Raw genomic sequence first — 72,089 nt, forward strand, 5'->3', positions numbered from 1 at the left:
ATAGATTAACCCATCACATTTCAAAGTGTCACACATAAGTCCTATTACTAAAATTCACTTTCAATTAACAAAATTCAAACATGAAATTTTCACACATACATATATACATATAATAAGCATCAAGTATGACGGTTAATTATTTTTATGACTCGGTTTTGTGGTCCCGAAACCACTTTCCGACTAGGGTCACATTAGGGGTGTCACAACTCTTCCCCCCTTTAGGGATTTTCGTCCTCGAAAATTTCTACCGATGCATAGTTTAGGATAACGTGCTCTTATTGAATTATATCCATATAAACATTAGCTCATCGATAGCAATTGTAATTCATTACTGATTTCGCATCGATCTATAAAATCATTTTCTTATCTTAAAACAAATACATAAACATTTCTACAAGTATGCACATATATCTCATTTTCTTGATTTCATAAGCAATAATCACTTAATTTAATTCACAATTGCATCTCAAACACATATTAAGCACATATTAATATGTATAATTCACATCATCAACCCACATATTTGTAACCCATGTTTTCATTCATAAATAAGCTATAACCTAACCGAAAGTACACATATACTCAAACATCTCAATAAATATCCTTTATAACTTTATCACATCTCAATATCCAACTTAACTCATTTCCAAAAGAAAAGTCAACTTCCACGTACCTGAACATTTAGTTCATTTAGCACATTCAATCATAGTTAACGTTACCCGTATACAGTCGAATAGGCATAAAGCCTAATATAATACCCTGGCATGAGATTTATTCTAGCACATAACTCGTATATCCAAAATTATCAACATTCATCAAAAATTCTTTCAAACTTTCGAATGTCGAAACTTAATCAAAATAATTTCTTGAACAAGATTAACAAAATAGTGTCCATTCAGCAATAGCACATATAGCTCTTACAATGCCATATCCTAGATATGGTCCTACATATTCTCACATATCGAGCCGATGCCATGTCCCAGACATGGTCTTACACACTATCTCAAATCAATGCCTTCGTCCCAAACGAGGTCTTACATGAATTCCACTTCACACACTTAGTGCCCACTGACCGATCTCGCACTCATAGTGCTCGGTTAAACGAATTCGCACACACACAGTGCCTCTAATTATTCACATACATAGTGCTCTTATTCATTCGTTAATACACATTGATATGACTTAACCAAGTCTATAAACATCATGTATGTACACTTTTAAACATATCATCTCATTTAAATTTGAATTCGTATAGTAATGAATACTTAAACTTTGCTCAAATTATCGACACGAAGCCTACTAGGCATGAAGGCCCGAATACACGTCACCAGCATGATTGCTCTTCGGGATTTAGCACGGATATATCACTAGCACGAATGCTCTTCGGAACTTAGCCCGGATACATCACTAGCATGAATGCTCTTCGGGACTTAGCCCGGATTTAGTAACTCCCACCAATGCCTTCGGATCTTAGTCCGGATATGGTCACTTAGCACAAAGCCTTCGGGACTTAGCCCGGACATCATTCGAATAACCATGCACATTTAACAATAAATCATGACACATTCGTATTTCATTTTCATTCGCAAAACTCAAACACAAGACACTTATCATTCTTGCAATTTCGGCTCAATAGCCACACACAAAGAGCATGATTTTGATTTGCTTAAAACATGATCTAATCAAATCATAATTTAAGCTCTATTACTCAAGAACTTACCCCTTTCCGCTGTCTGAAATCGACTTGGTAAGGTCGCACCCTTAATATAAATAATTGATAGAAAATATATATATAGTGGGTTCGCACACATAGTGCTTAATAATCAACCACGCACACTTAGTGCCATGTACTTTAAACTCGCACACTTAGTGCCATGCATTTCAAGCCCGCACACTTAGTGCCAATCTCACAACTGTGAACACTTATTGCCCGCACAATTAGTGCCAATCTCACAACCGTGAACACTTATTGCCCCCGCACACTTAGTGCCAATCTCACAACCGTGAACACTTATTGCCCGCACACTTAGTGCTGAAAACCAACCACTCTATACGCTTCACTGCCTTTTTACATTCGACAATTTCGTCTCTACATACATATACACATATAGCAATACACATTAGTATATCATTTACATTACTTGAATACAAACACAACATGCTTATCGACCATTCAACTTCCAGTTCCATAGCCACATACAAAAATCACATTTATAGTCATAACACTCCTTCAAAATTGCATCACTTATACCCTTATAATCCAATCCAAATTGAAATTCAAATACGAGTACATGATACGTACCTGATCAACTTAATAATTTAGGCATATCTAAATGAAGTTATATCGCAAATTCTCATAGTCAGAAGCTTGCTACAGCTCGATCGGGATCAAGATTCATTACAATACAACAAACACATTTTAATAGCCAAAATCATCACACTATCATTTTATCACTTTATGGCATGTATAATAGACTCACGCGTGCTACGTTAGTCCTAGAATCGACTAAACCGTAGCTCTGATACCAATCAAATGTAACACTCCGAAGCCGAGGCCGTCGCCGGAGTCGAACACGAGGTGTTAACAGACTTCAAACCACTTAAACAAAATTTCCCAGACAAGCTGCCAATCTGCGTACTAGTCTCTTTAAAATCATATATTGAGTTCTGAAACTCGAAATCCAGTTCCGTAAATTTTCCCTGAAACTAGACTCATATGCCCATCTACATATTTTTTTCTAGAATTTTTGGTCAGGCCAATTAGTACAGTTTATTAGTAAAATTCTCCCATGTTACAGGGATCGACTACACTGACCTTTGCGCATTACAACTTGGATATCTCCCTGCACAGAGCTTCAATACTGATGCCGTTTGTTTCTATAGAAACTAGACTCAGAGAGGAATCTATATATATATGGAATGACTCCTAATTATCTCTGGTTAATTTATAATGAATTTCCAAAGTCGGAACAGGGAATCCAGAAACCGTTCTGGCCCTGTCTCACGAGAACCTGAATATCTCTTAACATACTGTCCATATGATCGTTTCGTTACTTTCCTATGAAAATAGATTCATCAAGGTTCGTTTACATAATTTATTCATTATTTAATTCCAATCCTACTATTTTTAGTGATTTTCCCAAATCTACATCACTGCTGCTGCCAGCATCTGCCTTTAAGGTAGACTTTACCTATTTCATAGTTTCCATGATTCAACTAGCCCTTTTTGCATAAATAGCACAAATTATGATAGTGATTAACCATTCCATACCAAATGATTATAACATTATGCTCAAACATATATAAGCCATTTTCGCATGGCTATATACATTAACCAAAATATTCTTCCGCCACTAGTCTATTTTATACATGCCATAAGATAATCCAAAACATAGCAGTACCAAACAGTGGATAGTGATAGTGTGACTAGTTGCTGACGATCCCCGAGCCTGTAGCTTCGCAATGAGATCTATAAAATAGAGGAAACAGAGTAAACGGAGTAAGCATTACAATGCTTAGTAAGTTTTAAGCAGTGTCAACAGATAACAATCAAATTATAACATAGTTGTTCGTATTTTTATTTCACTCTTCCTTCGGGCATACCATCCATTTACCGAATATGCACATCTCATCATATACAATAGGCAGATAAACTTTCACATAAAAGTGAGCTCATGTGACATAGATATATCGTATGATTTCACATCACCTCTCACACTGATCCGATGTCACATAATCATAGGAATAGTCTCATAGATTGCTCTCGTATGCATCACATAACTACCTTATGATTTAGTGCAAATCAAGCTCACATATAAACTTGGAGTACATACCTGTTTAACCTTTCGCATTGAATATATTTATAAGCAATTCTTATTACGAAGTCTTACCCGGACATAATCTCCACACGAAGTTATCGGGTCTTACCCGGACAAAATTCCCACACGTAGTCATCGGGTCTTTAGAGCTCGGATATAGTACGAGCACGAAGCTTACGAACATTAATCAGTGATAATATTCTCGCATAAAGCCTGCGGGGTTTTAACCCGGATATAGTACTGACACAAATGCCCTTCGGGACTTATCACATTTATGCACTTTCGCATCCATCACGTTGCCCACTCGGCCCTGTCACATATATACACTTTCACATTCACACATCGGCCGTTAGGCCTTATCACATATATACACTTTCACATTCATCACATCGGCCATTAGGCCTTATTACATATATACACTTTCACATTCATCACATCGGCTATTAGGCCTTATTACATATATACACTTTCACATTCATCACATCGGCTATTAGGCCTTATCACACATATACATTTTCACATTCATCACATCGGCTATTAGGCCTTATCACACATATACACTTTCACATTCATCACATCGGCTATTAGGCCTTATCACACATATACACTTTCACATTCATCACATCGGCCATTAGGCCTTATCACATATATACACTTTCACATTCATCACATCGGCCATTAGGCCTTACTATCATTTCATATTCGAATACTCATAAACTTACAATATCACGATTTAGAATTGAAGTATGGGTTTAATCAATAGCTTATGAGCAACTAAAACAAGTTTATCAAGGTTCACAACATAATCTCAAATTCAGCACAAGCTGTTTTTCCTGAGCAATAGTCACTAAATTATTCATAACTGGAGCTACAAAACTCCAAATCACTTTCCGTTAATTTTTCCTGAATATAGACTCATATATCTTCCATCCATAAAATTTCCAGAATTTTAGGTTTGGCCAATCAATACCAGATTTTTCTTAAAATTTCCCCTATTTCACTGTTTGACTAATCTGACCACTCTTCACTACGAATCAAATTTCTCATTTTACTGAATCCAAAATGTGTTGTATTTGATTTCATTTGAAACTAGACTCATTAAGGAGTCTAAGCATATAAATTTTATCTTATAACCATTTTTGTACAATTTATAATGATTTTTTAAATACAGAACAGAGGATTACAGTGTCATTCTGCGCTGTCTCACACAACTTTAAGTATCTCATTATCGGAAATTCCTTTTCTTACACGGTTTCTTTTATAAGAAACTAGACTCATTAAAATTTAATTTCATGTCTCATTCAGCCTCTAATTCAAATCCATAAATTTATGGTGATTTTCTAAAGTCACGTTACTGCTGCTGTCCTAAGCAGACTATTTCAAATTACCCTTAAATTCCCAAGCTCAAACACTTAAGAACTTACCATTTGAACTTAGAACATATCATGGCCACATCATATCTTATTAAATCAACTCATCATGTCCTATTATAATTGAATTTACTCAACGTTTAATCACTTAAAACTTACCTCGGAAGTGGTCGACGACTAGATATCCACGGCTATTCGTTTACTTTCTCTTTTTCCCTATCCGACTTTGATCCTCTTTGCTCTTAAGCTTAAGTAAAACAATAGATTTGCTTAAGTACTTAACTAATATTATTCACTTAACAATCACATTTGGCAATCACATATCATTTAATCTACATCTAAAACAATAGATTTCAATATGTATCATATTTAATAAAACATGCCATGATTCGATTTTATGCTTATTTAATTTATATCTAATTCACATTCTAAATAAAAGTTTATCAAGCTTCCATCTTCATTTAACTATGTACCATTTAGAACTATCAATACTTTACACCCTTTAACAAATTATAATCAATTGCCAAATGCATCTTTGACAATTTAAACCACACAACTCAAATTCTTACAATTTAAGCTTAGAAATTTCTATTCATGTAAATTTTAGCAACATGGAGTCCATTAAACACTCCAAAATTCCATTTGAACAACAATTGTTCAACCTTCTAGCATAATTTCAATCTGGACAGCAAGCATTATTTAACAACCATTGTTTTCTTTTATTTCAAACATGCAGCAGACCAATTCCTCCACATATTACAGCACATTCAAATCAGCATTTACATGCTGGAACAATTTGTTTTCAAGCTGGAGTTTCCAGCAATCATTTATGCATTTAATTGTCACATTGTTACGTCACTACTAACAACTGAAACTTAGTAAGAATAACATAATATTTTAGCTATTAGACTCAATTTATCAACCCCTAATCGGCATGAAAATAGAACCATTAATTTGTTCAAATTTTGGACAGCATAACGAAGGCACAAAATTGGACAGTAGTAATTTTTACAACTAATCAAAGAGCTTTTCTTTTCTACCACCCGCATCCATGCCTTCCAACCACAATCCATCATCATTTTTCTTTACAACAAAGTTAAAGATAGAGGGGAGCTTAGAAAACTTACCAACTTAGGATACAACTCTTAAACAAGCTAAATCCTTAGTTTCCTTCAACATGCAAACTGTCTCCATTTTTCTTTTTGTTGCAGCCCTCTTCCTCTTCTTCGATGGATTACCGAGTTACTTGAAATTTCAGCTACCTAACTAGCTAAAATCATAGTTTTTCCTCCTTCTAGCCATCTTCTAAGCCAAAAATTAAAGCAACCAAACTTTCTTCTTCCTCCCTCAAGTCACGGCAATGGAGGAGCAACCTAGCTAATTTTTTTGTTTCTCCCCTACTAACCACTATTATTTTATTACCCATGTTCTTTATTTTATTATTTCTAACATAAAACACTAACATAAAATGTTTATAATACATTTCATCCCATAGCATGGCCGGCCACTACTTGTCATAGGTGGAAATTTGACATGCAAACCCATTATTTTCATAACATGCACTAATAGATCCTTATAGATTAACCCATCACATTTCAAAGTGTCACACATAAGTCCTATTACTAAAATTCACTTTCAATTAACAAAATTCAAACATGAAATTTTCACACATGCATATATACATATAATAAGCATCAAGTATGACGGTTAATTATTTTTATGACTCGGTTTTGTGGTCCCGAAACCACTTTCCGACTAGGGTCACATTAGGGGTGTCACATAAAAAGTATAGAGGCAAAATGGTAATTTTGCCTAAGATGTGAATTGGATTGAATTGAATATAAATTGATGTTAAATTCATTCGTATAGATGCGGATAGATCAAATACAGATTTAAATCGAGTAAAAGAGAAAGTAGCAGATTAGTAGCTTTTGAGTACACGAACATTGTCGAGGTAAGTTCGTGTAACTAAATTGAGAATTTATGTGTTAATTGAATTGTATGTATATGATTGTATTATTTCCATGTATATGAAATTAGTCACATATCCGACAATGTCCGACAAATATTAAGTCCTTATTGAATAGATGAAATTCGATGGATACAGGGTTCCCGATTTGGTTGTGCTCCTGCATGTGTTGCGGACACACCACAGCTCGAAAGAGCATCTTGTTATTATCTCTCATGAGTGTCCTGATATTTGGTTCTTACGAGCTTCCTGTTATATGGTTTTTCCGAGCTTCTCGTTAATAGCTCTTCGGAGCATCCTAATTGGTTGTGATCTTGCATGTGTTGTGGACACACCACAACTTTTATGAACTTCCCAATTAATTGGCTCTCCGGAGCTTTACGATTGGCTTGCTTGAACTTCCCGTTACATGGCTCACATGAGCTTCTCGTTATATGTGGTGTTATGACATGTATAAATCTAGATTTTGACTTGATTTGAATGCTTTAGTGTGGCTAGATGATATGTTAAATTGTTAATGAAGGTGAAAGACAAATTGGGTGAGAAATGTGACCTAAAAAATAGCCTATTTTCGTCTACACGGGTAGAGACACGGGCATGTGTCTCAGTCATGTGTGACATACGGCCTAGCACATGGACGTATGCTTTGGTCGTGTGTCCCATGCATCTTTAAAATTTCAAAACAGAATGCTCAAGATTGTTCACACGGCCTAGCACACAAGAGTGTGGCTTGGCTGTGTGGCCCCTACACCTAATTAATGCAAGTCAGTATGCTCACAAGGCCTAGCACACGAACGTGTGGCTTGGTCGTGTGACACAACTCAGGAGCACACTAATTTGGACACGAGCTGGCACACGGCCGTGTGTCTCTATTTTGAATGCCCACACAGCCTGAGACACGGACGTGTCTTTTGATCGTGTGAACCACACGGCCTGACAACACAAACGTGTGTCCACTGTACCTAGGAAACATTTTGAAGTTTTGTGAAAAATTCTCTAAGTACCCAGTTTAGTCCCGACTTATTTCTAATGTATATTTTGGGTCTTGAGGGCATATATAAGGGACTTTATGATTGATTTCTGATATGAATGTTAAATAATATGAACTGAAAATGTTTGTATTTGATCTGTAAACTCCAATAATGCTCCGCAATCTTATTCTAGCGACGGATATGGGTTAGGAGTGTTACAAAAACCATAAGAAAAATCAATTCCTTAGAAAACTTGATCTAAAGTGCCTTAAGTCTTGAACCAACATCGAACATCTCCATAAAGTACTCCCTCATGTTTTCTTGACCCTTATACTTCATAGACATCAAAGAAGTAAGAAGTGATGTCATCTCAATCTTATCGTTTTTGGCAAAACGTTTCTCAATTTCGTCAAGGAAAACCTTGGCCTAAGTAATCTCTTCAGATTCTGTGCACTAAAGGCTTCTAGAATGCCTTGCTTTATGATCATTAGACTCATGCAGTTCGAACAATTTCACCTCTCAAAATCCCTTTTAGCATCAGTGGTACTTATCGCAATGAGAGGTGCAAGTTGTTCTTCCCTTAGTGTAAGGTCTATGTCCATACAACCAAGCACTATAACTGTATTTTCCATTCCTTGAAATTAGTCTCATTAAGCATGGGTATAGAATTTATATTAGCAGATATTGTGGCAGAAGAAGATGAACTAGCTGAATATAGAACAAAATAGATATTCATAAGTAAACAATAAATTCTAAATAGTAGCTCTCATCTCAAGATACCAAACACAACATTAATATCAAGTCTTTAGACAGTAATATTAATAGTAAGTGATACTCTTGTTGTAGCAATCAAACATTGACAATAAATTATGTCAAACAATGAATCAATCTTTGGACTGACTTATTGCTCACATAAAGTACCTTATAAGTGCACACAATTATCACCACAAATGTCGTTGAAATTCTATCAAATATTAAATTACCTTTGGGTCAATTAATAAACGCATGAATCAAAAAAGCATATTATCATCTTGATATTTTAAATAAACTAATCTACATAAAAGATGTCACTTTGGTGGCATTTTGTTTCAACTAATCTATTTAGAATATTAGATATTCTTAATTCAATCCCAAAGTCAAAATCTAAATTTATTTGTTCCAAAATGTTTCAAATATAAACCAAAATAATTTGAATAAAGGTAAATCACATCTCAAGATATCGAGCACTCCATTAATATTTCATCTTTGGACAAAAATATCAACTTGTAAGTGATATATTGGTGTAGTAATCAAACAATGACAATAAGAACATGTCGAATTATTCCTTTAGGCTAATTTATTATACACATGCAAAACCAAATAATCGTCACATGTTTATTACCACAGTTGCACATGTGATTTTGTTAAATATTAGCCTTCCTTTGAACCAATCAATATTACCGTAGCTTATGTTACATGCACAAACCTTTTATATTTTAAAACAAAATAATTTCAATAACAGAGGTCACTTTGGAAACTTATTATTTCAATTAAGTTATTTTTAATATATATATAAATATACCAATATTCAAAATTAAAAATTCCATAACAGTTAAAAGTCAAAACTAATTTTTTTTTATTACTTTATAGTTTGTGAAATAACCCAAAATAAGGTTGTCTAAATGACACAATAAAAATTTCAAAAACCTTAATCTTTAACTGATTTTTTAACCATATATGTCAAAAACAAACATAAATAATGCAGTGATTCAATGCCAAATAATTAACAAGCACATGTATTTATAATTTTGGTATAGGCAAAACATCAAAGCAATTCACGCTTATACATGTATTCAAAATCAAATAAAAAAATTCACCTTACATGTATCATGTAAATCCAAAAAAAAAATTTATGATTAAATAAAAATTCACATAAAACCTCCAAAATTAGAAATCACAGAAAAACAATTAGGAGATTTTAATCCCATAAATACATATCAAACTATATAAGTTTGCTCTAAGAGAAAGCAGGGCATATAAGCCGTAAGGAAAAATCATCAATGTCTACAGGTGAGGAAAGATGTCACTGCTTTTTCTTTTATATCATGCAACCGACAAAGTTGTCAAGAAACAACATCGAGAGAGATGTTGGATAATCTTTCAGAGAATATGCAATATGAGGACCCACCATCTATTTATTATGCCAAGCGTAAAGGATTAAAATACACAACCAAAGGCTTGCCTATGATAAAAAAGACTTCAGGAACAAATGAACTCTTGATTGCATTATTTATAACATGTAAACATGCAGAAGGAATCATAGACAATCTTACAACACTAATTTTTAAAAATTTAATTAGATCATTATTTTATCCAGATAAATAAATAAGAATATAGGGTAACGATGATGTTTGTAATCTCAAAAAAAAAAAAAATCATCGCAGATGATCATCTAAATCAACTCCATATGTAGAGCCTCATAGGGCACAACAAAATAAGAAATAACAGGTTCCTTCGACAAGATGGTGGATCCAAAATATCTATATCTTTGAAAAATCGTGACAAAGTTTAATGAAATCGACATTGTTAATTATATCGATTCTATCATACATGTTTCCCTTATTAATCATAAAAAAATTCAACCAAATTGGTATATAAAGACAATATATACGTGATTTCATTAACCTGTTTTCTTTAAAAAAACAATAAGATCCAAAGTCGTATAGTTGATATCAATTCGTAAGTTTCAATTGATATTCATAAAGTCAATTTTAATATAAATAATCAAAACCTAAAAAATTTCAATATGAATCTCAAACATCAATATGTATAATCGAAAATCAAAATATTAAATTCATAAATTTTCAAAAACGAATGAACCCAAAAATAATAGAGAATCAATTTGTTTTCATCGATTCAACATGATGAAACTCTGATACCACTTGTTGAAACTGTAAAACAGGATCTAGTATAAAACTTAACAAACCACAAACTAGGATCTATAATGCCAATCATCAAGAATAAATTAATAACAAAACTAGATGCTGAAGCGTACTTAAATCCATCGAATTCTCCAAATTAGCACACAAGTAATTTAAAGAAAGTGACTCCCTCTTTTCTAAATATGAGATATTAGACCCTAATATATATAACTTTTGCATATTAACCCTAATTTCTAATCAGCCCATCATCAATTAGAAATTAGTTACTAGAGTATCTACACATATTTGTTCCATACTTTATTTAACAACTAAAACCCAATAAACCTTAACTAAATTAGATCATTTTTAATTTAGGCTAACATTTTATGATAGTAAATAATAACATGTAATTGATCTTATTATATATGTGATGTTCATATTTTTAACAAATTATTTATATAATATTATTTTATGTTTATATATTGCATACATGAATAATTATATTTATCCAGCATAAAAATAAATTGATATATTTATTTATTTAAATGTATATGATTGAATCAAAATTAAAGTTTCATGTATACATTTGAACCACATTTAAAATTTCACATATATAATTACACTAAATTAAAGTTCATGTATCAAATAACACATTAAATACTTTATGACATAATTTTAATATTTTCTTAAGTTGTAAAATGTGTCTAATCAGAGTTGGATAAAAAAAATTTAGAAAATAAATGAGATGATGGGCAGGTCGTGGTGGGAACATACATACATGATTATATTGCATCTTTTTATCTTTCATTATAAGTTGGAATCAAATCCAAGAAGGCCCCAATTCATTTCCTTTTTTATCTTCGAAGAAAGTAAAGAAAGCAAATCTTTGAAACCCTAAAGAGATTAAGAGAGGGTTACAATCAAATTGGAAGAGAAAAATAGAAGCAGCACATGGTAAGAGATGAAAGAAAACAAAAAGGCATATTTGTTGTCTTAAAAGAGTGCTTTAGCTAAGTGCCTGTGGAGTACTTGTAAAAGAGTTTGAAAGTAAACCAAAATACATTTTCACTATTTATTTTTCTTTCTATTTTGAGTGCTTAGAGGTGTCCATAAAATAAATAAATCAAAAGGGTCATATGTACTTTTTAAGTTGATTGAGACTATAGATATTATTTCCACCATTAACCCTTTCATCTCATTTTAGTACAAATGAAACTCCTCTTTCTAAAGTATTTATACTTTAATTCTTTTAAAAATGAAATTTATAGCTGAAATCAATATAAAAGGGATTATGGAGTCTTTTAAGGAAGACAATAGCACAAAGAGAAAAGAAAGATGCGATCTAAATAGCAAAACAAAGCCTAAACACATGATCTTAATATCCTAATTCATAATATTGAAGTATTAAAATGAATTCTTGTATATATATAAATTTTTAACATCCTATTACGTAAAATTTATTTAATTCAATACTTATAAATATTGGTTATGATTAATTTAGTCAACTAATCCGTAAATAGTTTTATTTTCTAGATGATTAAGAAAAGAATATTATTCTAGGCATCATGGGGGACTTTATGTTCATTATGGTCATAATCACTAGCACCATAGAAGAAATGCATTTTCTAAACATTTAACCAATCAAGGAACTAATTTAGGGATGCTCACCTTTAAGGAATTTGAGTGGGGAACAATGAAATGCAAATACATTTTGTACAACAAATTATAAGGAAAAAGCCAAAAATCACTAGGGTCCAGGATTTTTTAGAGGAGGCTTTTGTAAAATTTATATTTTGATAAAAAGACATAAATATAGCCACTAAATTTGTCATGCAAATGAAAGAAAGAAATTAAAAACTAAATAAGTTCTTTTTGGTGGGCCTATTTGCACAACTTCAAAAATCTTTGGAATAACAGTAAATATTGGTTTTTTTTTTCAAATTCAGATTTTTTATAATTATTATTCATAATCGATTTTAATAAAAGCATACATATGAATTATCACTTGGATGTCACATTGGTAAAGTTAATAAGCATTAACTTTTTCATCATTTTTTAGAATGATTTGACAAACAACATAAATTTAAAAGCTAAAAACCACGAAAAATTAAATAAAAGACTAAAATAATTATTTTTATAAAATTGAAGAGCTTTTATTAAAGTCATAATTTCAAATATTTCAACCACTTACTTAGGTTTGGAGTTTGGTGTACGAACGTAAAAAATTATTATTGATAAAATGAAATGATTTTAAGTTCATTAACTCCATGATTGAATTGAATTGTGAGGTCATACTCCAAACTTCATTAGCATAATTGCACACTACTACACAGTTTTCAGCACTAAATATTAGAGGAAAAAAAGCTTAAAAGAAAAGGGTGTAAATTGTAAAAGGTCAACCATAGAATGAACCGAAAAAGGGTATCAAATGAGAAGAGATTGAAAGAAGAAATTGGAGAAATATGAAAATTAGATTAACATATATTCATATTATTATGGTCTTTACATTGACCTATTATTTGATGTAATCGTACTCAAAAATAAATGCAGGGCCTACAGCTGGAAAGCAATTACCAATCTCTTTTCTCCTTTCATAAATCATGAATTGATGGAATGGGTTCTTCTTTTTCTATAGTTAGATTGTTTACTATGATGAAAGAATGCATATATAAAAACTAGTGTTTAAACATGTAAGATAGTTCCCAACCTCATTGTTCAACAATTCAATACTGAATACACTTGAAAAAAACTGTAAAGAAGTGATTAGTCTCATATAATAAAGATTTCACATTAAAGATATGCATTAGGAACCGTAAATTTCTTGATAATTTCATCATTGAAGGACAAAATTATGCACATATACTTTTTGAGGTAAGGAAAGTAGTTGATAAATACATCGTCTAAATGATAGGACTTCAAGAAACATTTGAATTAGTGCATTTTGTTAAAATTTTTACTTCTTGTGAGGTTCAATGGTAATCATTAGTAGGAAAGCTTTATGAGCAAGAGTTGCTTGAAAGAGTATACATAGATTGTATGACGCTAAGGTTACAATAATTTTAAAATTGATAATGATATAATTGGTAGTTGTACTGTTAAGTTATTAGTGGATTTTTATCTCCATGTAAGATCTCATAAACGCAAGTGTGTTCATTGAACTACTTAAAACAATTCTTGATGCTTTTTTGTTATTATTCTGACATTGTTCCTAATACACAAAGTGTTCCAACATCCTTAGCAACATCTCTTGTAACATATCACGTAAACCAACCTTCTCAATTAGTGTTAAAGCAAGACATCAAACATATCTAGTGGGATATTGTGTCTGGTTAATAGATATGGAATCCCTAAAGTTTCTCGACCTCTATTACTCAAAGGAACAAATTATGCTTATTGAAAGGCTTGGTTGAGGGCTTGTATAGCACTTACCTCCCACATTTTGGTTGTTGATTGCTTTGACACCCTTTGTTCAGACCCATATCCAATCAGAAGGTATTTCCTGCTTTGACTTAATAAGTTTTACATTTTTATCCTATTTAAGGCATTTCAAAATTATTAGTTTCAAGTTACAAAATAAATCTAGATTTGCAACTTTGCAAGTGGTATTGAGAGGAGAATTAGCCAATGGAATGGAAGCATATTTCTCCCTGAAAAGTAATCAACTTCAATTTTATATCAAATAAAACTACATTTATCCACTTGCACTTTGCAAGTGGCATTCAGAGGAGAACTAGACACTAGAATGGAAGCATTCCTCCCTAAAAAGTAATCAAGTTGCATTTATAGGTCTTCATCTAGGTTAAAACAAAACCACTCATTATCATTTATAATAAAAACAAGGCCTTAAATGTATAAAATTATTGAACTCTGGTTAAGTTACCCTCTCTTTTTTGTTAATGCATAACAGCAACAACTCCAATGCAATCATGCTTTTAGACTTATGTACGAAACATTCAACTCTTAGATGCAATCCATGACAATATTATTCGGATTCATGGTAGGACTTTTTAAAGGTTTTCCATGTATTTGAACATATCACTATATTTATGTGTCGAATACTTTAAAAAAATAATAGTCCAAACAATATAAATGCAGAAATTCAGTCTCGAACAACTGCAGCAACTTGTAAGACCTTGCTTAGTGCCATCTCCCCATTATCAAGGAAAGCTGTTGAACATCAAAGGTGAGTTTGGATGGGCAGTGGGGTATAGTACGGTGCATTTAACTTACTTTTTTTCTATTATAACAGTATCTAATCTTACCATCACCGTTGTTTTTACACTAACCACAGATAAACACACCGTCCATCCAAACCCACCCCAGGCCATTATGAAGATTAAATTAAAGCAAAGATGCAATTCACATATTTAGGGTGGGTTTGGATGGGCGGTGGGGTGCATTTAGCTTATTTTTTTTATCTCACGTTACAATATCGCTACAGTATCTAATCTCACCGTCACCGCTGTTTTTACACTAACTGTAGGTAAATATACCGCCTATCCAAACCTACCCTTAGTAGAGCTTAACAAGATAATGTTGTTGAAAAATTGAGATACTTCAAAAAAACCAAATCTTACATTCTTAAAAAAAAAAAAACTTTAACAATTTTGTTTATAAGTCATTATATTTCAGTGGACTAGTGAGATCTAAGTTGAGAGAGTGGACTCGTACATTGAGCTCAAATGGCTAATGTAATGTACATTTGAAACCTTTTGTTTTTAGAATTATTTTTACTGAAATTTTGAGAGCCCAAAAAAAGTGATTTTCTTAACTTGTAATATTTATATTTAGCTAAGCTAAAAAGAACTTAACTGGTTAAAGTTATTTTTAGTTAAATCCAGATTCATTGAATCATTTTTAAACTATTTTTAGGTAATTCGATTCACTTACCTTTATTATTTTTAGTCAATAAAACTCCTATATATATCCTAACTCATTTTCACTTTTTATACATTTCAAAAATCTATCATTCTCCTCTCGCTTTTTTACTCCTTTTGAGTTTATTGAATATTTTTCTATTACAATTTATTTTTAAATTCTTATTCCTCTTTTATAAAGGAGAGCTTATTGAATTCTGAGAAGACAAAATATCTTTAAAAACAATGTATACCACACCTCAAACTATTCAACCCGTACTTTAGGTTAAATTGATGAATATCTGGCAACAAGTTGCTACTACTTCTTCCAATCCTGACATCACACACTCATCTACCAACCAAATTGAAGCCCAATGGTTGGGAATATTCAACTTGTTGATCGAATAATTCTATATGCCTAAGATCCCATAGCTAAACACTTTAGCACAAGTACCAGAATCTAAATAACACTGTATACAGTCCTTATTTTACACTTTTGACTATCTAGTGGTGACACTGTCGATCATCCATGACCATCTCTCACTGCATATTAGGTTTTAATATAACCTCTCAAAGCTCACCAAGTTATACCAGATAACTAATATATCTTTGAATGCTCTAAAGTCTAAACCATACATTCTGCACACACATATATTATTGGAATGCACCATGATTAAAGCGTGAGACGTTGGCCTAAATCACAGTGTTGAGCACTAGTATATTACAATGAGATCATATTGAAAAATTTTCAAGTGTCCCAATGCAAATACGAAGAGCCAAAGCTAACTTTAATTATATGTGTTTTTTTTTGGTTTCTTATCCTTCACTTTCAGCTTTAATGATAGTGTACTACATCATAAGAAGAAAACAAAGTGATGATCAACTGTGAATTTCAGCAGCCAAATATGACAAACTTTATTTCTGCAAAACAATTGGATTATGCAACTTTGTTACAGAAACTGACCACTCTGATATTCTGAAAATGGTTTGGTTAGCACCCGTTGATATATATAAAGCACACCCACTAAGCTTCCTTTCAAATATCTCAAAGGTAGCTAAGTTTTTTTTTTTTTTTTCAAATTTGTTATTGATAGATTAATTACAGAAGTCATTGGGATTGAAGTGTATAGAAAGAAAAGCTCTTTATAAAGGTAATAATACATAAAATATTAACATTAAATTTTGTTGGAAAGGCTCTTAGAATAATTGAAGAATATACCATTCTTACATTTTAAAATTAATTGGTTTTGATTGACATCAATAGGGTTAAAGCCAAATGTATCACTTTAAGGCTTACTTATCATTCTCAAGTTAAAATTTAGTGTTCAAAACTCAGAATTTCAGCCCAGTTATTAAGCTCTCCAGCCCAATAGTATTTATTTCTTAATACCCTTCAATATTTAGGATAATTGACTAAATCTATTTATAACATATATAAAAAGTAAATACATTGGCTACTGTAGATATTAGACCCTGAAATTGTGACAGCTAGCCTGGGGGTGGTTGGTGGTGGGAGAAAGAAAAGGAGAGAAAAAGGGAATGAAAGAAAAAACAAAAGGAAGGGAGGGGAGGGGGAAATTAAAATAAATAAAATATTGTATTTTTCTATTTTTTTATTTAGAGTATATTATATAATAAACTTTAACAATTTTTTTATGAGTTAATAAATTTTTTTATATAAATTTCTATAGTGTTCAAAATAAATTCATTTAACATTTTTATAATATTTTTTAAGGAATTACAAATACAAATGTAAATATAATTACAAACAATACATCTGATAGTTATATATTGAACTAAATTGATATTACAACTCACAATAGAATAGGATTACATATAATGAGACTTAAATTAAAATAAAATCTAAAAACAACTCAATTTATATAAATTGAGACTTGAACTCATGATTTGAGAACTTTGACAACCTTAATATTCATATTAAATTAATGTTGTGTATCTAAAAAAGTTTTATCCACATTATAAGTGTCAGTCGATTTAAGATCTGTATTCAACTGGCTAGGAGAAAAAGGTTTAGAAAATAAAATTATATAAAATCCACATTTTTAATGATGTATTTAAAAGTTTGTTTGTAAGTCGTTGAGTCAAAATTTACACTCATTTTCTTTAGTTCTTTTTTAATTTTTAAAATGATATTTAAACAAGTTAGTTTATATAAACACTCATAAATTATTATTTAAATTATTTATTATAGATTAATTCACATTATATTTTTAAGAAGAGAACACAAATTTAAACTTCAGAAACAATGTTATTTAAAGGGTTTATAATTATTGCATGTTAATTTATTTGAAATTTTATATAATTTAATAAAATTATTTGAATGTAATTTTAATATTTAAATAAAAATTATTAATATAATTAAAATAAAATTGTTTATAATAATTTTAAAACCCGGGAATAGCGGGTAGAATATTCTAGTATTTCTATTAAATTTAGTACACCAACTTCACTTCAAGTGCTTAAAGGAAAAACTATAAATATGTTATTGGTTGGTAAAAGTACATAGAGCTCCTGTACCCATAAAGAATCCAATTACATTTTATCATTTTTACAAAAACGGATAAATTAATGTATGTTTCTTAAATTAAAGAGTTAACTTATTTTTATATTAAAAATTTTATATATTTTTACTGTTAAGTATTGATAAGGCTAACGGAGTAACTAAATAATAATACGTAATCTGTCATATGTATCTCATGTTATCACGTCAACATTTAAAAATTCCTAAAATTTAAACATTTTTATAATTATTTAAAAAAAAACCCATTAAGGATGAAGCTGGACATGGTTTTCAAATAATTTAAAATTTTTGTTTAAAACTTACTAAGAATTATGAGAAATTATAAAAAAAATATTAATATATATATCACGTTTAAAGAATTCAATTATACATATATATTGACACACATATGTACCTTATTAATCGAGTAGATATTTTTAGCTAATCAAGTTGATGAGTCTTATATTATTAATTTCTTATAATTCTTAGTAATTTTTTATAATTCAAATAAATATACATATATATATACAATAGAAACCTCTCCTAATAATTTTTTTATTATTAATCTTTAAAAATTAATAATTTTTTAATATCTTTGTATAATTCTTAATAATTTTAAATAATTTTGTATTTTTTATAATTATTTAAGAAATTACTTTAGAATGAACTTGAACAAATGGTTATCTAAGCTCATTTGAATTTAGACAACCATTTATCTAATTTCATTCTAGATATTGCTTTTAATAATTTTAGCAATTTTTATAATTTTTATTATTAAAAATCACGATCAATATGAACTTAGACAACCATTTTTCTAGGTTCAATATGAACTTTTTTTTAAAATAATTATAAAAGATTTTATTTATTTTTAGTATTTTTAAACTTTTAAATATTTACTAGTGTCACAAAATACCGCGTCAACATGAGATACATGTAACATAACATGTATCGATGTCTAATTGCTCCATCAGCCACATCATTACTTAACAATATGAATTGATAGAATTTTAAACAGAAGGATCAATTTGTTATTTGAACTAACTTATAGGAATCAATTTACTCTTTTTTAAGTAGAAAAAAACATGATCCGACTTTTAATATATATATATATATATATAATGTGTGTGTCATTTTAATAGAATATTGGCGTGGCGTTAATGTTGTTCCTGATGTTGTCTTTTTGGGCATACTGCTGCTGTCCTGTATTTATAGACACTGCGAAGCCAAGTTCGGTTTGCCAGCTGAGCCTTGCATTGCAACCACTGTTTCGTGCCACTCTCTCTACTCCTAGCATCCGTGATATAGATATTGTTGGAACAATTAACTTCTCCTAGGAACAACCTTTTTCTACATGATTTATTACCGATTAGTGGTTGAAGGTATAAACTATGCTGCCCCCGTTCTTTAATTTGGATGACTTTCAAAAATCAAACATACTGACATATTTTTAACAAGTTTGGTCAAAAAGTAAAGTTAGAAAGGATTACCCTAAATTCAGTCAAACATTTTAATATGTATATTGCACTCTTGAAGACAATATTATTGAAAAAAATAGCAACGAGACATAAACCTTGAACATGGACAATAAAACCAACGTGAAAGGCAATCTAGGCGGCTTGGTAAGTGCCGTACACTCATCTCTTTTAACTGTCAGAAAAACTTGGGAATTTTCCCATTGCTCATGGATTTTGTTTGCAAAATTTGATGTTGATATTCTCTAATATATACTTGGATTCTAAATTACGGTTTGATTATGTGGTTGTTGTAAAGTATTTGATTTAGTAATCAGATGATGCAGTTTTTTCTTATTTCATTCTGAAACAATTAATTCCAGGAAGTTTCCAAGATTGGCCAACTTCCAGACAAAAATACGGTGGTTTTGAGTCATAAGTCTTACTATAATCTTCATTTTAAGTATAAATATAAAATTATTCCATAAACCATATTTTTTCATGAACAAGTCTTTTTTTTCTCTTTTTAACAAGATAAAATATAACAAACGTCCAAAATTCAAATCCCAACATTTACAATCAAATCAATTCTCTTGTTTTCAAGCAACAAGTTTTTGTTTTATTATAAACATATTACATATGCACAATTCAAACAAATCAATTCTCTTTGTCGTTATTTTGTATAAACATGTTCTTAGCTTGTCTATAATGGCGGACAGCATCCATGTTACTATTATTTGATGAAAACAAGTGTAATTCTAGAGAAAAATGAATAAAAAATATCTTTAATCAAATCAAAATAACCTATCCAACAAGCATGTGGGCATCATATTTGATAATAGGAGTTAATCATTTACCTATTAAATGTGTTGATAGTTAATGTGATTGTTAGAAATATGGTGAGTAATATGAAAAACAATGAGGATGACAAGTTCCTAACAACTTCCCTAATTTCTAGTTAGCTTTCACATCTTCCTCAATCATTCTTTTTGGGTTTCTAGAACCCCTACCCGAGATTGTGCGGTTTACAATCTTTTTATCCTGTTTCTTTACGGTCATGCCTCTCTTCTTACTCGGTTTCCTTCCAATCTTATCTAACTTTTCTTCTCCATGCTTTTTTTTTCCAGGTTCACTCACTAGAGGCAAACTCAACTTAGGATCATCGGATTTGTTAAGGAGGTGGTGAGGGTGGTAGAGTTCGGCACCACTAAAAAATTGTTGGTTACATGCAGTTATCTTAAATCTTGATCTTTAACCAAGCAAACCTTCTAATCTTAGGTATGCCTACATCTGTAATTTATGCCTCATCCTCCAACAACTAAAGAGCAATAATCAGAATCATGATATTCTCATTTAAACCAAAAGGAGTTGCATTAAAGAAGAAGAAATCAAAATAAAGGGAAAAAGACTCAGAATTAGCGAAAGGCTTAACGAGGATTTTGTTTTCTTCGAAAATAGTTTTCAAACTACAACCTGAATTTAAAAATTAGGTTACCTTATCATTCCTTGCGAAGATCAATTCCAGCTTTCTTAGCAACAGCATCCAGTCCGTTCTTCTCTATGGTCTTCAACACCTTGGTCGACAAGCGCAGTTTTACATAGCGTTTACCAGCTTCCCACCAAACCTTCTTGTATTGGAGATTGACAAACTGCAATTTCTTTGTCTTGTGGTTCGAGAAGGATACTTTGTTAGCTTTGTTTGCCTTCTTTCCAGTGAAAGGGCATACCCTGCCTGAAAATGATCAATCAACATATGAGTAACTGTTAACTATTCATTGGCTCTAATTTAAATCAACAAATGTTCGTTCCATTATTTCAAAATAGTGACATCCAAATCACTAGTGCTATCTAGGCCTAATGACGATTGCCATATACAAATATATGTTCGAGTATATTCAACTTATGTCCTTTAGTCATGTCCGAATACGCTTCACATACAGGTGTAGGACAGAGGCGCTTTAGAGAAAATGAAGAGTCTGGATAACATAACTCATCACTCATACCAACAGAAATACACATCACTTTTCATTTCACTTTCATAAACTCTAATTTATCTAGTTCAAGCTTAGAATTAGCATGCTATGTAATGAAAGGACGTTGCCAATAAAATGAATATATATATACATGTATTCAAATGCAGACAATTCAAGGATTTTAGCTTGGCATTTATGTCTTCTAAATCTTTTCCAAAATGCAACTTAAACAAAGCAATTTGACATTTTCATTTAAAATTTGCATTCAAGTATACAAGCCCAGATATATTATTTGAATTTTTCACTAAAAGGCTTCTAAAATCACCCACTTGCATTACAACATTGTTTCTTTTCAATACCATAATGAAATTGAAACAGAAACATTTAGAAAGGAGCAAAATTGAAAGCAACCCAGGAACTTAATTGTAAAAACTGAAATGTAAATAAAAATATTAAGAGTAAGATGGAAAAGAGAGGAAGGATTTACGAGCAACAGGCTGGAGAGGAGTGAAAGGTGAGGATATGGGTTTGAGAGGTGCCACGTCAGGGAGGTTGCAGGATAGTTTGATGCCACTGAGTTGAGAAGAGAGAGAACCCAGAAGATGTGGAGATGGGCTTGCCTTTAGGGGGTCTGCTTTCTGAAACCTAAGGAGTGAAGTAGTTCCCAAAGTGGCCAACGTTGCCATTGTTGCTCTCTCTGTCTACCCGTTTCTCTCTTTGTCTGACCGCTTTTTTGTGTGGATACTGGCTAGGATAATGATTTTATTTTTTAAAAGGAATAATGATTTTAATGAGAATTTATTTTTAAAGTTTTAAGAGTTTTCAACCTAGCATTTGGTATATTGGTCAAGGATGATCAGGTTGGGATTTTGAGGGGCGCCCGGATTTTGGGGCGTCGGAGGCAGCCGTCCTTAGAATTTTGAGATTTTTAAATTTTATATATATATATATTATCATATATTTTAAATTTAGTGTCTATATTATATAACAATCGACCCCTTAAGTCATAAGATTATCCTTTATATAAACAAAGCATTTTTCATTTTTTAATTATATAATTTTAATAATAATAATAATAGTCAAATATTAATGTATGATGTAGCTTGAAAAACTAAACTTAGATGTCTAATATGAACTTTAAAGTCAAATTCTAAAATTAATTGATTTGACCAAAAAATCAAGTCGGTACTCTACAACGTCCAGGCAATACCCGATGGGGATCTCATTTAGCTTATCTTAATAGCTTGATGAGGATATTTGATTCTGTATGTGTTGTATTACAAGATATCATCAAATTCGGCAACCTTACTCAAACGAGTGAAGCTGATGGAATATATGATGCAATGACATCCGTTGAATTTTTTTTTATCTTGCATTTCATAATTGAGATGCTTGGAATCATTGATGATTTCTATCAAGCATTACAGTATAAATCGTAGGATATACTAAACGCGGTGCAGTTGATGTCACCAACTAAAACACTTCTCCAAAAATCCAGAGAACATGGGTGAGATCCTTTGTTTGAGAAAGTGAAGTTATTTTGTAAAGATCGTGAGATAGAAGTCCCCAATTTAAGTGCTCCGTATAAAGTTGCTCGAGGTCGGTCTCACATCCAAAGAAATAACTTCACAATTGAGCATCACTATCGATTTGATATATTCATTGTTGGTATTGATTCATTGTTAACAGAAATAAATTCTCGCTGTAATGATGAGGTAGTGGAGTTACTTGTTCTTAGCTCTTCTTTGGATCCACTTGATAATTACAAAACTTTTCGGGTGGAAGATATCTACAAGCTTATGAATGATTTTTATTCGGATGATTTTACGGAGTAGGAAAAGCTACACATGAAGATTCAATTGGAGCATTTTCCATTTGATGCTTATCAAAGTACGAAGTTGTAGGAAGCTTCTACAGTTGTTGAGTTGTGTCAAGTGCTAGCTAAGACAAATAAGTCAAATATGTATCCTATTCTTGATAGAATTATTTGTCTTGTGCTAACTCTTCCCATGTCTACTACAACAACCGAAAGAATGTTTTCAGTCATGAAAATTGTGAAGACAATGCTTCGTAACAGAATGGAGGATGATTTTCTTTCAACTTACTTGGTGGCATAAATCGAAAAAGAGATAACTCAAGAATTTTCAACAGATTCTATCATTAATGAGTTCAATCTTATGAAAAAATGGATGGTGCAATTTAGGATGCCTAGTATTGAGAAATAGGAAAAAAAAGTTTTTTTAATTTGATTATGGAATTATAATGATATTTATGATATTTTTAGCATAGTATTATTCTTTTTTGCATATTGGAAAGAAATATTTAATTTTATATAGTGTGATTTTTTTTCTTTTAATTTTTTTTACAGTTAAATCGTTCATGCTTTTTAAAAATATTAAATCGATTTGTTTGATAAGAAAAAAATATTCGAGAAAAATTGACACTTTTTTGCGTTAAAAAAAAGGTCATTCGGATTTAGAAATTTCACCCCCTTGAAGTAAAACCCTAGATCCGTCCCTGAGGATGTTCACCACATCTTATGGTCATGGGATTGATCTACAGGTCGTACATGTGTGGTAGTTTAAATGAAAGCATATGTGAGTTTGTGAATTTGAGATTCTATTGTATCAATATAGGACTTTAAATTTATCAATTTAAATTATTGGTAATTGTAACCTAAGGTAAGTTTACATTTTGATCACTTAACTTTAAAAAGTTACAAAATGATTATTGAACTATTCAAAAGTTTTCATTTAAGTCATTAAATTATTCGAAATTTTTATTTAAATCATTAGGCTGCTAAGGTTTTTTTTTTAAGTTCAGCTAATGAGCTCCAAGTGACAATTCAATGATTAGTAGACTTGATCAGTACCCATTGACAAGTAGAACATAACTTAGATGCAAGTAAATCTCACTATCAATGTCAGAGATCAGAGAAGAAAACTGTTTAGATTTTAGTTCGCAGATTCTTAATATTCAAAGTTATTTCATGAAAAAAAAACCTAAATTGTAAAACAAAAGGGGAAGAAGAGCTTTTGATTGTTGTAGGCGGTGTGATCAAAGAAGGCTATACATCAATAATTTTAACAATCTAGTGGGTTAAATGAAAGTTTTCAAATAGTTTAGTGATCATTTTGTAACTTTTTGAAGCTGAGTAACCAAAATGTAAGTTTACCATTAGTGTCATTGGGTATAGTTTACCCTTGTTTTATTTGGATAAATATTTTTGAAAAGAAATTTTAGTGATAAAACAATTATCATATTGAAATAATAATATAAAAATTAAAATAAGAATTGAGTTTTATAATTAAAATAACATAAATTTTGAATTGAGTTTTATAATTAAAATAGAAAATAATAATAGTAATTAAAATATAATGAATGTTAATCTCTTAAATTTTATTTGATAAATTAAAAAAATTAAATGTTGATTTTAAATATTAAAATTTTCAGTATTGAATTTGGTAAATGCTAAATTTATATTAGAGATAAATCTCAAAATTATATTGAACTTTTGTTTAATGTACAATTTTATACATGAACTTTGATTTTGTGCAATTTTATACATAAAAATTTGATTTGATCCAATTCTCACAAATTATTAACACAATTATTGATATAATTTTTTATGTTTATATATTGCAGACACATATAATTATATTTATCCAATATTAAAATAAATTAATATATTTATTTCTTTAAATGTGTATGATTGAATAACAATCAAAGTTTCATGTATATATTTGAACCACAATCAAAGTTTTATGTGTATAATTGTACCAAATCAAAGTTTATATATCAATTTGCACATTGAATCAAAGTTCATGTATAATTTTAAAATTTATCCATTTATATTATAAAACCATTTAATATATTAGTAAAAATTGAACATTAAATATAATTATATTATCTGATAATGGTATATATTAAATTTTAAAAATTGTTTAATCTTATTAATATAATATTTAATGTTTGACATGTATTAGAGTAATCAGTAGAGTTAGCAAACTATTGTCTATTAACACTCTTCAATTGTTAGTAGTTGGTTAGTCTGTCAGTTAATCATAGTTAGTTATAGTTTTTTAATATGGTTGTAATTTGTTTCTTTAGTTAGCTAGCTAAGTAAATTAATGTAGGATTGTTTGTTAGCATTGGTTAAGCTCAGTAGTTCTGACCTCTTATATAAATACCTAGATTCGTCTCTATTGTGATGTTAGAGTCTCATTCAATAAAATAAGTAGACCATGTTTTTGTTTCTTGTTTGTTTTCTTCATTTCGTTTGCGATAATCAAAATGGTATTAGAGCTAGTGTTTTTCTTCTTGTTATGATTGTTCGATGTGTAAAGATTGACTTGTTGATTTCATGTTGATGTTTTAATGATGGCTCCAAAAGTCGGAACTACTCCACGGACAGGTCTAGTTCACATCAGTACAAGGATCGATCATCCATCTTAAGTTGGTGTGCAAGTGACTTCTTAGTCTGATAAGGGTTTACCTTCAGTTGCTCCTTCTTCTTGTATTGTTGCATCAAAAATACAATAGTTTCTCAAACATGATACTATTAAACTAAATGAGAACAATTTTCTTCTTTGTAAACACCAAATCAAGTTGTTTTTTGAAGGTTATGGTTTTATTGGGTACACTTAAAGAACTATTACCATTCATTCTCAGTTTGTAGGTAAATATGATATGTTGATTGAAAATCCAGAATTTTTTATATATTGACAACGGGATGATTGTTAACATCATGGTTATCCACTGTTTGTGATGAAGTGTTGCATATTTGACTAATTTTAATACTAGCGTTGAAGTATGACCCACTATTGACAAGAGACTTTCTACTAGATCAAACACAAAGATATCTAGTTTGAGGCATGTTCTACATTCCTAAAAGAATAACCATATGACTATTAAAGAATATTTGTCTAAAATTAAAAATATTTGTGATACTATAGGTAGTTTTGTTTTTAAAAAAGAACATGTGAGTGCAGTTCTTGTTGGACTCTCAGCTAAATATGAATCAGTTCATGCTGTTATATATGCTACTAACATATTTCTTGATCTTCTTGTTGAGATGTTAATTAATTGTAAATCAAGACAGTTAGAATTTGTCTCTATAGTACCTATGCATACCAATGTGGTTCAACAACAACAAAATGATGGTGTATCTTAATCTAAAGATACAGGTTATGGAGGCAATTGCAATAAAGGAGGTTATCAATAGTCTAGAGGTGGTTATCAAGGTAGAGGTGGTTCTTAGCGTGGTCGATTTTCTCATAATCGACCTCAATGTTAGTTGTGTGGCAAATTTGGGCATTTTGATCATACCTTTACAAAATTTTCTAATTATGGTGCTAATAATATGGACCAGGGGAAAATGAGTGTGAATTATCACAATTTAACTGATCAAGTCTCAGTTTGGTGTGAATTCTCAAGGTTACGTGTAATCCTAGTTTGGTATGAGTTTTCAGGGTTTTGTGCAACCTTGTGTGTAATATTTTTTTTTGCTTATTTTAAGTATTCTTCTGTGGCTATTAGTCAGGGAAATTTTGTGAATGCAACTAGTTCTATGGTGTCTAGTATGGAGCCCCAACTAGGAAGTTTTTTTGTTAGTCAGGAAGTAGTGTTTTTGTTGTGGAACATTCTCAATTTCAGTCAAGATACGGATGTTAGATAGTCAAAGGTTCTAATGATAGAGACAAAGCTTGGTATCCTAATTCATGTGCCACACATAATGTGACTAATTATGCTAATAATTTCAGTCATGCTATAGAGTATACAAGTAAGCATAATCTGTTAATGGGTAATAGAGTAGAAGTATCAATGTCTTATATTGGTAAGGGGCATATTGTTAGTGGAAATAAATTGTTGCATCTTAATAATGTTCTTCATATACCTATTATATTCAAGAATTTAATATCAATTTCTCAGTTTGCAAAAGATAACAATGTTCTTTTTTTAATTTCATCCCAATTATTGTTTTGTGCAGGATATCAAGATAAGGAGTATTTTGTTGAAAGGCTACATTCATGATGGATTGTTTCGATTTTCTTCAAGTCAAGCCATCTTAGGGTCAAGTGTTTCTTCAACAAACAGAAATGTGTTGATCAGTAATGTTTGTAATACAGAATTGAGGGCATCTCCTCATAGTACTTCTCATCATTGTACTTCTTTTTCTTCTTTTTGTAATAAACTTGAAGTTTGGAATAGGCACTGAGGACATCCTTCACCTAGAACACTTCAAGAAGCTCTTAAGTCATGTAATATAGTTGTTGATGAGTCTAAAATGAAGACAGTGTGTTGTGCTTGTTAGGAAGGAAAATCACACAAGTTGGTTTTTCATCATTCTACTTGTAACACCCTAAACCCGATTCGATTCACTAAATCTGGATTTAGTTGTTACCACACAGAAAACATAACCAAATTACACTAAACTTCGGCAAACAACCCATGATTTAAAACAATCCCAATTTTAAATGCATTTCAAGACTAAATTTCAATATATCAACAAGGTATTTAAATAAATATAATTAGACAAAATGAGTCATTCTTAACAAAACTAAATGGAGGATACAATTCATAATATTTAACCTACTATGCAATAACTCCACAACAACACTATATGCATAATAAATCTAATATGCCACTTCTTTGGCGTAGTCCTGACATCGTTCCCTCAAGTGCATTCTTACTATAACTTGAAATATAAAACAAAATGAATAAGTTAAAAAGAACTTAGTGAGAGATAAGTCGAAGTACTTTTGGCTAATATTAATATAATGTGAGCTCTATTACTCATTTACTTTACTTGGGCGAATACCATCACAATTCCAAATTTATTCATGTACACCAATTGTTGCATTCTTACTTGAATCAGGTCTTAAATTTATCAAGCTATCTTATAGTCTTAACATACTTTTCTTCTCTCTACCCTTGCTTAGTCATCTATGAACTATCTTTTTTTCCCAAAATCCTTTCATACTGATCATAAATTCTCTCATTCGATTGGCTCAAGATAGCTATCACAAATAAATAATCATGGGTGGTTACTTACGCAATTGACAGATACCTATGCCATTCAATTCTCACTAATTCCTTAAGTCATATTACATCCCTTTTTGACCTAATAATTTCCTTTTCTATCAAATATTATTCTAATTATTATACCAAAACACCATTAGTTCTCAAATAACAATATTATTCAGTTATCATGACCTCAATGTCAAACCCTATAAAGTCAGATTGGGCGGACACTTTTCACCTATACGAGTTTCCATTGTTGTTCACTAACATCTTCCTCTATATTGTAAAGTTATACACATTTTGTTTCTCTCAGTCAACTTCAATTAGCTTATCCTTTCTATCATCTAATCATAATTATGTTGAACTCACCATACAATGATCAATTTCTTTATTTCATACTCATGAACTAAGTACTTCAAAGATCCAAACAAAATACACCATCAGTTAATACCAAAGATATACATCAGAGGCAAGCAAACGATATAACGAATACACCATAAGTCCTTATTATAGAATATGCTCTAAATCAATCTAATCAGATTACGGCATGAAGGCTAACAGGATGCCACCTAAGCACCCCAAGACTACTGTGTTTGAGATATGGATTTGCCTAGACTCACATTGAGTGAGTTTTGCCCATCACCACCTTGGGACAAGCAGAGAACCCCATTAGATAAAATGTTGTTTCTTTTTCATAGTGTGTCATGGCCATGGACTTTTTCCTTCAAAATTTCATATCAGTTTCGTGTTTACTGTCCAGACAGACTTTCTTAGTTACCACCGCAGTGACTTGACTCACTTTATCGACTCTACGAACATAGACACATTTTAGACCCAACATTTCATATCACTATTCATGCATCTAATAGAACTTATTTTCAAGCAGACTAACTTATATCTTAATCTAATCATAAGTTTATTCCTATAGTCATATAAGTATCATATTCATACTATACTATCCATGATTTCTAGTTTCCAATTTGATCACTTTCATGTAGATATATTTCAATATGAACAGAATACATGCAATAGTCAGAGTAGAAACTCACCTAACACACACCGACAAAATCTTGAACTCCAAATCCAACTTTCATGATGAAACAACAACCACCACATTGCTTTCAGAACATAAGAGCACCAACAAAACTTATTCAGATACCTCATATCATTGTTCCAAGCACTGACAATTCTTATACAAAACCTTAAACTTACACCTTATTATTCATGCACCTCTTACAGACTTACTTTCTCGGAATTTAACATGCATAATGGTAATACTTACTCAGGGATGGAATAACCACTAATTAACTGTAGATTTTGAGCTTTTAGTTTACGGAGAAAGAAATATTATTGGGTCACAGTAGAGGAACCAAAGAATAGTATATTCAAGAAGAAAAAAAACTCTCTTAAGGACTTTTCCACAAACATATATAGCCTTAACTCACTTATTGCATTTCGACAAGTGTCACTTGAATTCTGAGTTTTTCCTACTTAATAGTCTACAGCTTCTAAGAGCAACATAAATGAGAATCCAAACTAATAAATATCATATTAGTCTATCAAGTTGATTCATAAACAAAATACTTACAACGCAACTAGCACAGCAACTTAGACAAACATGGCGTTCAAAGCCATTGGTGTTATCTCAAATCATATTTTCCCCTTACGCTAACCAAAATCTTCCTCTTCGCATAACCATACATTCTGATATAAGTCCCTACTTTCACCCTGACCACTACTATATGCCAAATGAGTCAATTGGGCAGATAACACCTCACTAAACAGACTATTTCTTACCTACACTAGCCTTGCCATAATTGGATGTTACACTACTACTGTGTACAATGCTCCATTTGAATTTATCGTTTCTAATTTGTAGGGACCTGCTCATGTTCCTTCAGAAGGTTGTCAATATTATGTTTCTTTTATGGATTTTTTACTCGACATACATTTATCTTATTTATAATAAATTTAAAGTTGTTAATTTTTTTCTAAAGTTTCAGAAGTCCATTGAGTTTCAATTTGATTCTAGGATCAAGACATTTCAAAGTAATTAGGGAGGTGAGTATCGACCTCTCACTATTATTTTGACAAAGTCAAGAATTCAACAGCATGTTACTTATCCACATACTTCTGAGCAAAACAGCTTGGCTGAAAGGTAACACTGGCACATTGTTGAGATTGGTTTGACTCTATAACTCAAGCATGTTTCCCTTTCTCCTTTTAGACTCATGCTTTTACCAGTGCAGTTTGTTTGCTAAACAAGATGCCTACACCTATTCTTCAAGGCAAAACTCCTTATGAAATGTTGCACAAGGTTGTTCCAAAGTACAAGCATCTCAGGGTATTTGGTTATTGTTGTTGTTGTTGTTGGGAAATGTGAACATATTATAATAAACATATAATTATTTTCTAGTTATTTGAACGATAAATAAATAAATAAAGTTAATTTCACATTTCACTATTATGTCTTTTATATTTATGTATTTTATATTTTACATGCATAGTGAAATTGTGACAAGCAAATATTAGCTTATTGATTGTCTAAAGTTCAAACTAAAGATAAGTGGCATTGTAAAGAATGTTTACATGGCAAGGAAGGAAATTTACTTCAGTAGATAATCTAAATGAATCCATAATCCCATAAAAGAAACAAAGTGAGCATTTGATTCAAATACTAAAAATGACTATTATGTCGTCTATAATTCCAATTATGGAGATGGCTAGTCTTGGCTATTGGAGCAATTGACTCCATGAGTAGAGACATAGATGTATTCATTGGTAGAATGATATATTAAACCGGACCCCAGATGAATTAATTCTGAATCTATTTGTGAATTAATTCACTTGTGACGTTCATGGTGTGATTTACCTAAATCCTGAGCTAGTCACTGACCATGCATATGTAACTCATTTGCTTTGATATAAGTGGAAGCTTATACTCTAAAGATGATCGAGCCCATAGTCTGTATGTTGGGTACATGACTTGTGTATGACATGGCTTTACTAGCAACAGTGGAATTCATAGCTCAATTAAAGAGTTAATGATATCCTCTCATTAGCATTATGTGGATTGATAAATATGGAACGTGGCCACAGGTTACTTATTCTCGAACAAGCAATTTATCACAGTCATTTGTTGACAATGATCATATTAATCATTAAGAAGACATAATGGTGACAATGAGATAAAATAAGATTGTATTGAGTGAACGAATTTAACTCAAAGGAATTAAGGATATCATATGAGGGTAACACACACATGACGAGGTCATTGGACAAAGTGGTTGGATGAATTGCTTTCGTAAATAATATACTATAACGAGTTTTCGATCATGGTACTTCTTGTGGACTAAGTCCATGATTAAGTAATTGCAAATTATTGGAACGATACTTCTGGACATAATTGCAATCACTAGAGCCTAATTGTATATGTCCGGTTGGTCCTTCTGCTAGCTCCACAAAAGCTCGATCAGACTACATATGAATCATAAAAAAATTCTACAACTTTGGGAATAATTTAATTGAGTCAATTTATTCAATGTGAAATTATATTAGGTGGCGGTGAGAATTGTTCAACTAGAGAATTTGATTAAAGAATTTTTTTGAAAAATTAATTTGGAAAATCTAAGTAATTTTTGGAAAACTAATTTTGATAAAGTAAAATTAAATTAATCAAATAAATTAAAATTAATATGATATTTTTGGAAGTTAATTTTCAAGTCAGACAATTGTCTCAATGGGTAATTGAACTTGAAAATCGAACCTGATATCGTAAATTGGGCCTGGGAGCCCAAAACTGAGGTCAAGACCCAAAAACTAGTTGAACCGAACCCAATATGTGAAATCGGGTCGACGGTCCAACCGGTGGCTAGATTGGACCGGCTGGGTCGTCACTAACCCAGACCAAACCAAATCGGGCTACCGTAAAGGTATCGCACCTACATCACTGGATACGGCAGTGCCGGTGGTTATGACGGCAACATCCCAGTGGTCGGCGGCGGTTGATTGTTGGTGGTTGGGTAGTGGAAGAGTTACACTCCTACTGGGACTTTACCAAATAATTTGATTTCAGATTAATTATTCCAATAATAATATTATTTTAGTAGTTTAATATTAAATTTAATTTAATACTTATCTTAATAGTAATATTAAAGTGATTATCTTAATATTAAATTTAAAACATTCTATTATTTTAATAAGATTTAATATTAAATTTAATCATAAATATTATATTAATTTAATATTAAAGTAATTAAGTTTAATCATAGTTGAACTCTCTAAACTCTCCCTATATAAAAAGAGCTTTGGGTCATTATTTACAGACACTTAAATTCAAGAGAAAGTTGTAGAGAGAAAATTTTCTAAAAAGAGTATTCCAGAAAATTTCTAAAGATATTTTTCTGATTTAAAACTTGGCCCAAAATTTTAGAGAAATTATAAAATTACCCTACTAGTAATTTTTGTGAAAAATTTTCTAATTTGAAGCGATCCCACACTCTGTAGATGTGAGCTGGAGGATAGCGGAGAAGATTACTCGGTCGAAGCACCCATCCTAGACTAATCGAAAAGTTATAATTTTGATTAAGTGTTTATTACTTTAGATATCACAACCAAGATCTTGTTTTAGAAAAAAAATTTAAAACTCTAGTTTTTCCCTTAATTTATTTTTTGCTACGTTTTTCAAACCCATTTTTCCAATAGTTGTTACCCTTATTTTAGGCCTTATAATAATCATAGATTAGACTATAGGTCAAAACCATGCACCTTTATTGATTATAGTGATGTTCATAAAGGTTACAAGTGTCTCAATAATATAGGCAGAATTTTTATTTCAAGGCATATGGTATTTGATGGGAATCGTTTTCTTTTTGTTGGTTCCAGTTCCTTTCCTTTGGTTCAATCACAACCTGGTGCTCAAGCTGTGACTAGAATAACTATTGTGCCTCTTGTTTCATAGGGGGTGTCAAATGTCACTTCAATATCAGATGAAGATTTAATAACTACTTCTACTCAAAGTATTGTTGAAGGTGTTGTTGAAGTGTCTCTATTGGATTTGGTGCCCTAAGTGTAGTATTTTCATCTAAGTACACTTGTAATTTTTTTTCAACAGATTGATTAATAAAATTATTCATGAATTAAATTAATATACTTTGTGCTATTTCCTCAAATGGTTTTGCATGCAAAGAAAAATAGAAACAAATGTTGCTCATTAGTTGTCTATTGTTTAAACTGATACTAAGCGGTATTACGTGGTCAAATCGTGTTACAAAAAGACATATTGCATTAGTCTATGAACCTAAACATGTCCTTAGTCTAATAAAAAATGAGCAAACCGATTGAAAGACTAATATGTTGTTTGTCAAGTCCAATTGGGAAGATGCCTTATCCTGGGCATTAGAGCGGATGACTCCTAGAAGGTAGAGACATGGATATTACTGACTCAATTGATATTACATCGGAAAGGACCCAAGCATAATAGATCTTGAATATATTTATGAATTTATTCACTTTTGACGTTCATATTGTGACATACCTAAATCTTGAATGGATAGCAGACAATGTTTGTATGACTTGTACACTTTAATGTAAGTAAAAGCCTAAGTTCAAATAGATAAGGAATCAAAAGCTAGTGTGTTAGGTATACGACTTCTGCAGTATATAGCGTCATTCACAACAGTGGAATTCATAGCCCAAAACATAAGTAAATGATATCCTCTCATTGGCATTGCATGATTGATGAAAAGTAAACGTGGCCATGGGTCATCCATCTTTGTGATGGATGGCTTGATCACTACTTTTTCATGAAGAAATATGTAATGGTTACCATGAGATAAAATAAGATCATATTGAGAGAATGAATATTATCCCAAAAAGATTAAGGATATCCTATGAGGGTAACACACTAATGATAAGGTCATCGGACGAGCACTGAGTACTTACTTTTGTAATGGTATGTCATTGGGAAGAGCCCAATCACGATACTATAGTGGAAAGACTTCATGACTAAATGATTTTATAATTAATAGTTGAAAAGTCAGAACTTAATTATAAATCATTTGAGCCTCAAACTACAAATGTCCAATCGGTCCCTCCGCTAGCTCGTTGAAACTGAAAATGAATTGCATGTTTAATTAGAGAAATGAACGAAATGAATAGAAAAATAGAAATGGGAAACATTCAAGAAATGAAATCATTTGAAAATGAATGTAGGTTTCTAAAAATGGAAATGAAAATTTATAATCCTATATGGATTACTTAAAAAATGATTGGAAGAATTAATTTATGTTTTTAGACTGTTTTGAAGCCCGAAAATGAAAATAAACTATTTGATCATTCTAAACATGTTGAGTTGTGAAATATTAAACATATTTTCTTGAAATTTTACCAGGGGTAAAATTGTTAAAATTTTACCAGGGGTAAAATGATCAAAATTTTGTTAGGGGTAAAATAGGGATGAGAAATTTTTTTATATATAAATATTAACGTTTATTTTGGGAAATAGAAAAACTGAATTGGGTTGGATCACATTACAAAGTACTAGGTCAAAAAGGCCCAATAAGTACTCGTAATTGAACCCGATGTGAGAGAGGCCCTAAACCCCTCATGTAACATGAAAGGGGCGATGACCCTAGTAGGAATACTAGGGTGTGTCGTGCACCCTCTCCTAATCTAAGTAGGATGTTGTTTTTCTATTTGAATTAAACCATTACAACTCAACAAGGGTTTTACCTTCTCTTCCTATAAATAAATGGCACTGGTACAGCTATTTACACAACTTTGAGAGATTGTTATTCTCCCAAAAAATATAGAGATTTTATTCTCAAATTTTACATATATATTTTTTCAGAATAACAATTTCACTGGTTTCTATTAAAGAAGAGAGAATTTTTATTTTCACCTCAAAAGAAGAGAAAACTTTTTCTAGTTTTGTACTTCAATTTAATTGGTTCGAGCCCACACTCGAAGCAGTTCATGGTACGAGAATAGCGAAGAAGATCATTTGGTTGGAAACTAGAAAACATCAAAGATTTGTTTATCCTAAAACATAGGTATGAATCCGGTCTAAGGTTTATTTCTATAAATATCACAATCTGAGTTAGTTTTTAAAATTTTAATTTTCCGCTATGCAAGAAAATCATTTCCAAACTGGGATTTTTCCAACAATCTGAACATTTTGAAGGTTTAAAAATTGACTAAAAGCATGTTCTTAGTGTAACTAAAGTGTCTCAGAATGAAGTTTGGCTACTTAAAGTGATCAACAAGATGAAATAGTGTCTTCTACTAAATTTGATAAATGTAAGTTGTGTAATGATGAGGTACAATCAGTTGATAATTTGAGGGTTAATGAAATAGCTTCCACTGCTCAAGCAAGATCTATTGTTCATCCTATGTTAACTAGATCTAAGAATGGTATTTTTAAACCAAAAGTACCCAAGGCTTTAGTCGCAGCTATGGCTGAAGCTAAACCTACTAAAATAGAAGAGGCTTTTCAAAGTATAGAATGGACAAAAGCAACATAACAGGAATATGATGCTTCAATTAAAAACAACACATGGGAGCTTGTACCTTTGCCTACAAACAGGAAGTCTGTTGGATGTAATTGGATATTTAAGGTGAAAAGACATGTTGATGATTCTGTAGAAAGGTATAAGTCCAAATTGGTAGTTCAAAGTTACTTGCAAAATGTTGATTTTAACTATCAAGGATCATTTAGTCCTGTAGTCAAACTAGCTACAATTAGGGTCATTTTGACACTTGCAATAACAAAAAAGTGATCTTTAAGGCAAGTAGATATAAGAATGCTTTTCTTAATGGTGATTTAGTTGAAGACATTTATATGGAACAATCGCCTAGGTTCAAGTGCAGTAATGGGGATCAAAGGTTAGTATGTAAGCTTAAGAAAGCTTTGTATGGACTCAAGCAGGCTCCAAGGGCATGGTTTGACAAGTTGAAAGAGTTTTTTTATTTTACAAGGATTTTTTTTATCAAAGGCTGATGCATCAAGGTTACTTCTGATTTGGCAATTTATGTTTTAGTGTATGTGGATGATATAATCATTACAGGGAGTAGTGATAAGTATATTAACTAGTTTGTTTAGACTTTTAATCAACAGTTCTCTCTTAAGAATTTGAGAAGATTGAGTTATTTTTTTAGCCTCAACGTCACTTACTCATCTATTGGAGGTGTGTTTCTTAGTTGTTGAAATACATGAAGCCCCATATATTTTAGGATATTTTCTAAGTTATTTAGGTAGATAAATATAAGAATAATCAATTGAGATTTTTTAAGAATTTTTTTTATTTTTAGTAGTTTACTAGAATAATAGACTTATTTCTCAGTTAGGTTATGAGTCTTTTTTCTATTTAAATTCAGTTCTTTACTTAATAAAATTAGAAAAATTTTATTGAATAATCTCTTGAAAACTTTCATGGTATCAGAGCTAGGTTAAATATCTAGTAACACCATGGTTAAAATAGCTTTCACTGGAGATAAGAGATTCAGCAAGCAAACGGAGATAGAAAGTTCTACCGTTAGAACAACTACCGAAAGTGAAATGACTCAAGGGATAGAGGCATCTTACCTCTCTTTTTAGCTAAATCTCACAAGCTAAATGGAAAGAATTACTTCGAATGGTCGCAGTCCGTGAAGTTAGCAATTGATGGGCGTGATAAGCTACGTCATTAAACTATAGAAGTCAAGCAACCATAGGTGGGCGATCCAAGGATGAGCATGTAGAGTTTAGAAAACTCTATGATAATTGTGTGGCTTATTAATTCCATGGAAGCATCCATAGGTAAACCATTTCTTTTTCTCTCGACTGTTAAATATGTTTGGGACATTGTGAACGACACCTATTCAAATTTAAAAAATGCTTCACGGATCTTTGAGTTAAAAATAGAACTTTGGAAATATCTCTTTGGAAAGAACTAGACTAATGTTATAATGATGAATGGGGGTGTCCTTGAGATAATGTAAAAGTTATGAAAAAAGAAGAGAATGAGCGAGCTTATTTATTTTTGGTTGGTTTAAATAAAGAATTAGATAAAGTGAGATCTCGGATTCTAGGGAAAAATCTCTTCCAACACTCCGTGAGATTTTTTTTTTTGAGGTTAGAAGAGAGGATATTAGGAGAGAAGTAATGTTAAGGCTTGGATTTGAAGCTAACGATGATAATTTTGCTCTTTTGACTATTAAAAATGATGATGTCAATGAAAAAAAGAAGAAATTTTGGTGCGACCACTACAAAAAAAATTGGCACACTTAAGAAACGTGTTGGAAGCTTTATGAAAAACCGACGAATGGGAGAAAGAAGAGTGGCAATGGTTGTGGTTCACAAAATGTGGATAGCAGAGCTTTCCAAATGACTAATGAAAATCGTGAGCAGCAAAGTTCTTTGAAAGGGTCTCTATTCACTATGAAACAATTAGAGCATCTACACAAAACTTTTTCAATCACCACAGTTTTGGATGAATTCATCTATTCCTAACTCATCCAATATTCTTTCTTTCTCCTTTGCTCAATCAGGTATTGATTCTTCTGGTTTTTTAGTGCCAAGCCTTGTAAAACAAAAACGTGGATTATTGATTCTAGCGCTAGTGATCACATAACTAACAGCCATTTCCTTTTCTCAACTTACAGACCTTGTGTAGGAAACAAAAAGATCAAAGTAGAAGATGGGTCGTTCTTGACAATAACTAGGAAAGGAACTATTAAAATTTCACCTTTCTTGGTTTTACATGTTTCAAATCTAGTTTGTAATCTCATCTCTATTAGTAAATTATTCAAGTCTTCGAATTGTCGTGTTATATTTGACTCCTCTATGTGTAAATTTCAAGACATGGTCTTGCAGAGGATGATTGGTCGTGCTAAAGAATATGGTGGAATTTACTTTATTGATGACGGCCATCTAAGTCAACCAAAAACTACTCTATGTTTAAACTGTGTTTCTAGTTTTGATAAGGTTATGATTTGGCATTATAGGCCCGAAAACCCTAATTTTTACTATTTAAAAAATTTGTTACCTAATCTATTTAAGAATAAAAACCCTTATTCATATCACTGTGAATTTTGTGAATAGGCTAAACATAATCGGTCATTCTTTCCACCTTAAAAATATAAAGCTTTCAAACCTTTTTTGTTAATTCATAATGATGTTTGGGGACCTTTAAGAGTCTCAACTTTTTCAAGAAAACATTAGTTTGTCAAATTTATTAATGATCATACTCGCATTTGTTGGTGTTTTTATTAAAAGATAAGTCTAGAGTTAAAAATATGTTTCATTCTTTTTATGCTATGTTGAAAACACAATTTGGTGTGAAAATAAAAAATATTTTAGAGTGACAATGGTAAGGAATATTTTAGTGACCAATTAAGCGGTTTGTTAACCAAACATGGAATAGTCTACCAAAGCTCTTGTAGAAATACTCCACAACAGAATGAGATTACATAAAAGAAAAATCACCATCTTTTGGATGTAACTAGAGCCTTCATGTTCACTAGTCAAACACCACGTTATCTTTGGGGAGAGGCCTTGTTAATGGCTACATATCTTATTAATAGAATGCTCAGTAAAACTTTAAACTATAGAGCTTCTTTCAATCTTTTTAAAGATAGCTTTCCTAACTCTAAATTGATCATAAATTACCTCTTCGAGTTTTTGTATATAGTGTTTTTGTTCATCTTTACAACTAAGGTAAACTAGATCCTGGTGTCACAGGGCTAGATCTTTTGTCTCACAATCCGTGCAGCCTTAGGCGATCCATTCATCCAAACTCGCCTAAGTTAGCCTTTACTCAAGTAAGGATTCCTTAAGAACTCCTCCAAGGCACCAATTTGAATAGTGGAAGCAAACTTATGCCAAAAGAAGCCACAAAGAACAACAGAAAGCCATAGAAAAGAACATACACAAGGTGTTTGAGTAAATGCTCTTAGAATTCTATTACTTTTAAGAATTTAGTTTAAAATGGATGGAGTGAGTACAAATGAGGGGGAGGCTCTCTATTTATAGTTGAGCTCCCCCAAAACCGACGGTTAAGATACATTTATATCGACGGACGAGATTAACCATATCCCTTGATTTTAGGAATTTATAAAATATGTCATATCAAATCTAATCTAATCTTTACAAGATATGATTCCCTCAATCTTCTAAGATTAGTTACCAAATTAGCCTAAGTTGCTATATCTTCATTATTGGGCCAATCAAGCTTCAATCTGAAAGGCTTTTCCAACAGCTTCCTGAATTGGGTCAGTTCTTGAGGGCCAAATGATCACCATCTAAACAATAAACCTCCATTGGATGCATTTGGTGAGATAGTCACGGGCTTTGAACTGTGGCCCGTGCTAGAGGAAAAAAATATCTTTGTTGGGTATGCTTCTAATAAAAAGGGTTAAAAATGTTATAATCCAATTGATAGCAAGATTATTGTTACCATGGATGTCACATTTGTTGAAACACAATCCTACTTTGATTCTAATATTCAAGGACAAAATTATAGCAAGGAAGATTCAATAATTGATCAAGAAAAGACTAGGAATATACAACATAGGGATTCAAGTAATGGGAAAGGCGAATTTATGATCACCACGGAAATTAATGATGTTAATGTTGTTAAAAAAAGGACTTGAGTGATGTTAATGTTGTTAATAAAAAGAGTATGAATGTGTAGATTCTAATCATAATAATAGAGAACAAACAAATAAGTTGTTAGTTTACTCAAGAAGAAACCAAAATCAAGAAAGTAGAATCCACCAAATTCAACACCAAGAATCTGACCAACAAGAACTTGTCAAAAGTCCAGGTAAAACTCGTAATCTGACCAGTGAATTTTCTTATCTAGATATTCCAATTGCTAAAAGAAAAGGTGTTAGAAATGTTGTCAAATATATCATGTCTAAATTTGTGTCCTATAAAGTTTTGTCTTCAACATTCTTAGCCTTTGTTTCATGTCTTGATACTGTGGAAATACCCAAAAAGGTGAAAGATGTTTTATGGGTTCCTGACTGGAATGGGGCTATTCTAAAGGAGATGCGTGCTCTTGTAAAAATAGTTGCATGGGAAACAGTGGAATTACCTGTACGCTCAGGAAATCTTTGTATGGTCTAAAACGTTCTCCTCAAGCTTAGTTTGAACGGTTCACTCAGGTTGTTAAAAAAATAAGGTTACTCACAAGGGCAAGTTGATCACACAATGTTCTACTGACACTCACAAAGAGGTAAAATAACAATTATTATAGTTTATGTCGATGATATCATTCTTACAGGAGATGATGTGGATGAAATAAGGCATTTCAATGAGCATCTAGCATTGGAGTTTGAGATCAAAGAATTGGGTCCTTTAAAATACTTCCTTGGAATGGAAGTTGCTCAATCAAAGAAGGGTCTTGTGGTCTCTCAAAAAAATATGTGATTGATTTTTTAAAAGAGAATGGGATGAGTGGTTGCCGCCCAGCTGACACACCATTTGGTCCAAATGTAAAATTCAGAAATAAAGAAGGAAGATTAGTTGATAAAGGGCAGTACCAAAAATTAGTTGGTAAGTTAATCTACTTATCACATACAATGTTAGACATGGCTTTTGTAGTAAGCTTAGTAAGTTAATTTATGCACTCCCCAATGGAGGAACATGAAGAAGCAGTGTTTCAAATTTTAAGATACTTGAAGAGTTCACCCAGCAAGGGCTTATTCTTAAAGAAATCCGGGCAAAGAGGAATTGAAGCTTATACAAATGTAGACTAGATAGGTGTCGTGTGTGAATATGATATGCGAATTGTGTAAGTATACATATTGGATCAAGTAATAAAGTGATAAGTAAGATCGTCTTCATAAGGATCGGATTAGGTATAAAAGTGATTTATTATAACGAATTATGATTACTGCTATGGCAAACAAAGATAAGTATGTAGTGGTAATTTAGAGGGATAATAATGCGTGCTAAATGTGTACTGGCTAATATTAGAAAATGCTCAAGAAAAGTAAGAGTAAATATGCAATGGCAATTAGGAGAATAATTATGTGAATAATATGCGAATGAATAATGCCTCGACAAAATCATACTCAATCTACTACTCAGAAAAATTCTAAAGTGATCTGCTTCTTTCAAGAGCAAAACCTCAAGTTACCTTGCCTCAAGCGATATATGTCTATAATCCTTTAGCGTGGTATCGTGCACTGTTTTGTTTTCTTTCCATATGAACGCTGCTCTATGTCTAAAGTCTACTACAAGTATCGGTCGAGTACTTGTTCATATCATTCAATTTTGGCCCAACTAATCCAACCTTTTCAAAATTAGATTAGTTTATGGGCATGTTGAATAGTCGTCTATGTCTAGGGATTGCACGCATACAATTTAGAAATAAAAACAATTGAATGAAACAGTAAATTAATTCAAATCTATACTTCAACCATTAAAAAGACATAAAGGTTTCATCATGTAATCCCAACCCTATGAGATTTAGTTCATGGGTTGGCAAGTAAAATTCAAAACCACAATATCATCCAACATCATTTCAATCAAATCAATTCACGGGAGAACATATTAAGAAATAATAGAAAAACTTTGGGAAAATGGCTTTCGCCAAACTAATCCAAAATCCAGCAGCAAAGTGTTCTGTAGTGGCTGAGAGAGACGTCCTTCAGTTTCCTCTTTACGTCTCTACTCAACTGCTACCCTCTATTTTTGCCTACAGATCTCCCCCTCCTTAAGGTTTCCTCCTTTGGCTTTTTGTAAGTTTTTCTTCCTAGGGTAAATCCAACAGCCCATGTTATCTTCTCCTCTTTTTTAGGCAGATTTTTTTGGTACAAGTAGAGTTGGGCTGAGACTGGTATGCGTTGAATGCTGACTCGGTCATCTTCCTGGAATTGCCACAACATACAAGGTGGCAAACTATCCAACCTTTTACCCCGGTAAACCTTCATTCCTTTACTTCTTTCTCCACATCCTACACTTGCCAAACCACCAAACACAACCCTTCCAAATGCAATTAAAAATACCTAGCATTTAAACACAATCCAAGCACTTAATGCAATGATAAAAATACTAATTAAATGTCCTAAAATGCAACTAAATGTACCTAAGTGCAAGCAATTAACTAGGTCTAAATGCATGAAATATAAATCTTTTCAAGAGTTATTGGTAGGCTCAGTAACAGATAGAAGATCTACATCAGGGTACTATACATTTGTTTAGGGAAACCTTGTGACTTGGCAAAGAAGAAAACAAAGTGTTGTAGCAAGAAGTAGTGCAGAGGCTAAGTTTAGATCAATGGATCAAGGAATTTGTGAAATAATATGGTTAAAAAGAATTATGGAAGAGTTGAGGAAACCAATAACTTCACCAATGAAATTGTACTGTGACAGCAAAGCTGCCATTAGCATTGCTCACAACCTAGTCTAATATGACAGAACTAAACATATTGAGATTGTTAGACACTTTATCAAGGAGAAGATCGAAGAAGGCCAAGTGTGCATGCCATTTGTTCCTTCAAAACAATAGATTACTGACATACTCACCAAAGAGCTTTCTAAGACAAGCTTTGATTTTCTTGTAAGCAAGTTGGGCATGATTGATATATATGCACCAACTTGAGGGAAAGTGTTGAAATACGTGAAGCATCATATATTTGGGGATATTTTTTAAGTTATTTAGGTAGATAAGTCTTAGAATAATCAATTGAGATTTTTTAGGAATATTTTTTTTTATTTTTTAGTAGTTTACTAGAATAAGGGAATTATTTTCCAGTTAGGTTATTAGTCTTTTTTCTATTTAAATTCAATTCTTTACTTAATAAAATTAGAATAGTTTTATTGAATACTATATTGAAAACTTTCATTAGTCAAAGAAAGTATATTCTAGATTTGTTGAAAAAATGCAACTTGGATAAGGCAAATGGCTTACCCACACCAATGGTGAGCACTTGTAATCTCTCAGTTCAGGTAGGCAGTCTAATTGAGAATGATTTAGAATATAGGAATATAGTATGGGCTCTACAGTACACTGCTGTTACTAGACCAAAGATATCATTTGTTGTTAACAAAGTTTCTCAATTTATGCAATAGCCTCTAGAGTTGCATTTCAAAGCTGTAAAGAGGATTCTAAGATACCTACATGCTATTGTTGATTATGGTATTCATTTTAGGCCAACTAAGAGATTGTCTTTAGATGGATATGTTGAAGCAAACTGGGGAACTGATCTTGATGATAGGAGGTCCACTTCAGGGTTGTGAATTTTCTTTGGAGGCAATCCTGTGACTTGGTGTTCTAAAAAGCAACAGGTGGTTTCTCATTTTACTTAAGAAGCAGAATATAGGAGCTTGGCACATGCTACAGATGAAGTTGTATGGCTTGAGTCAGTATTACCAGGGGTGTTCAATTAACTGACCGAACAGATCTAATTTGGTTAATCAGTCAGTTAACCGATTTAATTTGGTCGAAGGTCAGTTAATGATTTTTTTAGATGTTCGTTATCAGTTAATTCGGTTTGAAATTGGGTAATTAATAATACAAATTATATGTAGTTTTAATTCGGTTAATTCAGTCAAATGAACATTATCATTTTATATATATATTTTTTATTTGTTTTAACAAAAATAAAAATAAAAACATATAAATTTCGGTTTGGTTAACGATTAAAGGATTCAAAAATTCAATTCAATTAACCGTTTGAACACCTCTAACTGTTACATGAGTTACAAGTTCAAGTTCAAGATAAAGCTCACTTGTGGTGTGATAATTTAGGAGCAGTTGTTTCAGCTAATCCCGTTCTTCAGTCAAAATTTAAGCATGTAGAACTCGATTTGCTTTCTGTTCGAAAAAGGGTAGCAGTAGGAATATTAGTAGTTGGACAGTTACCAGCACATGAGCAAATTGCAGATGTTTTAACCAAGCTTTTGTCCGAGCAAATCCTTTTGCAAGTTTAGACACAGGCTACGAGTAGAAAGCAAGGCTTTTGAGGGAGCAGCAAATGAGAGAATGTTGAAGAAAGAACAACAACAAAAGAGTAGCTGGGGGAATATTAGAATAATCAGTGGAGTTAGCAAACTGTTATCTGTTAAGACTATTAAACTGTTAGTAGTTGGTTAGTTTGTTAGTTAATCATAGTTAGTTATAGTGTTAATATGGTTGTCATCTGTTTCTTCAGTTACCTAGCTAAGTAAATTAATGTAGGATTGTTTGATAGCTTTGACTAAGCTTAGGAGTTGCTGATCTCGGGAAATTTACCAAAAAAAGTCGTTTTTTTCAAAATTTACTGAAATGGGCCGATTTTTTGATTATTTACCGGAATGGGCCATTTTTCGCGAAATCGCGTCCCCGTCAGTGCGATTTGCTTACGTGGACACAAATTGCGCCTACGAGGACGCGATTTGCTGACGTGGATGAACAGTTTATGTTTTTAAGCTTGGAAAACTTTGAAAGGCCATAACTTTTCGCTCGGTTGTCCGATTGAGACGATTTTTTTTTTATTTCGAATAAATTTTCGAGATCTACGCGCTGACAAACAGCCAAAGGCGGTTTGCTGCAGTTTTCGTCAAACAGATCCTTTTTTGCCCCTAAATTTCAATTTTTTCGGTTTAAAATTGAATTTTGAAACATTCAAATCATTATTTTTCTTATTTATTTGAAGTAAACACCAGATCTTTTTTTACATAATTGTCTTATATCATCCTGTTATAGGTATAAGTCAGCTCATTTCACTTTTGAGAAATTCCCTAAAATTTTCCATTTTATTCAATTTAGTCCCTAAAACCTAAATAGTCATATTTTCAAATCTAAGCTTCGTTTTTCAATTCAAATTCAATTTCATCCTTCCATAACATTCAAATATTCTTAAATACAAAAATTTCATGCTAATTTTGAAATAATTACACTTTAGTCCCTATACTCGTAACTAACAAATTATACTTTACAAATTAGTCCCTATTCATCTCTAAGCAGTTTGTCAGCGCGTAGATCTCGAAAAGTTATTCGAAATAAAAAAAATCGTCTCAATCGGACAACCGAGCCAAAAGTTATGGCCTTTCAAAGTTTTTCAAGCTAAAAAACATAAACTGTTCATGCCACGTCAGCAAATCGCGTCCTCTAGGGTGCGATTTCCGTCCATGTCAGCAAGTCGCACTGATGTGGACGCGATTTCCTGGTGCGTACCCTGACATCGCGCTGACGTGGACGCGATTTCGCGAAAAATGGACTATTCCGGTAAATAATTAAATAGTTGTTCGGTAAATTTTGAAAAAAAATGACTTTTATTAGTAAAATACCCGCTGATCTCTTGTATAAATACCTAGACTTGTCTCTATTGAGATATTATATTCAATAAAATAAGTAGACTTTGTTTCTTTTCTTGTTTGTTTTCCATTTGTCTATTTTCTTCATTTCTTTTGTGATAGTCAAACATGTGGCATCAAATAATGATATAAGTCTTAAATGATTTTTTTTTTAAATGAAAGGATTTCGAGAGCTTGAATAATGTCCTTGAATGTAATTTACTATATTTTACTTTAAGTACTATTTTTGAAAAATATTATATTAAATGAATTATTTTGTAGTGCTTTTTTTTTATGTTACCGAAATGCTTGACACATAAAAAGTTACAAAGTTTATTCAATACATATGCATAAGTTATGCAGCTGAAATGAACCAGGGTTGCCAATTTCCGTTATTGCAACTAGCAAGTATTCATGACTAGCAAAACAATCTGCAATGTGATAAAAAAATATCATAGATATCCCTGCATTAATGGTGATCAAAGGGCAAGCGAAAAAACAAGATTGTAGCCCTATTCTTACAAGACTACAAAAATACCAGTGTATAGTACACTAATGTCTAACTATCATTAATGTATCTACTTTTACAGTAATGTCGAATAAAAATGAGTCTATAATTGGAGTGACCATCACCAAGCTAGTCAGATGATTTTAGCTCCTCTCCCTTTCCACTGCCTCATATATTGCAACAAATGGTCCCTGCAGACTGGTCAAAGCTGATCGAACTTCATTAAAGTACTCAAAATCCAAGCTAGTCAAAGAAAGATTACCTAGTCTCATATCACATAGGCTGACTGTAATTATATCAAGAACTCCAATGTAGCATGATGATGCAGAACATACTTAAAAGACAAGCACAAGCGGAGTTTTAAAAGTTTGGTGAAGCAGTTTTATCTCCGATTGCAGTGATCCAATTTATTCCGGAAATTTCACCCGGTAAAGGTTTGGATCGATGTACTCTACTGTCACAATCCGGTTATCAAATAACCGTCCATGTATAGAGTGTGCAGCTGTGCATGATGCTTCTGTTCTTCTATACTGAACAAAAACATAGCCGGGCTCAAAAATCTTTTTCAAATTGTTCTTCTCCCTATTTTCATCCTTCTCAATAGCATCGAATTCCATTCTTGTGCTACCAGCAGAACCATCTACAGCTTTTGGTAACTTTCCAGCACCTACTTCCTGCTGCAGATCTTCTTTGGGCACCAATTTCTTGTCTACATTTATGATTTCGCTTTTAATATTATCAGCAACCTTGTCATTTTGAGAGTCTGGTTCCTCTTTTTGGGTATTCAGCTGGGCAGGGATCTCTTGAAAACTTGTTATTGACTCACTCTTAAAGGAAGGATCTTCGATCTTTGAAAGACCTTCAGGTAACTTTCTATTGACTTCCTCCAGATTTGCATTCTCTTCAACTACTGATATCTTCTCAACATTCATGGCTTCACTTTTAATTTTATCAGCATTCCTGTCAAAATGATAATTTGATTCCTCTTTTGAGGTATGAATCGGATTAGGGGCCTCTCGAGAAATTGTCTTGCCTACAATCTCCAAAGTCAGATCTTCAACAGCCATTTCAGTATCAAGCTGAGCTCCAGCAGAACTGTTGCTATCAAGCCCCCCTGGTGGATACAGTTCATCATCCAAACTCCCATGGTTTACGTCTTCATTATTGATATCACCTTCAAACTCACCTTGTCGGCATAACTCATTGTCCAAAAGGTTGCCAGCAGGTTTCTCATCATTATAACTATTGCCTGCCACTAACTTGTAAGAATTACTCGGAAAGTTCACAACAGCAGTTCGTCCAGAGTTTCCATAAGTGACTTCTTCCATCGTCTCCGTTTCAACATTTATTTCGTCATCAGCTAGCTTCTCTCCGGTTCCAGTTTCCCTCATATTATCATTCATTTTGTTTTCTCCATTTGCCATGATACTCTTCGCATGCTTGACAACATTAACGGATTTGATTGTACCAAACCTGCAGGGTTGATGGTTCAACATATATTTCAGATTAACCCAATAAAGAAATATGATCATGAAAGCAGATTAACCCAAATGGGGAGCTTTTTGTAAGACCTGGAACACTCTAACCGTACATCTTCTAGTACTTCTTCCACCTCCGCCTCAGATAAAGATGAGAAGTCCTCTGGGAACTAAACAGCAAAAACAAGAAAATTACGGTAAGGACTATGGTTTTCCTTTCAGAAAAAGGAAAGGAAAACACACAAGCACCCACATCAGTAAGTGGACTACAAACTAACTTGTCTACTGCACATAGACATTAGATCATTACCCACATAACTATACACCTAAGCCATATACTTTACCAGATTTTTAAGCTTAAGGACTTGAGTAGGCTTCTGAAGAAGCGGCCTCGCAAGTTGAGGAATAATACAGGAATTTCGATCTCCACCATTTCCCTAGGACAGATTTCTTCTAGTTAGTAAAAATCTCTACATATAAATTAATGTAAGAAAAGCAACGGTGCTTGTGTAGTACCGAGGAAAAACCATCAAGAACAGCTTGAACTGCAGTGATTACTTGCCCTCCCAACTTCATTCCATTCAGACCAGCACAGGCTTTGTGAGTAACAGACTGGTCGACATACTGATATTTTACGTTAACAGATGTTCAAGTTAGGCAGTCAGATTCATTTAGATGCATAAAAGATTGAATGAACAAGAAAAGAATAGAGGCGAGTAAATAAGTAGGGAGAACAACTGCTATGATTCAACACTCATTGCATAAAAACAAGCACCAATCATATCTAAATACACTCCATGTTACCTCGAGAATAGCATATTGTTCATGAAGATCCTCATTGTTATCAAAGTGATATGCCTTCAAAGGACCGAAGGCATTAGCAATCTCCACAAACTGACCATGGCATACAAATCCTAGTCAGTTTAAAAGTTTAGAAATGAAAATTAGAAAGAAAAAGATGATTAGTAGAAAGAGGAAGATGATGCAGAAATATAAGAGCCCTAGGTAATTTCAAAGTAGCATTTAGAATTTTACAATCATATTACCATTTCAGATGAAAGAGCCTTTGAAATCCCACCAATGAATATCTGCACCAAACCCGCAACAAAAGGAAATAATATATAAAGATTGCCACAAAAAACAGTATAAGTGGGCAGAATGCCATCAGCAAGAGCATACGGTAATATGATGGGGGGGAAAGAAAGAAGGGTATCAATAAATTAGAAAAATAATGGTAGTGACTAATGGTAAGCAATACAAGTCAATTAAAGCTTAGCGTAGAAGAGCCTCAAATTATGGATGCATACCTTGTCATGTGAACCCTCCACAACATCATTGACTGTAGTCACTGTTGCTTTCGATTTCTCTGGTTCACCAGTCTGCATGAAAATAGCAACTGTCTGAAAACCTGCTACGATGGTAACCACAATATACCTCAGACACAGCAAAGCAGTAAAAATGTACTAGCATCTTTCTGGCTGAACAGAAAGCGCTAATTGAGTTGTAAGTATTCTATCTAAGACTAGATAAACAGAGGGATACAATATGAAAATTATCCAGGCTAGTTGATGACTGAAAGTACAACACATTCGGAATTGCAAAATGCACCATGATGTACAGAAACAATGAAAATGAAACTTTTTAGTCTACTTCGTCAGTTTGAAGATTATCCAGGTTGTAAAGGTGCTCTTGGCACATGGGTCCAGTGTAAAATAAGGGGTTCAGTGTAGCGAGGAGGGCTCCCCATTGCACCACACTGGTGTGCCAATTGGCACCTTAATATACTTCCCATGTATCAGCATGCAGCAATCACATACCCAAAGTGTCAAGTTTTTTGGAATGTTTGGATTGGGGTAAAATAGGGGAAAGAAAGTAAGGGATAGCATTACCCTTTCCCTTATTTAGATAACTTCTTTTATTTAAGCAAGTGAAAGTAAAGGGAGATATCCGCTGCTTTCCCTTGAGTTACTTAGTTTTTATTTACCCCAATTTGGGGGAAAAGCTAGGACAAGGAAAGTGATATTTCATTTAAGAAGCGAAATACCATTTTTACTAATAATCTTTTACATAAGTTATTTTATAAGGAGGACAGAATTGGAAAAATCACTATATTCAATCATTTCCTTTTCTTTTCACAAGATAACCAAACAAAGGTTGAAAATATTCCTTTACTTTCTTTTACTAATTTTAACTATCCAAACAAAGTAAACATATATAGTTTCATTTCCTTAACCCTCCTTTTTTTTCCTTCTTTTATTTTCCTTTAAAACTATTTACACAAACATAGGTTAAAAGGGTATTTCTAAATCCTAGAAATAGAATTGTAAAAACTACTTGATTTAAGGAGCATTTTAAGAATTGCACACTTAACTGTAGGAAAAGGAAAATCATAATTACTTCTGTCGATAAAAAGAAATAAGTAAAAACACTGCAAACATCTAATCAACATGATCTGCATGCCATACACTACCAATATAAATATATATAATTGTGCGCAACTGACTTAGTTTAACAGAACATGAACTTTCCAATGAGTCACTTCACCAATAACAAAAATTACAAACACTAACTGATCATGAAACTTCTAGTCATATACTTTTTGGTTTTGACCGAAACATTTGCAGTGTTAATAATGTCACATCAGCAGTTACACAAAAGAGATTCCTAAAGATAGTCCATATATAAATTCAATATAAACAAACAAGAAAGAAAACTGTACAAAAGTATAAACCTGAAAAGAAGAAGAAAGACAAGTATCCAGAAAGACTGATATTAAATAAATAGAGTTTTTATTTGTACTACCACTTCAACGAAGTCTTTAGGGCGCCTGATTTTGAGAATGGAACCAGACAAGGTACTGCCATCAAAAGAAAGAGCTGCCGAAGCATCCTCTGGTGTAAGGAATTCAACAAGAGCTTGGCCCTTTCCTTTGTGTATCTGCAATTTGTAAGGCATAACATGACATCTTCCCATTTTGCACTCGTATTTCTAACAAGAGTTAAATGTACACCATTCGAATAATATATCAGAGACTTACTATACAGCTAATGCATGGTTTGGTTCCACGGATATGATTAACGCCAGATGAAAGCAAAAAATTGTTGAAGGATTCCATCATAGCTTTCTCAGATGCTGAAGCTGGCACATTTTCTACATAAAGCCTTCTCATAGGCCTGGTAGCTTCAGTTAGTTGAACTGAGTCAAAGGATAAAGAGCCGGTCGAAGACACAACTAGAGGATTCCCTGTCACTGAAACACTAGGAAGAGCATTGACCATAGCATGCATATTGATGGAAACCAATTGACTTGATGCCTGTAAATTAGTAGAAGCTGAACCAGAAACCATATTTTCTGTTTCTGCAGGTGCAAGATCCCATTTAGCTGTTCTCTTCTCCATTGAACGATGAACTGGGGAGGGTGTCCTAACAGAAGCTTCAGTCTTTCTCTTCCTTGGAGAGTAGCCACCAAGACCACTACTGGACCCACCATGTCGCCTATGGTGGCCACTCGAACCATTACTTGCCATTCTGTTCCTGTCATCAGAATGTTTTCCAGACCTCACTTTTACACCATGTGAGGAAAGTTCATGCTCTGACACATGATGAGATGCACGCTTGTGCACCCTTGGTGAGAGAGAAATAGATCTTCTATGCCTGTCCTCACACTCTCGGCTCTGTGAACGTCTCCTTTTATGGTTTGAGTCCTCATGATGGGATCTCGATGGTTCTTTCTTCTCCTTCCTATCACTAGTTTCTGAAGCATGCCCCTTTCGGGTCTCATGTCTTTTTGTGGTATGCCTTTCTCTATTTTCTTCATCATCTCTAGTTTGATGTTTTCTCTTGTCATCTCTCTCAGATTTCCCCTCATTTCTGCTGACATGCCTATCCCTCTCCACCAAGTCTCTAGTATGCTTCTTAGCGTATACATTTTCTGAACCACCAGCTGTTTTCTCAGTTTTTCTCTTCACATGAGTTTGTTTCTCATATTTGCTTTCATCCTTAGCATCTGTATCTTTTCTCACTTCAGACTTCAATCTTCTTTCAGGCTCATGATTCTCCCTAGCTTTCTGTTTAGAGATGCTATCGTTTCTCCTATCCGCATTCTCTATTTTCTTGCGGGAACTTCTCTTCTCCCTGTCTCCCAATAGGTGCCTTTCATGACCAACAGAAAATTCCTTGCCATGTCCATTTCCTCCATCATATCTGTTAACATTAAAATCTTTATGGATTAGGCTGTCCTTTTCTATCTTCCTCACTTCTGTATTTCCTTCTTTGACACTTTCAACTTTTTCATCAACTTTTTTACTATTCCTCTTGGACATAAGCTCATCGTAGTTGAAAGGCCTAGTCCGGGCAGAAGTTCCTTCATTGGAATCATGTTGTGGAAGCTCCCCAACTTTTTCATGCTTTTCCTTACGCCGACTCGATCTGCCCATCTTGCCAAGCATCTAACTATAATCGTACTTCTCAAATTTACTAGAAGAACACACTAAGCACTCAGCCCCATAACCAAGACGAATAACATAACAAAGCTTCACTACCACATTCTGATATCTACCCAAAATTTCTTTATTTACTGCAAAAAGAGTAAAACAAAATATGGGAAGAAAAAAAATTAACAGTGTTAATAAGAAATCCACAAATAGCAACCTATTTTACTATTTGAAACTTCTACATACCATACGCATTGCTACAAACAACTACTGAAAAAACCCTATCAAAATTTTACAAAGAAAAACTTTTTTCCCCAACCATTTAAAACATTTTAGCCTTCTAGTAACCATTTTCTTAGATAAACTAAAACAATAAAAGAAACGCAGTAATTCTACTCTTTAAACTTCTGTTCTAATAAAGAAACGAAATTATAAAAAAATACCCAGAAGAGGGAAAATGAAGTAAGACGAAAAAAACAAATCAATTTTTCAACCAAATTCCAATTTTTTTAACCAAGAAGAAAATGCTAAGAGACCCAAGAAAGAATAAAGAAAACAAGGTAAGTAAAAAGGATGTACCTGGAAGCAGAGCCAAGATCAGTTGGTGTGAAGAGCTACCCTGCCTTTGGGTTGATACTGGAAAACCTAGAAATTGAATTAATAAGCCATCCCTAAATTGAATGGAAGGAATGGTCCGATGGAAGGGTTTTCTCCCATTATTATTATTATTATTATTATTATTATTATTATTGTTGTTTTACCTTAGATTTTTGGGTTAGTTCTTTGATAAATGCTTTCAAGCTAAACTATCATTCAATTTAGTCCATTTAATTTTATATTCTATTGATTTAAATGCAATTAATGTTTTTCTTATTTAGTCTAAATTATTATATTTAAGTTATGTTTTTAGTTTCCTTTCAAAAGCAAAAGCAATTTTTTCTACCTTTTGCTTTTTCAAAAATAATTTTAAAGCAAAAATGTTTTTTTAACCCTTATTTATACTCTAATATATTTTATGTAACATTTATATTAAGTATATAATTATTTTTCTATTGAAATTTATTTTAAATATATAAAATTATATATTTATATTTATAATTGTTATATTTTAATTATTAAAATATAGATTATATATTCAAAATATTTTTTTTACAAATAATTAATATTAATTACTTACAAATATTTAAAATTTATATTTCATATGTTAAAGTATTAATAATGAATTAGAATAAATTAAAAAGTAATTTTTAACCTCAATGATAAATAAAACTTAAGTCGTTTATTCAAATATTTGTGTAATAACTATCCTTCAATTTTATTTAAAATTTATTTAAACATATTGTTTTTTTTTGCATTTTTAAACATATTGTTTAGTTTAATATGTTTTATTTTATAAACATATTATTTATAAAACTTTACAAATTTATCTAAATACTTAAAAGATATAATTATATACATTTTAATAGATATTTTACAATTGGTAGGTAGATAAATAAGAATATTGTAAGTTATATTTAAAAGGGTAAACTACTCCATTAGTCACTCTAAAAAAGGGATTGTTCTTATTTTGGTCACTTAATTTTTTTTTTGTTAATTTGGCCATAAAAAAATTGATCAAATTTGATTACTCCACCGTTAAATGGTATTGGAATGCTGACCACGCATTTTCACATTAGTCACTCTAAAATTACGGTAAACTACCTATTAGTCTCTAAAGCGAATTGTTCCTATTTAATCACCATAAAACAATACATGAAAGTACATTGTTAGTCTTTCTATTACCATTTAATGGTGTAGTGACCAATTTGATCAATTTTATTTTTGGAGTGACCAAATTAACTAAAAAATATTTGAGTGGCCAAAATAGATCATTATTTAGAGTGACTAACAAGATAGTTGACCCTATTTAAAAACTAAAAAATATTTGAGTGGCCAAAATAGATCATTATTTAGAGTGACTAACAAGATAGTTGACCCTATTTAAAAATTAAAAAATATATATGACATGTGATAAAATCTCAACTCTGCTTGTGGAGTTAAAAAATTCTACCGTCAATGTACCAAATGATCCAATTGTTTGGTACACACATGATGGGAGTTTTTTAACTCCACAAACATGGTTAAAAGATCATTATGTGTCTTATATATACACTAGAAACTCTATCGCACAAGTATGCTTGTGAAAATCACATATTTAAAACATAAATTTATATTTTAAAATAATATATAATAAATAATAAAATGTATAGTTTGAAACTAATTAATAATAACACGTGAAATATTATTATATTAAATTAAAAACAAATTAAATTGTAAGTAAAATGAAATTTAAACACACGAATATATCAAATCAAGAATACTAACTGAATACAATTATTTATCATGATGTTGAGTTAATTTGTGACATCATCTCAATTAACAACCGTATAAATACTAGAAATCTTACCATACGTGTATGCATGTGGAAACCACGTATTTAAAACATAGGTGTTTGTTGCTTCAAAAAAAACACAAGTGTTTGTTTAAAAATAACATACACACAAGGTTTGAAACTAATAATAATAGTTTTCCTTGTGGGTGAAAGAAAATTAAAATAGTAAATACATTAAACACAAGTTTAATCCCTAGGCATGTTAATTTTAGTTCTTTTATTTAAAAACTATATAAAAGTATGAAAAGACAAAAAAGTCATCAAAATAATAATAGTAGCCCTTCAATAAAAGGGTATATAAGTTATTTTCTAATCGAGTTGATACTCAGTTAACTTGTGACACCAACTCAATCAAGGGTTTTATTAATAGTATACATACACAAATTTGATGAGAAAAAACAATTTATGTTAAAAGTTTTTTTTTTTAAATTTGTAGAGTGGTAAAGAATTTGTTTATAAATCAATTAAACACCGATTCAATCCCTAGGCATGTTAATTTAATTAGCTCTTTTATTTACAAACTATATAAAAGTATGGAAAGACAAAAAAGCCATCAAAATAAAAATAGTAGCCCTTTAATAAAATGGTATATTAGTCATTTCTAACCATGTTATACCGGGTTGACTTATGACCCCAACTTAGTCAGTGATTGTATTAATAGTATAGAAACATCATTAATACTAGAAATCCTATCATACACGTATGCATGTGGAAACCACAAATTAGAACACAAATGTGTGTTTAAAAATAACTTACAATAAATAATGAAAAGTATTGTTTGAAACTAATTAATAATAGTATAGAAACAATCTTGCCTTGAGTTGTGTTTCTCTCTTTTTAGATAAGTGCAAGTTTGTCATGCCTTGAGTGCATGTTCTGTTTTGCTTGTCAATTGTTTCTTTCATTTTTTCTCTATCAAGTTTTGATTGGCTTGTTGGATTTTTTAGCACGGGTCTAGGATTTGGTTGTCATGGAAGATGGATTTCAACAGCTTTCTTTGCAAGATAAGGAAGAGGTCAAGTTGGAGATCGGTGCGGATGAAATATAGGAGGATAAAGTTGTGTATAATAATTGTCTGGTTGGAACGTTCTTAGGGGAGAGAGTGATAAATTTTAATGCTATGAAGCAACTTTGCTTTCGCTCTGGAGACCTCTCCAGGGTGCAAGTATCGAACAAACTGGTGATGGGAGTTTGTATTTGATCTAATGTTACCATCTTGTTGATTTGAAAAAGATTATCTCTAAGGGACCATGGTCATTTAATAAATGCTTATTACTTACGCATAAGCTTAAGAAAGGGCAAAACCCTACTGGTATCAAATTGTTTTTTGCGGATTTCTATGTTTAGGTTCATAAGTTACCACCGGAGTTCGCGTCTAAGTCCTTGGCAAAAAATTTGGGAAATCTTATGGGAACTTTTCTTGATTATGATACGAGCAATCGGTGCAATTTCCTTGATGGTTATATGAGGATACACATTTGTTTGGACATTTAAGAGCCTCTTAGAAAAAGAAAAGATACGAACAAAAGGTGATAATTTCTTTGAAGTTTCACTTAGTTATGAATGAATCCTTTTGGGGTGTTATCTATTGGATATGGTGCTTCAAGTGTAGTATTTTTGTCTATGTACACTTGTATTTTTTGAACATATTGGTTTAATAAATTATTCATTAATTATATTAATACCCTTTGTATATTGTCATCAATGGTTTTTGTATGCACAACAAAATGGAAGAAAATATTAGCTCACTCGTTATCTAATGTTTAACTAATACTAAGTGGTATTACGTGGTCGAAATATAATATGGAAAGACAACTTATATTAGTAGAATAAACTAAATATGTCCTTAGTCTAATCGAAAATGAGCAAACCAATTGAAATACTAATGTATCATCTATCAAGTTCAATTGGGGAAATGTTTTTTCTTGAGCATCGAAGTGAATTACTCCAGATGACAGAGATAGAGATTTGATTGACTGGACTGACACTACATCGAACATGACCCAAGTAGAATAGATCTTGAATTTGTTTGTAGATTTATTCACTTGTAGTGTTCATAGTATGTAATACAATAAGATAAAATATGATCATATTGGGAGAACGTATTTATCCCAAAGAGATTAAGAATATCCTATGAGGGTAACACACCTATAACAAGGTCATTAGACTAGTACTGATCGAGTAGCTTTTGTAATGGTACGTAATTGGGGAGACCTCAGTTACGATACTATAGTGGAATAACTTCGTGACTAAATGAGTTTATAATTAATAGACGAAAAGCTAGAACTTAATTATAAATCATTTGAGCCCTAACCTCATATGTCAAATTGGACACTCTACTAGCTCGTTGAAAATAGAAATGAATTGTGTGATGAATCGAATGAACAAAAATGTATAGAAAAAATAAAGTTAGAGAAAATGAGTTACACTCGGAAATGAATGTGGTTTTTCACTAAGTATGGAAGTGGCCTTAGAATTAATTTAAGTTTTTCAATTATTATTTAATTGAAGTTTAAAAATGAAATTAAATTAATTGGTCATTGTGAATCCGATGAATATAGAAATTGAATATATTTTCTCATAAATTTTTTACAGGTAAAGTTGCTATAACTTTAATGGAATTAAAATTAAGTTGAGAAAATTATTTAATTGACAAATTAATTAATTAATTAAAATTAAATTAATAATATTTATTTTGGAAAATAGAAAAGCATGTATCTGGTTGGATTTAATTATAAAATGTTGGGTTAAAAGTTTAGGAAGCACGTATAATTGAACCAGATACATGAGTGGCCCAAAGCCCTTCATACTATGTATGAGGGGCGATTATCCCTAGTTAAATAAGTATAATCTAGTATCAGAATCAAGGAGGAGCAGATATTTCTAAGTTTTGAAAATATTCAATTTGTTTTCAATATTTCTGAGTTCTGGTTTAACTATCTTTATTAATGTATTATTATTTTTTGCTGAGTATTGATATATAGTCTAGTTAGCCATGGGTTATGCGTGCTAAGGACAAAGTATCCCTGTAGGCAATTATAGTAATCCATAAATCCTGATAGTAGAACCCCCTTGTAGGAAATAAGAAAACAAAGAATGTTTCCCTTCCTTAGAAGAACCAATTCTTTTGCAAGCTTTGCTCCCAATTAATTCTAAGAGTCTGACCAAACCTCAAATAACACTGTTAATGAATAAGAAGAACATTATGAAAATATTCCCTAAAGATTTGATAATTGGACTCTCTCAATAGTTCCAACAAACCAAGTTTACAAGAAAACAACTTTTGAAAATTTAAATATTTTTTGTAGTTACGTTATAAAAAAAAAGAGATAAAGAAGTTTACCTATTCAAAGAGAATATGAAACAATCCAATTATTAGATAAGATTGTCATTAATAAACTCAAAGAACAAAAATATAAATATGTCCATTTTGGATTAGTCCAAGTTGGTTTCAAACCTCTTAGTGTTGAAGCCACTAAAAATACCTCAATTTTAATTGTCTTAAGATACCAGAGACACATTATGTTTAATGACTCATTACTAGGAACTATAGAAACAAGCCTATGTACTGGCCCAATACATTTTAACTGTTACCCAAAATTTATGGTTTCTTTAACTGATAAAAATATTTTACAATCTTTGACCCTCCAAACTCATACCCATTATTACAAAATGCTTCCCGAATCAGAAGTACTAACTTTAGTCTATCAGCTCCACTTCAAAGCTATGTATCTTGTAGTCAATACCAAGGCTTTACTTCAAAATCCAAAAGAAGAAACCCTTTTAATAGAAATAGATACCTTAAGATCTCATACCATAATCTCAAGAACAATACAATGGCATGAAATCAACCTTTCTAATAGGTGGAAACTTGAAGGTGCTATAGACCCAGTTGCATCAACTCCTATCAGAAACACATCACTAAGCGAAATTTCCCAACACCAAGATGGAAAAGTTGAATTGATATTTAGCAGACTACTGAGAATGCTCCAAGACATTCTTTTGAAATAGGAAGTACTAGCACAACTTTTAGGAGGTTAAATTTAGAAGAAGAATCAAATCCAGAAACACAAAAGACAGATTTTAAAACAGCTAGATCCTCTGTCTCTTCTATCCCAACAATATTTAGGATCAATTTACAAGGAATAGATAATTCCTCAAATATAGCTCAACATATCTATGCCAGACAGGAAGAGAGCACCCAAAATTCACCTAATATGCCACCAACATACTCATCAATGACTAATAATGTAAGACAAGGAGAAAATTCAGAAATATTTGTTCTAGAAAAATATTTTGAGATCAATAAAAAATGGTGTAGAAAACACTTCTATTCCAACAAAAATAAACAAAAAAGAGAAGATTACTTTAAAAATTTTAATAAAAAAAGATAGTATTCTTTAGGAATATTATGAATTCATGAATGCCCATAAAATTTATATGAAATTCTTTGAATGATTTGAAGAATATTATTCAGAATCTATTAATACAATAAAAATAATACTAGATGGCAAACCAATAAAGGATAAGTTGAATCTCAACATCCCCTTTTAATGGAGATTCAATATCTTCACAAAAATACTAGAATAAAAGCAAGTCCTTTAAGAATGAGACCTCCTAATGCAGGAGAACAAATCTCGTCAAAAGACATTAAAATGTTAGTAGAACAAAACAACTATACCGATATCAATCTTCGTACAATAGGAAAACAATTAGATTATATTGAAAATTCGGTAGAAAGTCAACCAATAAAGAAAGAATCAGTAAAAGAGGTAATTGAAAAGAGTTCTAAAGAATCAATATTTACACCTTATGGAATTCCAAAACATTTCCAAAACTACCAAAATGATTTCTTAACAGAAATCCAAAATAGACTTGACACTTTGAAAAGTTACAAGTCTAAATTAGTTGCACCTGATACCCTAATGCAAACCCAACACTCAGTAAATACATTACATCAATCTTCCTAATCTGACTCTGACCAGTTAGATGAACAACAAATTAACAAAATGGCTTGGAAAGAACCAAAAATATTATATTATCCAAAAATCACTTCGTCTGACCTTAATATAGAAGAAAAACCTATTTTCTAAAATAAATATAATGCTAATACAATTTATGAATGGAATATAGACAGAATGTCTGAATATAATATTTTCAGTTTATTACAACAAATGACAATGGTTTCAAATGTTTATAAAACCCAAAACCAAAATAGATTAATTAGTGATATGTTATAGCCAATCTTTTAGTTGTTGAATTTACTAGTCAATTAAAAGGATGGTGGGACCATGCAATCACTAAAACCCAACAAGAAGAAATCTTGAAAGCAATAAAAAAATATGATCAATGAATATTTATTTTGGATGAACAAGGAAGAGAAATCCAATATGCAGTAGCAACTCTAATTTTCTCAATCTCTAAACATTTTATAGGAGATCCTTATCATCTTAAAGATAGAAATTTAGAATTATTATCAAATTTAAAATGCACTAGGGTTGCCGCCACTCTCTCCTAATTTAACTAGAAAATATGTATTATTTTTATTCTACTAATTCAACTAGGGTTCCTCTATCTCTCTCTATAAATAAATGGCACTGATAGGGTTAAAAATACATAAATTTGAGATATTGTTATTCTGTCCGAAATTAGTGAGAATTTATTTCTAAGTATAAATTTTATTTTTGGGAATAATAATTCTTCTAGTTTCTATAAGAGAGAGATTTGCTTCCCTACTAAAAAATAAGAAAATTATTTCTGATTATGTGCTTGATTCGTAATTGCTCGAGCCCACACTCGAAAGGATCCGTGGTACGAGAATAACGGATAAGGTCATTAGGTTGAAAGTCAGGAACTTTTAAGATTCGTTTCGCTCAAAGTAAAGTACTTTTCGGGAAAATGTTTATTATTATAATATCCCAAACTAACTTGGATTTCAATTTTTTATTTTCTTTCTGTGCAAGAAAACCATTTTGGAGCCAAATTTTTTCTAACATTATCTTTGTAGGTGAATCGAGCACAATGAGATGAATTGTTGTAAGCTCTTTGATTATCCAAAAAGGGAAGTGGTGCATTAATGGCTTGAAGAGATAAGGGCTGAGGCTCGTCGACAACAATAGGGACAGCAAGGGCAGTCGTCTTAGTGATGGCATGATTTTAAGATTCAAGCAATGGCTAATTCTATTTCTAAGGAGTCACTGGGTCAAACATCCAGTAATTAAAGTAATAACGTAATATTTGGGAATAAATGTTTATCTTTTCCTAAACTATCGCATGTACAAGTTGGTATGGCTAAAAAATCAAGATTTGATGCTGAGCTTTGGGGCTGACTGGATGACCTACTTCTACTCCATAAACAAGGATATGATGAGGTCATCATTCAGTTAGATAATCTAGAGGATGTCATATTTGTTAATGACAATTCATCTGTGGGACCTAAAAGCACGCTAATAAGGAGAATTCAACAAATCCTAGCCTCTGAAAGGAAATGGTCCTTGCATTACATTCCTAGAGAGACTAATCGGATAGTAGATGCTTTAGCAAAAATGGTTCTATCAAGTGGAGTATTGCATATGTTCGAGGAACCCTCGATGGAGATTAAAGAGATTTTGAAAGAAGCCTTTTCTTCGGATAACTCAATTAAGAATATTTCTATGTAATCCTTTATTTAATTTATAAAAAAAAATTGAGATATGAAAATGATGCTGAAATACAAGGGGTGGCAACTTTGCAGGAGAAATACCTAAGAGCATGTTTGGTTGGGTGTAATTGCATAGCCATTACATCCCTATTACGTGGGCCCCACCTATTCATATGTTTGGTTACCCGTAATGCTATTACGGCCATATTCAGTTACGGATCTATTACCTCATTTGGCTGTAATAGCCATTCCCTACCTCAAACGCTGATTAGGGATTCCTTCCCTATTCTTTTTTTCTATTCCATTCTCTGCCCTCGTCAATTTCTGCTTCTTCCATAAATTTTTGCCTCAAACGCTGATTAGGTAATTTCCCTTTCCCTTCCCTTAATTTCTACTTCTTCTTCTCGTTTTATGGAGTTGGTTTAGATGAGGGTGCAATACGCCTGAAACATCTTCTTATTTTTTTTTCATTTTTCTTCCCATTTCCTTCCAACCTTCTCCCTCTTTTTTCATGCCCAGGTCTCTCCCTCACTGGAAGTGCTATTGCTCACATTGATATTGGTTTCTTAGGGTTTTTGTTTGTTTTTGAAGGATAAACCAATGAATTTAATCTCATGTTGAAGATCTTCAAGAAGAAAACATCTCCTAAAGGTATTTTAGATTTGATTCCATCGTTACTTTCTTGCTCTTTTTTTTTCTTTTTCCTGCATTTTGCGGTCATTCTCTAATTGCTCACTTCCTCTATTATGTGGTCATTGGTTTGTGGCACAACATCATGTATGATATGTGGTTCAGGAGAAATTGAAGGAGCCTTATTGAAATACTTGGGGGTTGAGCACAATGGTAAGTGTTGTAAACATTTGCTTGCAGGTATACACATATCATGTAAAACTCATGTCAGAGTTTGAAGTTTTAGATTGTATTGAATATGAAGTATCTATTGTTTTTATCATTCAGAGGTAACAAAGGACGGTTTATTCTTTGTTGGAGAAATGGAATGTATGGTAAGTCTTTCCCTTTACATGTTTACTTCTTTTTTTCTCCATAATGCCAAATTTTATTAGAAAATCTATTGATGCTAACCTTTTTTTCCTTAATCACTCTCACAAATTTAACAGCTTTGTAAATGTTTTCTGCAGGGATGTTGTGTAAATGCTCCTATGATTGCAGTTGCTGATTACACCAATGAATCTGAAGGATATACGTATAATTACTATGTGGGTTTCTGTATAGTTCTTTTCGACTTGCCTGATTAACCATAACTAGGAAGTGTGCTCAAATGATAACCTAGTGGAATTTTAATATGTGCATTGCCATATTTAAACAATGCAGGAAGATGTTACTACTCAACGAGTTGTTGAGATAGTTGAGATAGTTGCAGTGGGATTTTCCCAAGAGAACTGATGCCTCAAAGTGTTACTGCAAGGCTTCCAACCTCAGAGGACCTCGATGCCTATGCACATGAGCAGTGGGAGGTGTGACTTTCACCTATTTTTTTCATCAATTCATTGGCATAATTTATGTTCTTAATGGTAGTGTATGTGATGCGGAATTATGCAATTAGTTTTGAATTTGCTCAACTATTTAGTTTTAATGTTTGAGCTGCTTCTTACTTCAGCTTTGTTAAGCAGTGTTTCTTGCTGCAACTTATAAGTTCAGGACAAGCTGAAAAATCAACGAGCTTCAGCTCTTCCATGATGAAAATTTTTCAGCGTGGTCTTTTGCGTTAGAGATGCTATATCCTGTCATGAACTTTAGTTTCATTTCTTTTATGCAATAGATATTGAGGGTTCTATATCTCACGATTGGTGTCATGATGTATTTATGTCTGTTTTTACAAAGATAAAGAAGCTCCAAGATTAACTGAGAGTGGTTTCCAATTCTTGGTGTGCATCATGAAACTCATGGCCCTTTTGCCTCTTTTCTGTGTAATTATAAGGAAATCTACAAGAACTTCAGTCATTGTTAGGCAAGCTGAGCGAGATGCGATATGTGCTGCTCTGCAGGCAATAATGAAGGCAAGTTTTTTGTTTTTTTTTCTTCTTTGATAGGAAAATATTTCTGGTAGACATTGTTATATCAAAAATGGGAAAATAAAATGGATCATGGTTTATCTTTAGTTCCGGTTTATCTTTAGTTCTCAATTTGAGAGAATGTCCTACACTTTATAAGCACCATGTGCTGATTGAGTTTGTATGACCTGATTGAGACAATTCCTTTTGGCTTTTGGAATATATTTTTACCTTCAAATAACTTTTTGTTTCACTCCCTATAATTTTATTTAGGAGAAATTGATAATGCTATCACTCGTAGCCCCTAACATAACTAGTAATTTTAAGACATGAACCGCTAGAATGCTCAAGTTTTTAGCTTGCTGATCTTAGATGTGATTCTATTGTTGGAGTCTTTGAGAATCCTCAAATTAATGCTGCACTTTCTTGAAGTTCATATTGTCAATGATAAATTTTGTTCATCACATTTTGACAGGTCCGATGGAAAAGAGGTTATGGTGGACAACCAATATTTTAAAGCTAACAATCCTCTGCTGGTAATGGATCATTTTCTTGCTTGATCTTTTCCTTCATTAAGTTGACTTAAAGAGCTAAAAATTCTTGCTCGTTTGTTTTTTTTCTTCCATTGCAGTTAATCAGCTTCTATGAGCAACATCTTAAGTATTGCCCTCCATCTTGATCACCTAGGCGTATTTAGTGTATTGATGAAGCTGAAGGCCGCCATACTGATTTTGTTTGTGTATGCATTGTTGTAACTCTATTACATTAGTCGCAGAAGATAGAGCAGGATAAGCAAGAGCTCTCATTTTCAAGTGCCAAGCTAACTGATATAACGATAGCTCTCTCTTATAACTACCATTAGTGTGCCTTAATTGGACATTTAGCGTGGTTATGGTTACCATTAGTGTTGCTTAATTGGACATTTAACGTTGTTATAACTACCATCAAACTTTCCTCATATAAAGTGTGATGAAGCTCACTTGAAATACCACTTTTTTTTGTCTTTTTTCTCCATGTAGACCACACAAGGAGCTTGGCCTGGTGAAGAAACCTATTTTTTGTGCTGAATTTTACTATGAGCCTATTTGCCTGCAATGGTAGGGTCGTTCCCTTGGTATCCTATACCTAGCAATATTGCATTGTATGGAGTCCTATGTTGTATTAGTTTGTTTTTAATGAATATATAGTTTTCCCATTTGCAATCAGAAGTTACATTTCTAGTAGATTTAAGAATATATGTTCTTTTTTTGTAATTTATCATAGGGTTAATGCACTATTTGCCTTTCAAAGTTGCATCCAATTATCATTTTGGTATCTAAAGAATTTTTTGTATCAGTTTGGTATTTGAAGTTTTTAATCAGGTATCACTTTATTCACAAGTTAACTCCGTTTAAAAAATAAGATTTATTAGTAAGTTAATTATGTTTATGCAGAATATAATTCTCAAGTTATATTATGGTTTTAGTAAATTCATATAAGAATATTTATTATTAAGAATTTTATGAAATTATATATCATTATTAAATTATATTTAATATAAATTATTTTAAATTATACAAATTCATATAAGACAATTTATTATCAAGAATTTTATGAAATTATATATTATTATTAAATTATATTTAATAATAATTATTTTAAATTATACAAATTCATATAACAAAATTTATTAGTAATAATTATTTTAAATTTTATTAAATCATATATTTTAATTAAAATATATTTAATAATAATTATTTCAAATTATATTTTATAGTATCATATATTATGATTTTAGTAAATTCATATAAGAATATTTATTATTAAGAATTTTATTAAATTATATATTTTAATTAAAATATATTTAATAATAATTATTTCAAATTATATTTTATAATATCATATATTATGATTTTAGTAAATTCATATAAGAATATTGATTATTAAGAAATTTATTAAATTATATATTTTAATTAAAATATATTTAATAATAATTATGTTAAAATATGATTAAATTATTTATTATTGATATTAATAATCTTATTAAAATTTAATAACAATAACAATAATCATTTACCTAAACAAATTCCTGCTAAGGGTATTCAAGTTATTTTAGTTTTTCCCTTATACTATTACACCTCCATTCCACTCAACTAAACACAAGAATACTATTACGCCTCTATTCCATTACATTCAACCAAACAATTGAATTGCTATTACGCCTCTATTCCATTACAGCGAACCAAACGTGCCCTAAATGAAGAGTCTAAAGCAATGGATGTTGATGAATCCAAAAAAAGGCCCAAAAAAGCGGATATTGGAAAGGATGAACAATTACATCATTTAGGTGGGTCGAGTGTTTCTTCGGGTTTTTCGACTGAGTATCCTGTTAATACTTTATCATCGACCGATCTCTAGCATGAGGCCCGCCATCTACCATGATTTGTATTTCTTGGAACTGTTGGGATTCGGGCAACCCGTTAGAAATTTTAGCTTTAAGAGAATTGGTGTGCTTAGATAAGCCCAATTTTCTTTTATTTTGCTCAAACTTTAATTAATACTAATAAAATGGAGGAGGTTTCTAGTTTGTTAGGTTTTTATTCTAACTTTACCGTCGATTCTATGGGTCGTAGTGGTGGATTGGCTTTCTTGTGGAACTTTTCTGATATAGTTTCTATTGATACATTTTCTTTGAATCCCATTGATGTCATTGTTGAAAATTTTGTGACAACTAGATGGGGGCTTACGGGGTTTTATGGGTACCTTGAGGCTTCTCATAGAAGTGCTAGTTGGAACCTTCTTTGTTCTCTAGCTTCCCGGTCTTATTCGCCTTAAGGTTTGTATCGGCGATTATAATAATTTGTTGTCTACCGATGATGAATGGGGTGGTTTCGTTTATCCTTTGCATTGGTTTGGCGAGTTTTGTGACTGTATTTCTGATTGTTAATTATCTGAGATTCCTTTTTTGGGGTTTGGGTATACGTAGGAGCATGGGAGGAGCTCTGGCAATCTGGTGATGGAATGGTTGGATCAAGCCTTTATGACATCTGGATGGTTGGGTATGTTTCCGTTTCATAAACTATTGAATTTAGGGTCAACTTCTGACCATAACCCAATCATGCTTGTAGCTAGTGATTTCGTGCAGACTCGACGTCCAAAGTGTTTTTTAGTTTGAAAATACTTGGCTGGCTGAAAGTGATTTTCATGATGTTATGGCTTCAAGTTATAATATGTGCTAGTCATCGGATGTTTTCACCAAGCTTTCGTTTCTGGGTTCAAAATTACTAATGTGGAAGAAGGAGTTGAGCTGTAATTTTGGAGGCCAAATTTCTTACTTCAAGAAGGATATTGATGATATGTATATCTAACAGCCTGGTAATGTGCAGTTTTCAGAGTTACGATTTGAGTTAAATACACTGCTTGCTTAAGAATCTATTTATTGGAAGCATCGACTAAAGGTTTTTTTGGATGAAGTAGGGGGATGCTAATTCAAAATACTTTCATGCGCAAGTGTCATAGGATTAATTATGTGCATAGTCTTGTGGATGAGGGGGGTAGGTTGTTCACCGGTACTATGAGATGTGCAACATTGTTTTAAGGTATTTTTAAAGCCTTTTCTCTAGTTATTTGTTTCTAATTTTCTTACTTTATGTGATTTACCTACTTTTGTGAACCATAGTCAAAATGAGTCTCTTCTAGCTTCATTTTGAGATGATAAGTACTATGATGCAATAATGAGGATGCATCATGATAAAACTCGTAGGCCGGATGGTATGAACCCAACTTTCTTTCAGAAATGTTGGTCAATTTTTGGGAAGGGATATGTTTGATAAATGTGTTTCTTGGCTTAATCGTTGTTCTTTTCCGGCTTCGTTAAGTAATACTACGGTGGTGCTTATTCTGAAGAAGGATAATCTTGATTGCTTGAAAGATTTGTGCTCTATTGCATTATGTAATGTTATTTACAATATTTTGGCCAAGGTGCTTGCCAATAGGCTTAAACATATCTTGTCTTGTATCATATCACCAATGCAACCTGCTTTTGTTGGATCTAGTACCCTTAGTATAATATTTTCGTTTATGTGCACTTGTATTTTTTCGAACAGAATAGTTTAATAAAATTATTCATAAATTAAATTAATAACCTTTGTATATTGTCCTCAATGGTTTTTACATGCAAAGCAAAATGTAAGCAAACATTAGCTCACAAATTATCTAATGTTTAACTAATACTAAGTGGTATTACGTGGGTGGATCATAATATAGAAAGAAAGCTTATATTAGTAGACGAACCTGAACATATCCTTAGTCTAATCGGAAATGAGTAAATCGATTAAAAGACTAATATGTCGTCTATCAATTCCGATTGGGGAGATACTTTATCTCGAGCATCAGAGCGGATGACTTATAGAAGATAAAGACATATATATGACTAACTAGACTAACAATGTATCGGACATAACTCAAGTAGAATAAATCTTAAATCTGTTTATGGATTTATTCACTTGTGAGGTTCATAGTGTGTAATACCTCAATATTTAATGGATGATGAATTATATATGTGTGAGTCGTATACTTTGATGTAAGTAAAAACCTAAGTCAAATAGATAAGAAACCAAAAATTGGTACATTGGGTATACGACTTCTGCGATATGTAGCATAATTCACAATAGTGGGATTCATAGCCCAAGACATGGTTAAATGTTATCCTCTCATTGGCATTATATGATAGATGAAAAGTAAACGTGTCCACAAGTCGTTTGTCTTTATGACAAATGACTTAATTACAATTTGATAGTAATTGACTTTTCATGAAGGAAGACGTAATGGTTACCATGATATAAAATCTGATCATATTGGGAGGACAAATTTATCCCAAAGAAATTATTAATATCTTATAAGGGTAACACACTTATGATAAGGTCATTAGATGAGCACTGATCGGATAGCTTTTGTAATGGTATATAATTGGGAAGAGCTCAGTCATGATACTCTAGTGTAATGACTTTGTGACTAAGGCTCTGTTTGATTGGTAGAATTGATTTTCCGGAAAATTATTTCCGCCTTTTCCAGTGTTTGATTGGCGGAAAACATTTTCCATTTGGAAAATGAAATCCAAAGCACGGGAAATTGGCTTACAATTTAGGGAAAATGTCTTACGCTTCCAATTTCCGTAAGACATTTTCCGAAAACTCCTCTCTATCCCCTCCTTCATTCCTTCCTTCATCTCTGGTAGAAAACACTGCTTCTTGTCTATCGATTTTCCAGTAACCCCCCAAGAAGTCCTTCATTCCTTCTTTTCCTCGGTTCCCTATTCAATTATTGCAGTTTTCTTTCATTTCCTCGGTTCCCTCTTCTCCGTATCTGTCCAGATTATCGATCCAAACGTGCTCAGTTTCCAACCACCATTTACTTTTGCTATCTCCACTCCAATTTCCGTCAGATCTATGGGAAATTTCAAGTAACCTTTATTATAGACATAATTTGATTTTTTATGGTTTTCCATTTGGTCGAAAAAGACTTGCTGGGTTTGTATTTTCTGTCCCGATATTTCTATAATTTTTTTTCACTTTCACTCCATTTGTTTGATATTGAAGTTGCAATATGATTTTCTTTTATCCTGGTATGATGCACAGCACAAAGGGTTTTAGGTTTTTTTGCACGAAAATTGGGTAATGCAAGGTGTTGATTTCATATCTTGCTATTGTCAAGCTTGCTGGACCTACCTGAACTGTATATTGATTTGCATTGTTGTATGGCAAAACTGTATATTAGGTAGTTCTTTCAATTCGAGTGTTGAGAAGTCTCATCGATTTTGTTTTTGGAATGTGTTTTTCTTAACAGTATATACTGGTTTGCACGATTAGCTCGTTTGGAAGGTATATTATGGTGACTTTAACTTCTTTCTTTTTAATTTTGATGATGATAATCTGTTTTAGAAGTAAAAGAATTTGAGGTTCTACATGTGAGAGCACTGTTCTAGAGAAGCCTAGTGCATTAGAAGTTTCATCATTGAAAATTCTTTGGTACACATTTGGAGATCCACTTTGCTTTTGACTGCATCATACAAGGCAGTCTTTTCCATCCCATGAACTTCAAATCTTTTTAGTTGAAGTCCGAAGTTCTAACACATTCCCTGACTAATGGGGGGTTTTACTGGTACTAGACTTCACTAGATTTTTTAGGTAGTTGTCTAATATAATGTCCTCTCTCAACCACCTTTCTGTGACCTCCTTGAACACTCTGCTCATGGTAGTGCAAGTGCTGTCTATATCATGCCTATTGATACCTATGTATCATGAAAATTGAAAAGCAATGACTTGTCCTTATTGCAGTGATAGAGGAAGAAAAAGGTTCATTGTATTTTGTTATCTTTGGAGAGCTTTTATTACCTCTCTTGTATCACTCATCCAAATGCATGAATGGTCAATAATTACATGCTTTCTATTTTTTTTTATTGTAGCGAGCTTCATGCTGTCATATTATTTCTTGCTTGGCAAAAACCAAAAGATAAAACACCGAAAACTGATTCAGACCGTAGTGTTTGGTTCAGTTATATTTATTTGGTTCGGTTCATTCACAGTCTCTTCTGTTTGAAGCATGATTCACACCATATAATACAAGTATTGATATATTGTAATTTCAATTCGTTAAATTAAACCATTAATGATTTGTGTTTGATTTTTTATTGCTCCTAATGGTTCTAATTTCTTTCTATGCTTGACCTTCAGCTGTATAGTTCTTGCTGTCCTAGCCTCTACCTCAGCATTCTTACTCCTATTGGTGGCCTTGGTTGATATTTTCATAAGAGGTTGGTCCAAGGTTTTATCTTTGGAATGTCTTCTTTCTTGATTCTGGTCTGTCAATGGCATGGCATTTGTGGTTGTTATATGTTTGTGGTGTGCTTGATTTATGATTTGGTATAATATGGATTTTTGGTATAATTTGTTTACGTATTATTTGGGAAATGGTAGTGATGAGCTGTTATATTTGGTTGATGGTAAGTAAATACATATGTGCGTATGTCATGAATTTTGGTAATTTTAGCATGATTTATAGCATATGGAATTGGCATTAAAAAGGTCTGGGTTTAGGTTGTTATTATTATGTTGTCAGTGGTAATAACCTTTGGTGCAATACAAGCACAGAAGCTGGTATTAACCAACAAGACAGCCGATAACCAATGGGGAACAGTATAAGTTTATGGGAACAAGGACCTTTTCCCAAGTTTCCATGTTATAGATTTAAATATATGTAGTAATATAGAGTTTATGGCAAGGAATTATGTTCTTTTTCTTTAAAATAAAAGGAAATGTTGTTTAAATATTACACATTGATATTGATTTGGAAGTTTAGGTGTGATACATAATCATTTGCTATCTGAATTCAAACATATACAGTATGAACAGGAGGGAAATAATTTAGTTATGGCGACTGTCACGTGCCAATTTATCTCTAAATTATGACTTCATGCACCCCCACCATTTTTTCTCACAATTCAAAGACTCAAAATTAAAGAAAAGATGAAATTAGAAATGGGAAAGTCTCAAGACTTTTGCGAATGACAGATGAACCAAAATCAAATTTGTTTTTAACTTTTCAAGTAGATTTTGATTTAAGAAATGAGGAAGCTAGTAATAACTCATCTATATAGGCATCTTAGGGACTGAAATTTTTGTTAGTTATGTCTGAAATATATATATACACACATGTGGTAGTATTTACTGCTAGCTTTGTCCAGTCAGTCTTCTCATGCTTTTTTCATGCTGAAAATGGAGCAAACAAAATAGTGCTGGACATTTAAGATTATAGCAATTGTAGCAGTGCACTTAAACATTATTTATTTTTTTATAAAAAGTAATCGATTTTTAATTTAAAAAATTATAAAAAATAGAAATAAAAAAAAGTTATAACATTGTCAAATTTTTTTGATTAAAATTTCGAAATAAAAAAAGAAAACACACTTGAATCAAGTTTTTGCAATAAACAACAATACTTAAATAATCAAATTTATAATAATGTTTTTCCAATAAACAACAATACTTAAATAATCAAATTTCTGTTAATGTATATTTTTTATAAATAATATGTTAAATATTAAAGTATTGCACCTAATAATATATTGATTTTTAAATGAATTCCATTCAAATTTCTCATTCAAATTCGTGATTAATTAATTATACATGAAAGATAACCTAATAATATATAACAAAATCTTGCACCAATTGAAGTATTGTATTAACTATGATCAATATGTAAAAACAACTTTTCCGAAAAATATTTTCTGGAAATCTGTCAAACAGCAGAAAACATTTTAGACAGATTCAATCAAACACCAGAAAATATTTTCCAGTAAATCATTTTACAGAAAAGTAAAACATTTTCCAGAAATCATTTTCTGGAAAACATTTTACTGCCAATCAAACAGACCCTAAATGAGTTTATAATTAATAAGTGAAAAGCTGGAACTTAATTATAAATCATCTGAGCTC

General features: G+C 31.9%; 3 protein-coding genes and 1 long non-coding RNA gene across 4 annotated transcripts; 2 read left to right on the forward strand and 2 right to left on the reverse strand.

The window, feature by feature from the left end:
- Positions 1 to 21,185: 21,185 nt before the first annotated feature.
- LOC107914940 (50S ribosomal protein L28, chloroplastic) lies at positions 21,186 to 22,786 on the reverse strand. Its single transcript, XM_016844007.2, has 2 exons — positions 22,317 to 22,786; positions 21,186 to 21,588 (listed from the first exon to the last, which is right to left on the reverse strand). The coding sequence occupies exons 1-2, from the start codon at positions 22,513 to 22,515 to the stop codon at positions 21,356 to 21,358; spliced, it is 432 nt and encodes a 143-aa protein (XP_016699496.1). The 5' UTR covers positions 22,516 to 22,786; the 3' UTR covers positions 21,186 to 21,355.
- Positions 22,787 to 46,556: 23,770 nt separating this feature from the next.
- On the reverse strand, positions 46,557 to 53,249 carry LOC107914941 (uncharacterized). Its single transcript, XM_016844008.2, has 10 exons — positions 53,115 to 53,249; positions 51,141 to 52,678; positions 50,906 to 51,040; positions 49,411 to 49,482; positions 49,150 to 49,191; positions 48,908 to 48,997; positions 48,620 to 48,727; positions 48,448 to 48,540; positions 48,197 to 48,273; positions 46,557 to 48,098 (listed from the first exon to the last, which is right to left on the reverse strand). The coding sequence occupies exons 2-10, from the start codon at positions 52,548 to 52,550 to the stop codon at positions 47,033 to 47,035; spliced, it is 3,093 nt and encodes a 1,030-aa protein (XP_016699497.2). The 5' UTR covers positions 52,551 to 52,678; positions 53,115 to 53,249; the 3' UTR covers positions 46,557 to 47,032.
- Positions 53,250 to 62,057: 8,808 nt separating this feature from the next.
- On the forward strand, positions 62,058 to 63,080 carry LOC107916056 (NADH dehydrogenase [ubiquinone] flavoprotein 2, mitochondrial-like). The gene is made up of 4 exons (XM_016845226.2): positions 62,058 to 62,449; positions 62,564 to 62,610; positions 62,746 to 62,823; positions 62,939 to 63,080. Exons 1-4 carry the CDS (start codon positions 62,353 to 62,355, stop codon positions 63,008 to 63,010), a joined length of 294 nt encoding a protein of 97 aa, XP_016700715.2. The 5' UTR covers positions 62,058 to 62,352; the 3' UTR covers positions 63,011 to 63,080.
- A 717-nt stretch (positions 63,081 to 63,797) lies between these two features.
- LOC121222213 (uncharacterized) lies at positions 63,798 to 64,823 on the forward strand. The gene is made up of 2 exons (XR_005919344.1): positions 63,798 to 64,154; positions 64,250 to 64,823. It is a non-coding gene; the product is annotated as an uncharacterized lncRNA (long non-coding RNA).
- Positions 64,824 to 72,089: the final 7,266 nt, after the last annotated feature.

This window comes from Gossypium hirsutum, chromosome D10, assembly GCF_007990345.1.
Source record: "Gossypium hirsutum isolate 1008001.06 chromosome D10, Gossypium_hirsutum_v2.1, whole genome shotgun sequence".
In the NCBI taxonomy this organism is placed as follows: domain Eukaryota; kingdom Viridiplantae; phylum Streptophyta; class Magnoliopsida; order Malvales; family Malvaceae; genus Gossypium; species Gossypium hirsutum.

What these genes read in the sequence shown, in the direction of transcription:
- LOC107914940 (XM_016844007.2), bottom strand. Translation starts at nt 22,515, where the DNA reads ATGGCAACGTTGGCCACTTTGGGAACTACTTCACTCCTTAGGTTTCAG. An exon ending in TCCTCTCCAGCCTGTTGCTC is followed by an intron (nt 21,589 to 22,316) that starts GTAAATCCTTCC and finishes GATCATTTTCAG; the next exon opens with GCAGGGTATGCCCTTTCACT.
- LOC107914941 (XM_016844008.2), bottom strand. Translation starts at nt 52,550, where the DNA reads ATGCTTGGCAAGATGGGCAGATCGAGTCGGCGTAAGGAAAAGCATGAA. An exon ending in AACAATATGCTATTCTCGAG is followed by an intron (nt 48,728 to 48,907) that starts GTAACATGGAGT and finishes GTAAAATATCAG; the next exon opens with TATGTCGACCAGTCTGTTAC. An exon ending in TTCTTGATGGTTTTTCCTCG is followed by an intron (nt 48,541 to 48,619) that starts GTACTACACAAG and finishes AATCTGTCCTAG; the next exon opens with GGAAATGGTGGAGATCGAAA.
- LOC107916056 (XM_016845226.2), top strand. Translation starts at nt 62,353, where the DNA reads ATGTGGTCATTGGTTTGTGGCACAACATCATGTATGATATGTGGTTCA. An exon ending in CTTGGGGGTTGAGCACAATG is followed by an intron (nt 62,450 to 62,563) that starts GTAAGTGTTGTA and finishes TTTATCATTCAG; the next exon opens with AGGTAACAAAGGACGGTTTA. An exon ending in TTGGAGAAATGGAATGTATG is followed by an intron (nt 62,611 to 62,745) that starts GTAAGTCTTTCC and finishes TGTTTTCTGCAG; the next exon opens with GGATGTTGTGTAAATGCTCC.